The sequence below is a fragment of the Pollicipes pollicipes genome, unplaced genomic scaffold, assembly GCF_011947565.3.
Source record: "Pollicipes pollicipes isolate AB1234 unplaced genomic scaffold, Ppol_2.1 Scaffold_7261;HRSCAF=8764_pilon_pilon_pilon, whole genome shotgun sequence".
Classification (NCBI taxonomy): domain Eukaryota; kingdom Metazoa; phylum Arthropoda; class Thecostraca; order Pollicipedomorpha; family Pollicipedidae; genus Pollicipes; species Pollicipes pollicipes.
In genome coordinates, this window is record NW_023597054.1 from 13706947 (window position 1) to 13778202 (window position 71256).

At 56.5% G+C, this 71256-nt stretch overlaps 1 protein-coding gene and 1 long non-coding RNA gene across 2 annotated transcripts in view; both read left to right on the forward strand.

Moving 5' to 3' along the window:
* The window catches only part of LOC119112610 (uncharacterized), a 3522-nt gene extending 1729 nt beyond the window's left edge, over positions 1-1793 (forward strand). Inside the window, exon 2 of the long non-coding RNA XR_005095754.1 lies at positions 996-1793. This is a non-coding gene — a long non-coding RNA (uncharacterized LOC119112610). The remainder of the gene's footprint in view (positions 1-995) is intronic.
* Positions 1794-7992: 6199 nt separating this feature from the next.
* Positions 7993-42889, forward strand: LOC119111068 (forkhead box protein D3-like). The gene is made up of 3 exons (XM_037234894.1): positions 7993-8713; positions 8990-9060; positions 42853-42889. Exons 1-3 carry the CDS (start codon positions 8012-8014, stop codon positions 42887-42889), a joined length of 810 nt encoding a protein of 269 aa, XP_037090789.1. The 5' UTR covers positions 7993-8011.
* Positions 42890-71256: the final 28367 nt, after the last annotated feature.

Below are 71256 nucleotides of genomic sequence, written 5' to 3' on the forward strand. Positions count from 1 at the left end.
TATGTGCTGAATTGGTCTACATATCCGAGAAGCTCAACGTTGTCCAGCGCGGAGCGTGTTTTCTTTGGAAACGATGGACGTGTCCTGTGTCTGAGTGTGCTGCTGCGGTGGTGCGCGCGCGAGTGTGAGCGTGTCCGCCGACCTCGGGTTAATGGTCGATCTGCAGGCGCACCCAAATAGGTTCGCTGGCGTGCGACCTGTATGTCCGCCCCTCGCCATGCTGCTGCTGTCCTGCCGGTCCGCGGCCGTGCCGTACCGTGCCCCGGCGTCAGCCGCCGCCCCGCCCCCGCCCCCGCCCCCGCTGTCGTCACCTGCGGCCGGTTTGTGCGCGGATCCCTGGCGGCGGTTGCGGCGCGCCGGGCGGCCCTTCCGTCTCGGTGGCGCGCGGCGGGGAGGCGGCGGCGATACGGGGCCGCGCTGTTTGTGGCGCCGCCGCTGGCCCTGCCGGGGGGGCCGCGCCGCTCAAAGCCGCGCCGCGCCGAACTCACCGCCTCAGAAGTGCCGCGCTCGCCGCTTTTGCGGCGCGGCGGAGGGTCAGCGCGCGTCTGGCGGCAGCAAGAACTGGACCGCCGGCCGCTCGAGTGTGATAATGGGGTCGGACGGCTCGCCGGGTCACGGAACGGTGCTGACGGCCGCGTAGGTCAATGATGGGCAACGGTGCCAACCTGTTGCGGGACAACAGGGGGGGGGGGGGGGGGGGTCGGCGCCCTGCACAAGTCTCACATGACTAAGTGTCTCAGATGAGTCTTTGTTTCAGATGACTCAGTGTCTCAAATGACGCAGTGTGTAAGATGGCTCAATGTCCCAAGTGACTCAATGTGTCAGGTGACTCAGTGTTTCGGATGACTCAGTGTGTCAGATGACCGAGGCTGTAAGGTTACTGTGTGTGGTGGACCAGGTTCATGTCCCCAGGCGTGGTACCGGAGGCTGGCGCTGTCCTGTGGTGTGACCGGGGTTTGCGGCTATCCGCGTATGACGCATGACCGGTGTTTCAGGTCGGCACCTGGACCGCGCAGCGCTGCGCACTGCTTTTGAGTCGGCAGTGCCGGTCCAAGCTGAAGACTCATCCGCTGTGTGACGTCATGGCTGGCGGTGTGACGTCACAGTCCGCCATAGCTCGTTTTTTGCATTGGTCTTGGACATGTCGCTGTTCGCTGTTGCCCGGGCCGGATGTGCGCCGTGCGAAATCGACCCGTGATTGGTGGATTTATAACAGAATATTTATTAGACATTCTGCAGGACAGGTTTACAGGTTGCATGCTAGCACCTCCAGGGTTGCTCCCTGCCTTCATTCATCCCCGGTCGGAAGAATGGTGCTCCTCAGTTACTGAAACAAGCCGGAAAGGTTGACAACGCACTGAGCCTCGCCAGCGGACCTCGTTAACTTCAGCCATGGCGTAACCAGCCGCGACGCATCCTTGCGTCTTGGCTTGGGCGTCGGTCCGACGGTGAATCAATAGCCGCTTGTCAATGGTGTTCAAGACCATAACGTAAGCCAGCGAGTTACCGCGGCGGGCTTCGGGGTCCTGGGACTCTTGTATGCGCCGCCACCTGTAACTTTGCAACGGTGAACATGCGATGGTTTGTGGACTGAACGTGAGCTTTCTTCTTGCTGACAGTGAAACATCTCGCCCGAGCACCCCTCATCTTTGAATGGTTTCCATGGTAACTGAAGTGATGTGTTGGACTCACCGAGTGAACCGTGGAACTTTTGTCTCCTGTCGCTAACTTGTGTGCAAATGGCTACTTGTGGCATCCTCATAACTGCGGAATAAAGACCAAGACTATAATGAGATCTTCTGTTTCTCGCTGTTTCTAAACCTTCAGTCAGTGCATCTGCAAGGAGCCTGTCATCATTCTCCAGTGGTTGAATGCTGAACCTGATTTGCAATACCGTTATACGTCATTCTGGTCTGAGTCTCGATTAAAATCATAAACCACCGAAACGATTCCGACGAATGGACGCGTACACAGGGGTAGACGCTGCATGCATGCATGCATGCAAAACATGTTTGTCCGGGGTCCCAGTGGCGACCACGGCCACCAACGCCACGTTCGGAGGCTCTCACTGTAATGTTCGTGGGCGCGGTGTCAGCGGAAAGAGTCGCAGTCTTTTTGCGCTGGGATGTACCAACACGGGGTGCACTGTACACGCGCCCGACGACAGTTTGTTCATCGCAAGAGGGTAACAGGTGCACCTCGTCAAGTAACAATCTGAGACAAGCAAGCAAGCAGGCAACAAGGCTGGTGTATGGCGGGGAGCAGTTGTCTTGCTAGGTCGCCAAACAAAACGTCGATTTCGAAAACGCTGAAAACGCAAGCTTTACGTTTCCAGCTTTCCAACCTTTAAGTTCAACAACTTCACGGATTGCCGTGTTTCATGCATGCCTGTGACCGTTCACCTCTCCTGTCTGCTCCCCAGCACCACACGCGAGTTTGGCGCCGCGCCGCTGCGCGTTGGTGTCACACTTCCGCTCGCCCCTCCAGAGCTCCGCCGCGTGCCTTGCGCCTTTCCTGATGCGTGTCATGCCTCTCCTGATGCGTGTCCTGCCTCTCCTGATGCGTGCCTCGCCCTTCCAGACGCGTGTCCTGCCTCTCCTGACGCGTGTCTCGCCTCTCCTGACCTGTCTCCAGCGATGTTTCCCGTCCCTGCACCGCCGTCCTCGGCCGCTCCCCTGCCTTACCGCGTCCGGTCAAGCTCCGACCCCGCTCTGCCGACGGGCCGACCGGCCGGCCGGCCGTCCCGGAATGCGGCCCGGCCGATATGGCGGCTCCGACAACGACTGCTCGTTACCGGAGCTGGGCCCGACCGGAGATTGCCGGCGGCGGCCGGCGGCGCCGGCCCAGCTCCCGGCCGGCCACGCAGCCGCCGCCGCAGAGACGTGCTCGGGGGCATATTGCACCTCGCGGCGAGTTACGGTGGCGTTGCGGGGAGTTACGGCGGCGCGATGGGGACTTGCGGCGCTGTTGCAGAACCGCGGCATGGCGGGGAGAGATGGAGAGTCGCATTCCGTGGGCTTTTGCTGTCTCAATGGACGGATGCCGGGCGCGCATCATGTCTCTGACGTCATTGCGTCCGCTCGGGCTGTGACGCAGTCGTGTCGGAAGTCTGGCATATGGTAGTAGCGGCCGTTTATAACCATCCTCTTGCTCTGTGGTTCGTTAGCTGTGAGTACGTTTGTGCCTGAGTATTTGTGACAGATTGAATGCATGCTACCAATTAGGACGTCATCGCACATTCAAAACAAGCGTCTCGACGCTATTTTTAAGTGGAACGTTTCGGTCGCCGCTGAATAGTGTCATATGCTGCGACACACTGGAACGTTTGCCTGCATCGAACTCAGTCCCTTGTTCGGAGTCCGAGACTGCTGACGGACGGTGGCTGCCCTATCAGTGTGGGTGTCTGTCGACGTTTGCCTCGTCATCTGACGCCCACGCATCCGTCCGGTTCTAAATGAAGCGGTTCTCAGAGTCCACAAGGAGGATTTAACGCATCTCACTGAGAAAGATCGGGTTGTCGGTCTCAGCATTAATGCTCACAGTAAAGGTATTAAAGCCAGCTGGCTTGCCTCGCGATGGAACCCCCCCCCCCCCCCCCCTCCCCCTGTGTCATCGTGCGTGCATCCATTCACCGGCCGACCACACCGACGCTGCGAGAAGCGTTAGCGTTGAGTGATGAGGCATGGCTGCGGGGACGCGGGGCTCGCAGGCCGCCGGCCCCCGGCCCCCGGCCCAGCCGCCGTCTCTTCAGAGGACGCGGGTGCCGGGCACTCCTAGACCCTGGACGGCGCCCTTTTAACGGCGCGGAACACGCGGCCCGTCGTCTCCTCTCCAGGGGACGCGGGCGCCGGGCGCTCCTGGACGGCGCCCTTTTAACGGTGCGGAGCACGCAGTCCACCGCCTCCAGTCCAGCCGCCGTCTCCTCTCCAGAGGACGCGGGCGCCGGGCGCTCCTGGACGGCGCCCTTTTAACGGCGCGGAACACGCGGTCCGCCGCCTCCTCTCCAGAGGACGCAGGCGCCAGGCGCTCCTGGACGGCGCCCCTTTTAATGGCGCGGAACACGCGGTCCGCCGCCTCCTCTCCAGAGGACGCGGGCGCCGGGCGGTCCCGAACGGCGCCCTTTCAACGGCGCGGAACACGCGGTCCGCCGCCTCCTCTCCAGAGGACGCGGGCACCGGGCGCTCCTGAACGGCGCCCCTGTAACGGCGCAGAATTCACGGCGGCCGGCAGCGTGGTTGACTGCAGCTGCGCCTTCACCGACTGAGGCAGCTAAGGTACTCGATGCGAAGGAGCGGAGGCAGGTCTTGCGCCTCGCCTGCGGCACAGTCTTGCTCCCCGTGCCTTGCGACACAGAGCAGAGGTAGCGGGATTACAGAGACTGGCGCGGAGTTACGGTGTCTACGTCATCTTAGGCACGCCACAGAGCCAACGGCTGGCCGGGTCGACGGTGTACCCCAAGGCACGCCGGGGCTGTGATTAAGCTCGCGATGGGTCGTTGCTGTGCTCCGAAATGGCCAGAGACGTGTATGCGGGGCCTGGATTGTAGCAATCGTGCGGAGTAGGAGAGCAGAGGAGGGGCGCGCTGTTTCTCCCTAGCTTTAAAGGCCCCAAACTGAGGGGTACGAGGTCAGTGGTGTGGTGTGGTAAAACAGCCCCTCAAAATATCCCCATCCCAAAATTACCGCGCCCCTGACACTGGGGTGGGCCGGGACGGGGTCACACTCGGAGCGATGGCTGGTATTGAGGTCAGCACGTGGTACAAGCATGGCTGTAACCAACACTGTCCGTGAGGTCAAGCCCCAGTAACCGTTGGACAGGCTCACCTTTTTTGCATTTTGACCACATAAAACGGCGTCAACACAGGGATGAACTCCAGTTACATTTGAGGCGTGGCTTTGTCCGGGGGCGCAGCCGGTGGGCAGCAGCCGTCGCCAAGGCTGGAATTCAGCAACCAGTCAGCAAAGGCGGGCAGGACACCCGGCACGGTTCACTTACGTGATGGTAAGAGATGGATGGGCAGGTCAGTCAGTACTGCCACAAATTTAGCAGAACGTTATGATGTGCCATCAAAATAAACGCACGCAAAATTCTACACTTCACATCCCAATGTAATGGAGGCCCCATGCCCGCGTGGCCGTCACTCCCTCCACTCGCGAAAATAGATGCGTTCCGGGGTGGCACTGCCCACGTCACAGCCCACCAATAAGGAGAGCGAGAATGTCACGTTTGATGTCATCACAAAGCACTCGACAATGAATACTCGACAGTGTTCGTTGCGCACGACGCTGTGAGGGCTGCTGACATTATTTTTGACATGATGGGGGCTGCGCTTAACGCGTGTGTCATAACGTCATAACGTCATGACGTGTGCGCCCGTGTGGCCTGAAGTATGCAATGAGCAACGCGCGTGGAACATGTTTCGAATGTAGTAAGCTCGTGTAAGTTATTAAGGGTAATGTTTCACTGTCAATGCGGCGCTTCCGCCATAGCTGCTGGCAATCAGCTTAAACGGCCCTCCAATTGAGCCGCAACGTTGGCAGAAGGTCCGACACTGCTGGCGTTTGTCGTCCAGTAGTTCATGTGATGAAGCCGTCGAGCCGCCCGGGCTGGGCTGCAATGGCATGTTTTGATGCGCGTGTTACAGGAACAAAGGAGTCACTAAGTTCAATGAATGAAGTACCGAGCGTCCGCTAACGGTCCTGAACCCCGCCTTCCGGGGAAAACAATTTTGTAGATTTTCTGGATGTGCATGTGGATATCTGGACAAGTATAGGTATATTCATAGGTATATTTATGGATACAAATATAGATATATTTTATGAGCCGCAAGCGCCTGTCGTAAGCGGCATTGTGCGTAGACTCACGCATGTTAGGTCAATGGTCAAAGAGGAATATTCCAAGTGGTTAAGAAAGTCAATGTAGAGAAGCTCGGTACGCCGATGATAGTGATGCCGCTCCATGCCTGATGAAGCCCTGAGGTGGCCTCAGCAGGCGTGTGTTTAAGTAGTACGCCCTTGTCGTAGCCACCAGTGAGGGGCTGCTCCGCCCAGCTCCAGGCCGGCAGCTCCCTCGACCCCTGGCCGACAGCTCCGCCCGGCTCCAGGCCGGCAGCTCCCCCGACTCCTGGCCGACAGCTCCGCCCAGCTCCAGGCCGGCAGCTCCCTCGATTCCTGGCCGACAGCTCTGCCCAGCCCTAGGCCGACAGCTCCGTCCAGCCCTAGGCCGACAGCTCCCCGACTCCTGGCCGACAGCTCCGCCCGGATCCGGGCCGACAGCTCCCCGACTCCTGGCCGACAGCTCCGCCCAGCTCCAGGCCGACAGCTCTCCCGATTCCTGGCCGACAGCTCCGCCCAGCTCCAGGTCGGCAGCTCCCCCGACACCGGCCCGACAGCCCCGCGCTGCCAGCAGCCGCCGGCCGTGTTTCGACAGGCCGTTCCTCCTGTAGCCGCTGTTGATGTGGTAAATATTTTGCCTCCGTGACAAAACCGCCATAGACAGCCGCCAGCTGGACAGGCTGCCGCTAATGTAAACGTCCGCCCGCTCGTCCGCCCTCTCACCCGCCGTCCGTCCGCCCGTCCGTCCGCCCGTCCGTCTGTTCGTCCGTCCGTCCGTCCGTCCGTCCATTTTTCCATCCATCCGTCCGCCCGTCCGTCTGTCCATCCGTCCGCCTGTCCTTCCGTCCGTCTGTCCGTCCGTCCGTCCGTCCGTCCGTCTGTCCGTCCGTCCGTCCGTCCGTCTGTCCGTCCGTCCGCCCGTCCGTCCGCCCGTCCGTCCGGCCGTCCGTCCATCCCTGCCTCCGTTCCTTCGTCACTCGGCCGCTCCACCGGTTGGCTGGCCGGTGCGTCCGTCATGCCGCCGTCCACCGGCGCGTCGGCCTCATTACGTCGGAATCCCGGCGGCGCGCGCCCTCCCATTCCTCCGGCGCCGGCACCATAAACCGTTTATTTACCGATAGCCCAACGCGCCGTGTTGAAAGCGGCATGTCGCGGCGATGCTATCGCTCGGGGCGAAATTAGACATTCTGCCGGCGCGGGCCGATGATATCAGACGCACTCGCCGCCTCATATCCTTTTGTCTCGCGCTGTTCATCGCCGCTCCCCGTCGGCTATTACAAATCAGCACGCAATATCAGCGCTTGACGCGCGCAGGCCGACAAATATTTCTGATCTTATAACAAATATTAGATCAGAGCGGCGGCGGCCGCTGCTGCGTCAGCGCGAGGCGAGGATGGCAGCCGAGCGCGCCGATATTCGGGCGCCGCGCCAGAACTGTCGACTGTCAGCCGGCCGCGCCGGCAGCCGGCGGAATGTGTTGTTTAGTGTCGGCTATTTGATTTACGCGTGAAGGACGCCGCCGAAAATACTTGTCGTATTGAGCGGCGAGCTGCGCCCAGCGTGGCAGCGCAGGCGGCGTGCGTTTGATAGCGCGGATAATCCGGGTGTAAATAGCACGGGCGCCGCGCCGCCAAAGGCGTCCGGCTGTCCCGGCGCGGCAGCAGTCGGCGGTCTCATTCGCTCGTTAGGCCCTTCACCTAATCCCATTCAGTCGTCGGACGCGGATTATTTTTAACTCGGCCCGTTTGCAAACACGGCCGGCGGTAAGGGGCGGCGGCGGCCGGCGCGCGGACGTGCCGGCGCCGGCTGGCGACGCCTCCGGCAATATTTTCTCCCAAAGCGCCCGGCCAGCCTGCGGCGGTGTCGACATTGCACAGCCAGGCCTCTCTTATATCTCAACACGTCGAAATGGGTTGTTTGCACTCACGGGATAATAATTATTTTCTCCATGCCAAAGTTGTCTCACATCTGCGCTCGCCAGCTAATCCGCCGGCCGGGCGCGACCAATGAGCGCGCGGCTCCGCCCCCGGGGGCGGAGTCTGGTGACGTTTGACTGATAGACATGTTTCCATTGGCTGCGCGCGGCAACAATTTGTTTGGGGAGGGCGATAAACATTTGGCGGGCGTTCTGTTACAACAGTTTACGGAGGGCGGCGCGGCGGTCAGTCGGCTCTGCGATGGCGGTGCACGGCGAGCCTGTCGGCCCGCTCGGCTACAGTGTGCGCGACATCCTCGGTCTGCGGGGCATCGCCCAGTTCGCCGAGTCGGCGCTCGACTTCACGCTGCCGGCGGCGGCGGCGGCCGACGACGGACCCGAGCACCACGAGGCCGCCCTGCAGCGGCTGCACTGCTCCAGCGAGCCTGCCTCCGAGGACGACGAGCACGTCAACGTCGACAGCGACGGCACGGACGAGGGCGCGCCCGAGGAGCCGGAGCGCGCCGTCGACGAGCGCGACGAGAGGCGGCCGGACGAGCCCGGCGACGAGCCGGTGACCGAGGCAGAGCCGGCCGACGGCGACGACGCCAAGAAGGGTGCGCTCGTCAAGCCGCCGTACTCGTACATCGCGCTCATCACCATGTCGATCCTGCAGTCGCCGCAGAAGAAGCTGACGCTGAGCGGCATCTGCGACTTCATCATGAACCGCTTCAGCTATTACAAGGCCAAGTTCCCCGTGTGGCAGAACAGCATCCGGCACAACCTAAGCCTGAACGACTGCTTCGTCAAGATCCCGCGCGAGCCGGGCAACCCGGGCAAGGGCAACTACTGGACGCTGGACCCCGCCTCGCTCGACATGTTCGACAACGGCAGCTTCCTACGCCGCCGCAAGCGTTACAAGCGCCACCAGCCGGACCCGTTCGCCGAGCTGTACGGGCCGGCGGCGCGGCTCGAGCCGTACCGCGCCGCGCTCATGCTGCGTCAGCCGGCGGCGCCGCACCCGCACCTGCACCCGTACCTGCCGGCGCCGTTCCCGTTCGGCGCGCTGCCGCCGGCGCCGATGCTGCCGCCGGCCATCGTCAAGCCGGTGCCGATGCTGTCGGCGCCGCGGCCGGCGCCGCCCCGCGCCGCCCCTTTCAGCATTGAGGCCATCATGGCGCGCGACGCCGCCCGCTCGCCGCCGCTGCCCCCGCCGCCGCCGCCGCCACCTCCGCCGCAGTCGCCGCAGGTAACGCTGCCGTTCCGGCTGGCCGCACAAGAGCTGTATCGGCTGCAGTGTTCGCTGAACAGGTGAGCCGGGTCAGGCCGGATCAGGTGGGCAGGGTCGCGTCGCGTTCCGTTGTGATCCGTGTTTCGCTGCGATGTTGCACGCGCCGCCCGCCGTGCCGGGCTCGTCTGAGCACCGCGTGCCCCGCCAGGTTAGCCAGAAACGCTCTCCGTGTGTGGACAGCTCTGGACGCGTCGCTCTCGGAGGATCGCGCTAGTCGGCCGACGCGGCGCCAGCAGCGAGTGCTTCGGCTGGTCCCCCTTGCAGATAATATTTATCGTATTTTGTTGTTTAATTTAAATATGTTTTAGTGTCATGCTCCCGCGCGCGAGCGTGCGTGTTTTACAGTCGCGTGCTGGTGTTATGGCCTACGCGGGTGCGTTGCTTCAACAGCGCTGTCGCTGTGCGTTGCCATGACAGCGTCGTCGCTGCGCCAGGTCACGTGTCTGTGCGCCGGCCTGCTGGCTGTGCGTGGCCGGGGGCGGTGGCCGCCATCGAAGGGCGGCGTTGTTTCGAGTCGTTATGATCTCAGTGTGTGTCAACACCCGCCGCTTTCGAGGAATACACATTGAATGTCCCAGATCTGTGTGGTTCTTGTGTGAAAAGAGGCGGCGGCGCGTTGCAGAGGTGTCAGCTCCTTACATAGTGAGCGCCATGGCCATGGAGGGGAGGCACAGGAGCCTCGAAGGTTTTGAGAAAAGGGAGAAAACTGCACGGCGAGCTCCTGAAGGCGCACATCGGAGCTCGGTAAAAGGTCACAACAAAATAGATAGAAGGATAGAGAGAGAGAAAGATAGAGAGAGGGGGATGACGGAAGGAGACGGCTGCAACGAAGGATAGCGTTCAGACTATGGTCGAAGCAGGTTCACATAAGGGCGAGGAAGGGTAGATACTTCTTTATCGGGCTCCGCGTCCCAAATAACAAGCTCCTCCTGGCCGGTGCTACATGAGCAGACGCAAGATTGGAGCTCTCGGCGCTGTTTGAAATCGATTATCATGCTACCGATGACTAAACAATAGATACACACTTAAAAAACATAAATCAAGATAGGAATCAACTAGCACCCACACCTCGTCCGCAGCAGGCACAGCTAGCAGTCTCCGGCGCCGCCCGTATCGCTGCAGGACCAGTCAGGCACGCAGTCCGTCCGCGCCCCGCTGGATACCAGCGGCCTCACGGTCCGAAGCTCCGCTGCCTGAGACGAGAGTCTCCCGGCACACCGACCAGGGCTGAGCTGCAGGGAGACGTCAGCGACGCCAGGGCCAGGCGACGCTCGGGAGGGCATCTCCACACACGCAGAAACGACGCATTCCGCGCGCTGGACACCCGCGCATCTCTGGAACTCCGTAGTGGATCGGTTACGTCAGATGCACTTGGTTTCCCATAGCCTTTCTGTTTCGGCATAATCTGCGCATTGGTATTTCTTTCTGCCTGCGTTATATCAACATAATAAACTGATGCACAGGGAATGTGTGGGCGTACCCACGCAGCTTACAAGCTAAAAGTCACTGAGCTGGCAGGAGGCATGATAGTTGGCAGGAGGCATGTGTAGGCACTATCGAAAGGCGTGCGAGACCAGCGGGCTGATGGCTCCAGACCGCGACGAGGCCATGTTTTGCTTGTCTGGAAAACCTTTACGCAGAAGGGCTTATCGCCTGTCGGAAGGGCCGCGAAGCGGTGGCAGGAAACGGCTGAGTCGTGGTTTCCTGCCAGCCCCTCAAAAATATGTCGAAATGAGCAGTCACCCAAGCCCCCGCATCGTAACACCCCCACGCTAAGCGTCGCACGAAACACAGACAGCTGGGCCGAAAACGTCAGGCGGTACAAACATTGCACGGGGCAGCGAAAATCCCGTGTATTCAAATCTTTAGCTGTCCCTATAACATTCATTTTAGCAACAGCTGGAAGCAACGCGGACCTCAAGGCATTAGAATTGCTGCAGGTTCGTAATCTCCGTCCGATGCTGAACGCAGATGCATCACCATGGGCCCTGATTTAAGCAGCATTGTTTAGGTAAGGCACGTGGAAAACTAGCTCTACATTTGTTGTGATGATCACCAATGCCCGCTGGCAGATTTCTTTTTATCCTGATGCTCGGTGTGGGCCTTTGAAACCTTTCGGCCTAGCTGTCTGGGTTTTGGGAAGCCCTTAGCAATACGAATGCGGTGTTTTCTCAGGGGATGTGAGAACCTGAATACCCGGGATATTTGTAAGGTTTGTGCAGTGTTCTTGCTGACAAATGTTTGTGGTACGTAATTTTCTACCCTGATGCACGTGATGAGTAATCGTGGCCTTACGGGTTAGGCGCCTGTGTCTCCTGTAGCCCTTAGGATAGGGCCGTTTGCTGGTGTTATGATGTGTAACGTCCGATGAATTGTGATTTTTGTATCATTGAAGTGGCAGTGTCTGCACAGTTTTGGGGCATTTTCAGGATCCCTGCATCTCGGTTCTTAGCCTTAGCTTCTTAGCCTTAACTGCACCGCCCTGTTGGAATGTTGACACGGCAACGCTAGCGGAAGAAGTGTTTTTCGATGGCAAAATGTAAAAATCACATCAGTTTCAAGGGCAGCCGGTGTAGCTGCTGCCACACCCGTCATATTTTCATATTTGCATGTTCTCCATTCTCCACTGCGCTTCCAGACTGTTCTACGGCTGTGATGGTGATGGTTACTACAGCTGCACAGCCACACTTGGATATATGGTCGCTGATGGGAGCAAAAGCGTGCCCAGGAGGATAGCCTTTGGGGCCATGGACTCAATAGCTTCACCCGCCAGAAGTAATGGCGGACTCCTGGTTCCTGGGGCCGAGGACCCAGCACTTTTCGCCAGATACAGATGCTTGATGGACTTGCTAAGGCGGAAATCGGCCCTCGAGCCAATGTCACGCTTTACGGTGGATGCAAGATTTACCCAAAACACCGCTTATTAGTGCTGTCGTTTCGTTACTGTCCGCTGTTTACCTAGCCACGTGTTATCTCCAGCAAGACGCTCCGTACAGGCACGCCTGCTGTTAGAGGAATGCCAAGGCGACGGTAATGGTGTTTGTGGTGTTGTAGTGCTAAACATAAGCTACGTATTGTAATCCTGGTGTAGGAATGTTAAATTATCAGTATTTTAGACACTGAAACTGTCGAGGGTCAAAAAAAACTCCAAATACAGATACGAGGTCGCTCTTACACACCACCGGCGCAATCAACACATGAAAGGTGCGGAGGGGACGCATTGGCACTATGTCCACGACACGCTCCGGATCTGTTCGTGCTTACTAAATGTGATGGGAGGCATGCTTATTACATCCGCTGGGCGCTGCACATGAACCGACGAGTGGATGCACAGCGATGGCTGTTTTGAACGGCGAGGCACACACTTCTAGGATTGACGTTGTTCATGCCGGACAGTGTGAAAAGAGAGTGTTTAGCCGTACACCAGCCCAGTCAGCTGGTGCAGGTTCGCTGATGTACTGTGCAGAACCGGAGCAGCCCAGCTGCTGGTGATAGCGGCAGAAGCAGTGATAGCAGTCCACTGCAATCACGGCCATAGGTGAAACTTTTCGCACATTTGGAAGGGCTCGAGCCCCTTGTTCTCTCCGTGTCATTGCTCACCGGACATGACCATGAGTACAGGAGAAGGTAGATGTCTGTTCACATCATGTTCACGCGCTGATTCATACGAATCATCCTGGCCTGATGCCCACAGTTCCAGTCCTGTCTTCTCGCGTGTGTGCAGTTTCTGCAAAGCTAGATGCAGGGGCTACAGATGTGTTCCCAAGTAGAGGAGAGTGGCTGACAGTCACTCTTGTTAATTTTATTTCAGTCATTACGCACAGGGCCAATGTAATATTTTTTTAGAAAGTTGGGTGGCTTGGCCCTTGAATTTTTCGCCCGCGTTTAGACGGGCGAAGTCGAGGTAGAATAACATACCGTTGCAGTACGTCACCTCGTTACGGGACCAGTGTTTGTTGTCTTAATGGCCCAGGAGCATGTCAAACAGGAATGAGCTGTCAGCGGTTGTTTGCATTTGAAATATTGCCTTTTATTACTCAGGCAGAAAGACTACTATAGTTGTGGTCTAAATGAACCCGCGTCTCCAATCAGGGCCTGCCGACTTGACATCAAAGCCAGCTCCCTTGACCTCGTCCTTGAGAGTTCTGATCTTTTATTGGACAATGAAGCTTTTTCGCTGAGTCTTCTTACAGATTTCACTCATCACTATCAAAAGAATTTTTGGTACAAACGATATCTACATTACGTTTGTCCATCCGCGGGCGAACATTTGTTTCGAAGATGTTACGATGACCGTCTTTGTAACACTGTCACAATGTGCGAGCGGACAGGTATGCATATAAACACCATATACAGGGGCATGTAAATCACGTGCGTTTTATAGCAGGTTATCTTCATCTAAATGCATCGCCTCCAAGAAAAATGGGAGTGATAACCATGAAATGCAAACGTCGATTGCAGCACCAAAGCCTGACCACAACTAATGACGGCGAATTTTGGAGTATTTCAGACATCTGTTTTGTGGTGAGCTGGCGACCACCACACTGATCATCACAAACCTGGGTGGAACGTGTCATGCATTTGGGGCGACGCAGCACCCGTCAGGGTAGTGTCTGCGTCATTCCACCTCTTAATGATTCGCTCCTTGGATAGTTTTACTTCCGTTTCAAAACTATCGGCCATGAAGTTGCCCCGGCTCACCGACCCAAGATCAGCGGGGGTCAGGTCATGGCCTCAGTCTGACCCGGTGTGGGGCAGGAATCAGGGACATCGGTGCCCCCAAGCGCGTGGCCCGAGGAGGCAGCGGCCAGGGCTACTCGGACGCCGGGGCTGTTCCGGCTCTGCTGACGTCTGCAGCACGGCGGCTGGCTGGGGTTCGGCTCTGGGAGAGGTTGCCGACCGCCGGCCCGCCGCCCGCCCAGCGTGAGGGTCGGGGCTAGGCCAGGCCGTCGTGGCCAGGTACGCCGGTGTCGTCCACATGCACGCAGACAGTCTCCGTTCACCAAGACGCTCCTCTGGAAAACGAGGGTTTGGCGCGGTTTTGTCCATGAGTGTGAATTAGCTCCCCAAAGATACCAACGCACAAGCCATACTGTGCATGTTGGGGCGCCATTGGCAGCTTGCACGCTTTCGTAATTTCGTAAAATACGCTATTTTCGGCAGCGCACGTTGGCGTCGTGGCCGATGCATAGGGCCGACCTTTGCCGAGGCATCAGCCACCAGACCTGGAGCCGTGGTCGATGCATCGGGCCGACCTTTGCCGACGCCTCAGCCACCAGACCTGGAGCTGTGGCCGATTCATCGGGCCGGCCTTTGCCGAGGCATCAGCCACCGGACCTGGAGCCGTGGCCGATGCATCGGGCCGACCTTTGCCGAGGCATCAGCCACCAGACCTGGAGCCGTGGTCGATGCATTGGACCGACCTTTGCCGACGCCTCAGCCACCAGACCTGGAGCTGTGGTCCGGGCTTCCAAGGCCCAGGAGTACATTTAACAACGGACTAAATCCCCTTCATCAAAAACTAATGCGTAAGTTTCGCTCTCCCTAGCTGTAAGCGGTACACCTTTCATCATAAGATATACTTCCTTTACGACACACTTAATCATCTGATCTTTACCAGGAAAATTACGTTTTGTACTTAAGTGAAACATCTCATTGTCAATTCACACCACCCCGGTTTGATGGCTTTATGACAGTTGTTTTTGTCAGCAGATGTTTACGAATGTTGCAGAGGTGGTTCGGTTGACGCACATATGTCTTCACTTAATGGGTGTCATCAGCGCTGCGAGCTGCTGTATGACAGCCTCCGGCCGTTTGGGCCGGACGCTGGCTGCTGCCGCCGGGAATGGCACGACAGCCTCCGGCCGTTTGGGCCGGACGCTGGCTGCTGGCCGGGAATGGCACGACAGCCTCCGGCCGTTTGGGCTGGACGCTGGCTGCTGCCGCCGGGAATGGCATGACAGCCTCCGGCCGTTTGGGCCGGACGCTGGCTGCTGCCGCCGGGAATGGCATGACAGCCTCCGGCCGTTTGGGCCGGACGCTGGCTGCTTCCGCTGCTTCCGCCCCTCAATGCATATGAGCAAAGAGGGGATACTGAAACAAACAAATAGAGAACAATAATTATCTGAACTATTGGTATGCTAGGTAGTAGGTACTTGCACACACCATTGTCATTATCATGTATATTTTGTCCAAATAGTATCCTCTATGTACCTATTGTTTTGTCATGCCAAACACTTCATGTTTTAAGTCATTCTGCAAGTGTTTTACAAGTTTTTCAGTAGTTAGCGCTTGGATTGGCATAAAGAAGAATTTACTGTAACAGGTGGCAGCTCTCAAAAGCACAGGGTGGTCCTGATGAGAGCTAACTTATTTTCACCCAACAGTGGGTAGTGTATTTGTCGCATAATGTGGCTGTGGCGGCTTTACAACACGATCAACGACAGTGGTAGTCATCAGTGGTCCCTTACTTAGGTTAACTAATGTTTTTTTCTGTGAATTACATCCTATTCCAACCATTTTACAAAGTGGCAGCTCTCACTAACTTGAAGCGAAAAGTTGTTCCGCCCAAAAAAAACACATTTGAACCTAAAAATATTGCAAAGTTGCTGTTTTTTATTTCTACAGCGAAAAAGCAACTTAAATGGCCAACACCCGGGGACAAATCGAGTTTTAAGGGTAGGTGAGGGCAACCTTTTCGGTTGAGCCCTTCCCCAACCGAATCTAGAAAGAAACGCCGGATTTGGAGCCACCCTCTATGTATGAGGAGGCCCCTATTCTATACCAGGAGTCCGCCTCTCACGGGTCCCTTTATGAGTCGGCAAGATGCTGTCCTGGATTAGGAGTCCATGGCACAAGAGGCCCTGTCTCGAGAGCGGTGACAGGAGGCCCTGTCACCGCTCTCAAACCTCCACTCTCAGTTTGATCATGCTCCCTCGCACTCCGCCGTGTACACAGTCACTCATAGCCCATCAGCTTTCCAACGTCATGCAGCAGTCATCCTCTCAGAACTCCTATGCAGCCCGCCCTGCCCGGGTTCCCGCACTCATGATCCTGCCCGGGCTCCCACGCTCCTGATCCTGCTCGCGCTCCCGCCCCACCCGCTTCCGCGCCTTACTCATGTTCCCACGCCCTTCATACTGCCTGGATTCACATATGCTGCATAGTACACACAGCCCGCGCTCGCAACACTAAAATGACCTTAACCATGCACAAGGCTGCTACACTTCCCGCTGCTGGGGTAAACGCATTCTCCGCTTTCAAGCCTCTCCGCCCTCTGCTCTCCCGACTCCGACCCTCTCACGTTCCGACTCTCACTACCCGACTCACACTACCCGAACCTTCGGACTTCACACTCCCTGTCCCTGGACTTCCACTCTCCCTGTGTTCCATCTCGTTCACTCGCCTCTCTCCTGACTCCCAGACTTCCCGTCCTCCAGACTCCCACACTCCCCGTGCTCCTGACTCCTTGGCTCTCCTGGGAGCGCGCTGGCAGGCTCCCGCGGCGGCGGAAGTGCTCGCACGTCACTGCTAACAAGCCGGAACCGTTTGAAGCGCGCTGCCGTCCGGCCGGCGACAAAGCGGCGCCTGTTCGCGCCGGCCGCGTGGCGCGAACAGGAGACGCGCCGATTGGCCGCCGGCGCCGGGCGCGCGCTTTCCGCCGCTGTTTACGCGCCGTAATGGGCGCGGCCGCGCGGCCGACCTTTGCTGCGGCGCGCGCTGCACTAACGTTTGGTGGAAACGGTAAACGGAGTCGCAAGATCAAAGCGCGCGCCAGCTCATAACCTGTCGGCGGCGACGGGTGGGCGGCGGCGGCGCCGGCCGCCTCTGCCGAGGCGACCCCATAGGGCGGGGCGGGTGTGTTCCGGCAGAGACGGCGGCTCGACAGAGGAGCCGGCCTCGGCGCAGGCCGGCGGAACGCGGGGCTGCCATGTTCAGCCGGCGCCGCGCTCTCGACGCGTGTCGTTCTGTCCCAGCCTGGACCTCTGCTTTAAGACAAACGGAACCCATGAGGTGGGCTGCAAAAGCGCACACGACATTCACTTCAACGTGGGATGAAAACTGGGGAATCGGTTACGGAAATGGCCTCCCTTCAATGTGCTTTATGTAACATGTAAATCGCATCGGCAATTCACATCGAAGCATTCGCATGAGTCATTGGTTTATACCGGGATGACGTCCGCTCGTTATCCATCCTCGTCCGATGTGTCTCTCGAGAAGAGAACTCGCCAAGGCCCACAGCGAGGAAAGACGGGCATGGGGGCAGCCAACCCGGCAGCGGGCGCTCAGAGCAGCTCCAGCTCCGCTGCCCGCAGCTGCGACGAGTGTGGTGTCTGGGCCGGTGCTGGACCGCAGCCTCGAGGCCGCACAGGAAGATCCGGCCGGGCGCGCCGAGCGCTCCCGTCCACGACTGACTACAGGACGGCTTCGGACGCCGCCCCGCCGGCCTCGCGGTCCAGAGCTCGGTCGTCCGCGGCCGGCGCGCGGTCACCAGGTCCGCCGCCGCAGCTCGCCGCCAGCGGCCGGCACAGGTGACAGAAACGAGGGGGCGGTCACGGCCCGGCCAGCAGGCGGTAAATATTTAGCGGCCGACGCGACGGTCCGCGGCGGCCGGACTCACGCGGCGGCGCCCGCGCGCCCGGCGGGGGCCGCGCCGCCGCGCGCGTACCTTGGCACGCGCGCGAGGGCGGGTTCTGCCGGCGCGCCGCACGGCCGCTTTGTTCCCGTTGGCGCGGCGGCCATTTTGATGCCGGGCTGGCGAGTGCGCGGATTGCCGTCGGCGGACGACAGCGGCTGTTGTTCATTTGCCGTGATTGAAATGTGATGGTGGCTGTGTTTGATTTTCTTTGGGTGGTGTTTGCCATCTCCCTGCGGCTCCAGCAAAAGGAAATGTTTCATATAATAGTTTGATGTAGGTGCAGAGGCTTCTGCCAGCGCTCAAGAGGCGGCATTTCCCGTGCACCGAGCGTAAACAATGAAGCTCGCGAATTCTGGGGCCAAAGGTTGGTGAGGCATAAGGTGGGGATGGTTACATACTACATGCGAAGGGGAAAATCGTAACATTGACGTTTGGAAATAAGAATATAATGAACGGGCTCAAAGTGCGTCACTTAAAAGGCAATTTGTTTGCATGAACTTTTCAAATGGATGAAATTGGATGAACGGAGTATTTCGACTCTACCGATGATTCGCCTTCATCATTCATTCTTTCATTAGGTAATTTGCCCCCTATTTATCCTATTTATTTACCTATTTATCCATTGTGTTTCTTCTTCGTTTCTGTCCCCTTCCCCTCGAGGCCTGTGTTCTGCGCCTCCTCTGCTGTAGCTGAGACGCCAGCTACTCTTTGCAGACGCCGGCCCGCCTCCTCTTCTCCTTGCGCTGCCTCTTCGGGCCCGGCCGTCTTCTGCCCACCGGACACCAGAGCCGTGCCCTCGGGGCCCGTCGTGTGCCGACGGGCGGGGCGGCGGCACGCGCGGCACTCCCACAGCTGCCCGGGGCCGGCTCATCCCGGCTATCCAAATAATTACTTGTCGTCGGAGACGGAGGGCGGGTGCGCGCGCGGGCGGCGAGCGGCGGCCTCGCTGATCCGGCGGCCCGGATGCGGCCCTGTCCATCTCGCCCTTCCGCCGCGCCGGCTCGGCACAAAACAATCGGCCCCATCGGCACAGGCGACTTTGTGTAAGAGATTAGTTAATGACATGATGACCGGCAGATGGGCGGCCGGCCGGAGAGCGGGCCGGGCCGGCCGGCACCTGGCGCGCCCGGCCAGCCGTGGCCAGCGGCCGCGCGCCGCCCGCCCGGGCCCCAGCCGAATTAGCCGACGCTAATACGCAGAGTCAGGGATCAGAGAGGGCGCCGCCGCCGCCGAGCCGGAGACAGGCCCGGGGCGAGCGGTGGACAGGCGCCGGCGCAGCTCTCGCTCTTTATCAGGGGACGGCTCTGTTTTGTTTTACCATGCTTCGCTGGGCCGGGTCTAAACAGCGAGGACCGCCTGAGGCCGTCTCTCGTCGCCGCCGCGCTCCGCCCGCGCTGGAATAAACAGCTGCCGCCTGCCCTATGAAGTCGTGCTGTGCCGCATGACATCGGTGCTGCGCGGCTTAGTTGAGCGGCTGTCAGGGGCCGGGAACAGCTTTGAACAAAAGGACACCTTAGTGTTGCGCGTGGCATCGTACATCGCTTGCCATCTGCGGAACGCCGATTAAAGTGATTTGCCGGCGAATTGCAAGCCGACGATTCCCGTCTCTAGACTTGACTCAGGCAAATCTGAGATTGGAAATTAAACAAACTGCCAATGACAGGAGCCAGGCCCCGTAACGGGCGCCTGCAGGACCGCTTTCGATGACAGGCGGCTGTTTCAGCCAGGTCGAGCGTCACAGCCTAATCTTTTGTTATGCTTCGGCCTATAGGGGCAGACGTTTTACGCATGCCGTTGTTTGACCAGCAGAAAAAGTGCGGTGGTCAGGTATCGACGCAGATGAAGCGTGATAGCGGTGCAGCCCACGGCATAACCGACTGTGAGCCCATCCTGAGCGCGTGGTAGTGCATGCATGCTGGCCGCTGCTAGTACATTATATTCAGTCAAGCACGAGGAGCAGGCCAATAAAGTAGTCTTCAACAGGTGCAGAGTAGTTTCGAGATCTGACGTTCCGTCAGTTCAGATGTGCAACTACACGCTCATCACGCCCATCATTACATGCTACACGAGTGCTGACCTGTTCGTTCTAAGCTGACTCAATCGCTGAAAATCCAAAATGTATGCACGACTAAGCAAGTTTTGACCGGCTGAATGCGAGAAACCGACGTAGTGGCCGAGGCGACAGGGGGGGGGGGGGGGGGGGGGGGGGAGGACTCCCACGCCAATTGTTTATCAAGAATCAAGGGGCGGCGAGAGACCGCGATAACTGTTGATAATGGCTTAAAGACACGCGACCTTGGTGGCAGAGTGGACCGTGTTAAGGTGACAAGTCCCAAACTTATTTATGGTGTTTGCCATTGACAAAGAAAACAAACGAAAACACTTGAAAATGTGCTGTCACGCTTCGTGCCTACCAGTTAGTTCCTGCAATTTCGACCTTAAACTATGCTGTCGGGGTGCTTCATACTGGGAGATTTGAGCTGTTGTTTGCCCAACTTGGGCTTCCACCCAGGGACTGAGGGCCTAAAGCCATCGCTCCTAGGCCAGCACCTCTCGCCAGAGCCCTAGCTAGGTCCCAACTACCGCCTTAGTGGCCCAAGCCGGCGGCCCTTCGCAAATGCTCTCACTCACCGGCTCCCACGCCAGTCAATGGTTATTGCAGCTCCCAGTGTTTGTCGGCGAAACAGAGAATCGCACTTTAATCCATTGATTCGCCGCGCGTCACGTGGTGTCGCTCCCAGGACAGGTCAGAACTAACGCGCAAATATTTATCGCCGCTATCGCCCCGCCGTAAATCCCCAAATCAAACACAATTACCGTGTGCCGTGCGTGATTCGGCGGCAGCGCCGTGCTAATTGGTAAGAGGCATGGGGACGGCCGGGAGCTGCTGTGCTACACTGCTGAGGACTCTCCACGCTGAAGTGCCGGGACGCCAAAGACGGGACACCTGGCTGCTCACTGTCGGGAAGGGGAGTGGCATGTGTGCGTCCATTCGTTCCATGCAGCTTCACAGACTTGGTGTTTATCTTCTAAAGTGTCGGAGATGAAGTCTCATCACCACTAACGCTTCAGTTCGGCTCGTGCAGGGCACGGTGCAATGAACTGACACCCAGGGGTGTCACGTACTTAAGGCGATTGAGGGCCCTGAGATGAAGTCTCACCACCATTAACGCTTCAGTTCGGCTCGTGCGGGGCACAGTGCGATGAACTGACACCCAGGGGTGTCACGTCTTAAGGCGGTTGAGGGACCTGAGCCAATTACGCGGGCCTAACACTCCCTCCAAACCTGATTTCTGTCTGAATTTCAACCGCTTTAATCTGCGTCCACGGCGTCAAAAACAGAAAAAAACTTAAGCTTTTGGGTGATTCGAATATCGCTGAACTTCGAGGGAATGGCCTTCCATTGTGATGCAATACGAACCCGCAATTTTGTGACAAGCTTAAAATGGTGTGTAGCTCACAGCAAACGCGTCTTAGTAAAGCGACCCGATACGATTAACGAACAGAAGTCTCACTTTGCATTTATCGAAGGCGGTTTGAGGTACACAACAAACAGTTTTACGGATGAGAGACCTTTTAAGTTTAGAATGGTGTTTCCAGATGAGAGGCTATGAAAGATGAGATGAGAAGCAGATGAGAGGCTATGCAATATGCTCCGTGTACACCACCAGGATGCAACTCTTTCTCAAAGGGGACTGAACCTGCAGTGAACAAACAGAACCTCTTAACAGACATGTCTATCACTGGAGGGACAAGATAGGTGAAGGATCGTGCTTGGAAGGATCACCAGAGTGGCCGTCCTTGAAATGGTGCTGCTAGCGCTTTGACACAAGCCAGCCATTAGTATAAGCGAAAAAGATGGGTATGTGCAGGGTGTTATGCGGAATAAAGCGAAAGTCACACTGAAAGTGATGTGTTGGGACGCTTAGTCTACCAACAGTCCAGGAAATATTTCTGCATTTCCTTGGCCAAGTATTCTCGTTTTGCTGACATGCATTTGAGGGGCTCCGGCCTCCACGAAAATACATAAAAGGGAGCTCTTCTTGGCACCGCTGTAGAATTCGAATGACTGCTTCGATTAGGCGAGTTCGAAAAAATTTGCATCAGATTTTGACTAGGTTTATGGTTATGTAAGCAAGATGCCGTAGCATTTGTGTATATCGCGTGTCACAGCAAAGTTCACAACTCGACGACCACATCCTCATTTTGATAAAGAAAACTGGCTCCGAATATTTCACAATAACTGCTCTCCGATTAATGCTTATTTTAAGACGAGCTCTGAGCGCACCGGCCAACCAACCATCGTTATTTTTCCAGCTCAGCGGGTAATTTGACCTCTGGCCCCTTCAACAGAAGGTTGCTGCCGAGCGAGCTTTTCCGCACCATGTCATCACAGCATTATCCAGCGCCATGCTGATGCTCCCGGTGGTTGGAAACTGACCGCTATGCTGATCATGGTTGGATCAAACAGTTTCCTTTGGGACTCAGCCCAGGGGCAATGGATTACAAGTCCCGAGATCCTCCGAGAGTCACTGTTCCTCACTTCTTGAAACTCTGTGCGACCCGCCCGCGATTTTATTTAGTTCATTGCACTCGGAGCCGGTTAGTGTAAACAGACGGGCAGGCAAGCAGGCGAGCAAAACATTAACAGCTTCACTCGACCGCTACGTGTGACGACACGTACCACACACCAGTTTACAGAGCAGGCGCTCAACCTTCGGATTCTAAATCTGGCCAACCCCACAACGCCTGCTTCTCTGTCCTCCCCGCCTCTCCGTCTCCCTCCACCCGCCTCTCATCCCCAGCTCCCATCTACCGCTCCCTTCCCTCGGCCATTTCTGGCTGCGCCGCGCTCTCCGCCGGCAGTTGGTCGTCATTTTGCGCTGGGTGTTTCCCCAGCACGCACTCCGGCTGGGAGGTTGTTTTCCAGTCGACGGGCTGGCTCGCTCGCTGTCGTCTCCACCGGCAGACAACGGGCGAGGAATTCGCAAGCGACACATTATTCTTTGTTGTCGCCGGCTTGAGTGCTACTCACCATTTCATATTAAACGTCGTTTTACGATTTTCAAAGCGCTTTCTCTGCCTGTCCCGTATTTATCCACTTCTCTCGCTCGCTCTCTTGCATCTCCCCGTCTCCCTTCCCGAGTGGGACGCCGCGTCTGCCGACGGCTCGAGCTGCCGCCGTCGCCCCGGCCGGAGAGGCCAGGCCGGTCGCCGCCCGCCCGGACCGACACCGCCCTCTCCGGCCCCGGCGCCCGGCGTCGGCGCTCCTCCGCCGGCGCCATAATGTTGTACTTCGCTCATTACAGGCGGCACGCCGCGTCCCCGCCGGCCGGCCGCTCCATCAATAACGCGCCGACTGGCGGGCGCAGTGGCGTCGCGCCGCCCCCTCCGGCCGTGTCGCGGCGCCGCGCCGTCTGCCGCACCTCCGGAAGCCGCGGTCCGGGCCGCACCCCGTGACCCGCGTCCGACCCGGAGCAGCTAACATAACAGAAGCCCGCCGGGCCGCGCGGGGAGGCGCGCTGTGATCCGCCGCACCACGTGGCAGCGCTGTGATCCGCCGCATCACGCGGCAGCGTGGTGATCCGCCGCACCACGCGGCTGCGCTGTGATGCACTGCATCACGCGGCAGCGCTGTGATCCGGCACACCACGCGACAGCGCTGTGATGCGCCGCACCACGTGGCAGCGCTGTGGCTGCGATCCGCCGCATCACGCGGCAGCGTGGTGATCCGCCGCACCACGCGGCTGCGCTGTGATCCGCCGCACCACACGGCAGCGCTGTGATCCGCCGCACCACGTGGCAGCGCTGTGATGCGCCGCACCGCACGGCAGCGCTGTGATCCGGCACACCACGCGACAGCGCTGTGATGCGCCGCACCGCGCGGCAGCGCTGTGATCCTGCACTGGCCACGCGAGCCGCAGGCGTCGGCTTCTAACGGCCGCCGGTCTAACAGCTGACTTCCGCTGGTATCGTGCTCGAACGGGCGACCTCAAACGGCACCGTGATCCAGCGGCGGACCAGATCGCCGGCCGTTATGTAGCGCTCCCAGCCCCGGTCGGCGTAACCGATGTACTGGTGTTTACCTACTCTGGCGGCCAAAAGCCGGCGGACCAGATCGCCGGCCGTTATGTAGCGCTCCCAGCCCCGGTCGGCGTAACCGATGTACTGGTGTTTACCTACTCTGGCGGCCAACAAACCGGCCAGTCAGCGTTCGGGCTGGCCGCTCTGGTCGGAACGCCTGACGCCGCTTCGGCAGACAGCTCGTCGCTGTTTCCACGAAGCTTCCCTGCGTCAGGTGTTTGAACACTCGTAAACATTTCTCGAAAACCCGCACCTGTGCGTTCACCGCTCAAAGTCATTTAGCATATTACATTTTGGATGAGTGGCATATTCAAGGGTAATAACAGTTCGTGGCTGTTATTTCGTTATTTAATTGTGTCCCACAACTACACATGACATGGGCTGTTGTCGGGACGTGCGTAGGTTTTCACAACAGGATGGGGCGCAACTGAAAACTTGACGCTGGAAACATCGACATAAGAACACCGCAGGCGCACACAATGCCTATCTTGCGTACCGTAAAACAACATCGCATGTTCTAGGCTGTCTTATTTTTATGCACCTGCCTGGATATTTCTATTGCCAGCGTTTGGTCACGTACCCGTTGATGCAGTCCATTGATTTAATGACGCAGGGGAGAGGGGCACGGGCGGCCGGGTGCTACCATGTGCGTGCGCCTCTGGACTGTCTGAAAGCACTTCCTCGCGCAGGAAAAGCTTTTGCAGCGATTTTTTTCGCGCACACCATGATTTATTTTGAACAGTTTAGTATATATCGAGTTGGTGTGACTGCGCACACTTGCCAAAATCTTTAAAACGTCAGCACAAAGCATACTGCTGTTGGTATTTTTATCGCTAAAATTTGACTGGCACCGGGTGCAGGGTAGATTCCCAATCAAATCAGAACCTAGTGCAAATCTGCCGGCAGCACTTACCTATTTTACAACCAGTCAAGCGCCACTGAAATAGCAGCGCACTGCATTCGTTCAGCACCTAAAAGAATATTAAACACAAGAATACACAACGCAAAATCTGCGTGAAAACCTAGCTACACAGACCATCAGCGTTTCTTGACAACGGCGGTTGGTGGCGGCACCCACACAGACCAAGCGTCAGCGTGCGCGGCCAGAGCGGACCAGCCACACCACCTGAAGACACAGACGGTCCACACACCGCTCGCCCGGGCCGCCGGCAACATCGACGCCGCAACCATTCAGCGCTATTGACGACACAGACCGTGAAGACGCATCGCCGGCACGAACTGTCGGTTAGCGCCACCCCAACGTAAACAGGCTCAGTGTTTGGTGTCGGTATTTTCGGCGGCAGGAATGCCGCTTGTTTCCTGCGCTGCCGCTCGAGTGCGCATTCTCAACGCCTTTTTGCCGGCAGTAATTTGTCACGAATAGATTGGCTTCCGCCGGCGAGAGGCGGCTCGGCTCGCCGCCGAAATATGGCGGAGGCTCGGCACTCTCCGGCACGGACGGCATTCCGCTGACGAGGCGAGGCCGTGCTGCCGGCAGCGGCTGCCTGCCGGCGGACCGATTACGGATGGTGGGGCGAGGCCGTGCTGCCGGCAGCGGCTGCCTGCCGACGGACCGATCACGGATGGTGGGGCGAGGCCGTGCTGCCGGCAGCGGCTGCCTGCCGACGGACCGATCACGGATGGTGGGGTGAGGCCGTGCTGCCGGCAGCGGCTGCCTGCCGGCGGACCGATCACGCTGCAGGGATGCCCATCCCTGCAGCGTGAGTAGTGGACTGCTCGGCTGAGCTCTGTGCATCTTGTGATAGCGGTCGGAGAGTGCTGACTGGAAGAGTACTGAGCGGAAGCCATCGATATGTGTTCACTGTTCGGCTGCTGCGGCGTCAGCTACGCAGGAAGGCAAGCAGAATGAAATCAGCTTGGCACGCCACGTTCCTCGCTCCCGCTGAAAAAGATCATGGCTTAGCCTTCCCAGTCTGCTGTGCAGTGTGCAAGCCCTGTCAAATTGTTCCGTGCTGATCCACAGAGTCGGCTGCAGACAGGGCCACCGCACACAGAGTGTGTCGAGCGCCAAGGTGACGTGCGGTTGTGGAGGATCCGTGTTCAAGCCTGAGAGCGCCTCCTGTGTGGGACACGTGCCGCTGTGCTCGGGCCTTGCGTATTAAGCAGTCGGGGGTTTAGTGGAGAGGGCCCTCGTGGCTTGTGCTCAGTGAACTGCTCAGCTCCGGCCCCGTGAGCTGTTGCGGTTCGTGTCCAGCAAGTCGTGGCTCCTTTGCAGTGGGCCGTTATGTTATTCGTATATGTGGGGGATTTTGTCTGCCTACCTAACGCTGACTTCCCTCCGATGATTCACGATGCTTTTGGAACGTCAAGCCACCGTTGATTTTGCCTACTGGACTCCTATCCGTATTGTCTAACGATCAGCTACGCTTTCTGTCTGTTGCTCCGCTCTCCCCGCTGTCGGGTGCTCCGTCCTCGCCACTGCCCGGTGCTCCGTCCTCGCCGCTGCCCGGTGCTTCGTCCTCGCCCCTGCCCGGTGCTCCGTCCTCGCCACTGTCCGGTGCTCCGTCCTGGTCACTGCCCAGTGCTCCGCCCTCGCCGCTGACCGGTGCTCCGTCCTCGCCACTGTCCGGTGCTCCGTCCTCGTCACTGCCCAGTGCTCCGTCCTCGCCACTGCCCGGTGCTCCGTCCTTGTCAATGCCCGGCGCTCCGTCCTCGCCGCTCTGCGGTGCTCCGCTGTCGGCTCCCGCTCAGTGAGCCGTCGCCGCGCCCTGCGCCGTCCCGTCCGGCGGATGTTGACGGGCTGTTTCTGCGGGCGGGCCAGCCACGGCCGGCGCGCCGCCGCTCGTTTGTCAGCGTCAGGCTGTATTTTCGCGGTGCTCATGAGCCAGAGCAGCCATCGCACGCACTCGGCCAACGGCATGCTCCAGACACTGATCACCCGCCGCGCCCGTAACGTACGCCGATGAAAAATGACGGTCAATTGTTTGTTAGTAAATATGGGGCTGAGAAGATTAGCTGCGCAAAAACAAGATCTTCGCGAGTCTTGAAGGTAATTATTTAAACAAGAAATCTCACGCCCGCCGTCGGGAAAAAACGTTAACACCGCCCCCGACGGCCCGTCTGGCCAATGGTAAAAACAGACAATGCGAAAACAACAGCGGCTGATGTATGGTCCGTGTCAAGGCTCTCTCAGCGAGCGGGCATTTTTTGCGTCTCGTCGCGATGGCAGAGTAACCGCCCCCAGCTCATTATGCGGCCATTTGTAAGCGGCCATCAGCAGAGGATCGAGCAGGTGACGACAGGCTTCCCAACACGGAACGCTTCGGCGCCGAGTGGTCGGCTTTGGCGCCCGCTGCGCGCAAGGCGTCCCGCCCTGCGGCGCTGAAACTGATGCGTGGCGCGAGAGCTGCCTCCGCCGGCCGCTCCCTCAGGAATCCCTCCCTCCCGGTGCAGGTACAGAGTCTGACGACTGCTGCACCAGGCGTCCCTCACTCCCGGTACAGACACTGAGTCTGACGGCTGCTGCCTCAGGCGTCCCTCACTCCCGGTACAGACACTGAGTCTGACGGCCGCTGCCTCAGGCGTCCCTCCCGGTACAGACACTGAGTCTGACGGCCGCTGCCTCAGGCGTCCCTCCCGGTACAGACACTGAGTCTGACGGCCGCTGCCTCAGGCGTCCCTCCCGGTACAGACACTGAGTCTGACGGCCGCTGCCTCAGGCGTCCCTCCCGGTACAGACACTGAGTCTGACGGCCGCTGCCTCAGGCGTCCCTCCCGGTACAGACACTGAGTCTGACGGCCGCTGCCTCAGGCGTCCCTCACTCCCGGTACAGACACTGAGTCTGACGGCTGCTGCCTCAGGCATCCCTCCCTCCCGGTACAGACACTGAGTCTGACGGCCGCTGCCTCAGGCGTCCCTCACTCCCGGTACAGACACTGAGTCTGGCGGCTGCCACACCAGACGGCTCTCCCTCCGGTGCAGGAGCGCTGATGCTGTACTGCTGTACAACATCTGTACTGCTGTACAGCTTAGCACCTGCTGGCGCCACCTGCTGCCGCAGGCGTCCCTCACGCGACACAGCAATCAGCTCCGACGACCTGGGGACCGCCGGGGACCAGTGGCTGAGGGCCAAGCCCATTGTAGGTCGTGCAGCGGCCGGTGGTCAGTCAGTTTTGACTTAGTGGTGTGATGCGAGAAGATCACACTGGTCTTCCATTTTGCTCTCGTCACCGATCGAACAGCAATGTGCCAGCAAGCAGACCGTACCCTGGTCTTTAGGACACTTTTTTGTCGCCAATCGAGGAGCACTGCTCCACCTTTATCAGCTAGTCGTTACGGAGTCAGCCCAGTCACGTGCCATCTTTATCAGTTGGTCCTTATGGAGCCATGCCAGCGTGCCACCGTTATCACTCGGCCTCTGGGGAGGGACGCGCCGCACTGACCGGACGGCGTTCTGGGGTGTTGTGTGGCACCTTCGTCAGTGGGCAGGGCGTGGCCAGCTTTGTGAGATTATAATTGGGCTGCTGGTAATGGCTGGTTGGGGCAATCAGAGCATGAGGCCGTGATAGTCATTATCATCGATGAGGGAGTGACAGCCACTGCAAATGAGCCGACAGCCGCAGGATATGGAAAGGGAATGCTTTGATCTGGAATGGCCCTTGCGTTCCGAGTCTGAGATGTAAGATCCGACAAAGCACCACTTCATTCATGAGTGTCATGCATCAGCAATTACATCATCACGCGTGTGACGGATAAGAGTTCGTCGCAGCATCGGAGTGTGACAGACCGGACCTCTCTGCGGCCTCGCCTGTGTGACAGGCCACAGCCTACTGCAGTGGCAGGCGGGGCGACGACCGGACTCTGAGCACCCGATTGCGGCCATCAAACTGCCGACTTTTCGCAGAGCGTGTCATTCTCGCGCCGTGCCCCACTGCCGCCGCGGCCGACCAACGGCCTTCAATGAAACAACTTAGTCTGAAGTTTTCACGACTTTGGTTATGCAGGCATTACGATATTAGGGTGAAATGGTCTGATGCTGTGAACTACAGAGGCAGTTCAGTTGATCGCACCTGTAATAATACAAAATACTTGGATGCACAGACGATGCCACCTGCTTTCACACCAGATGAGTCACAAGCTCTTCAGAAGCAGATTGAATTCTGAAATGAAGGGAGACTGTTCCGAATAACAGCAGAGCGAAAGAAACCCGCATGTTCAGGAAAACCCGACACCTAAAAAAGCGTATTTTGGTGCGGGTTTTACGATTGCACGGGGCATAACAGCGCGACGCTCGCGACGCCCTGGCTGCAACCCTGACTGTAGCCCCATCAGTGCGGAAGGCCGGCAACCTCACATGCGCGCATGGATGCACATGCGCGGCCACATCAGCGCCAGGGTCGGAGATATTCGGGTGATGGACAACCCAGCCAGAATGGCGAATCAGAGGTCTGCACGACCTCACCAGTCCGACGGGCACAGCCAGGCGCAGCCCCACCAGCGCGGCGGATCGGCGTCCTCTGTGGTCATGCCAATGAATTGGTTGCTGCAGCCTCATCATTTTGACGGATCAAAGCGCGTCACGGGTTATCAGGTGACGCATCAAAGCTCGCTAAGGCTTCATAAATCAGCGTGACGGATCAGAGCTTGCTCCAGACCCATCAGCGTGACGGAACAGAGGTCCCTGTCGCTTTATCAGCGCTACAGATCAGATCCCTCAGCAGTCCCATCGGCGTGACGGATCAGATACCTCAGCAGTTCCATCAGCGCCACGGATCAGATGCCTCAGCAGTCCCATCGGCGTGACGGATCAGATACCTCAGCAGCGCTACGGATCAGATACCTCACCAGTCCCATCAGCGCTACGGATCAGATACCTCAGCAGTCTCAGCAGCGTGACGAATCAGATATCTCAGCAGTCCCATCGGCGCCACGGATCAGATGCCTCAGCAGTCCCATCGGCGTGACGGATCAGAGTTCCCCCAGCGTCATCAGTGTGACGGATCAGGTCCGGTGCAGTGGCAGCCGCCGCCGCTGATTGTCGCCGGCCGATTGGCGCGAGTCGGTGCGCGGCAGATTGGTCTCACCGCGCCACTCTCGCCCTCCCCGCGGACTTGTCGGAGATGGCGCGAAACTGCCACGACCGCCATTGAAGCCCTGCCCGATTAAATCAGGCAGGAATGACTGCAGAGAGGATCAGGCCAGATTGAATGACGGAGAAAAAGAGAATAAATTTGTCTCTTGGAGGGAGACAAACGAGCGATGACGATAGAGGCGGCGCCAAACTCTTTATTGAGCTCGATCCGGGCGTTGATTAAACGTGATGAATGCCGGGCGCTGACAGGGGACACGCCGGAGCGGCTGCGGCCGACCGGCAGCGACGCTGCCCTCAGCTGGGGGTGAGCCGAGGAGTCTGACGGCTGCGGCCGACCGGCAGCGACGCTGCCCTCAGCTGGGGGTGAGCCGAGGAGTCTGGCGGCTGCGGCCGACCGGCAGCGACGCTGCCCTCAGCTAGGGGCGAGCTGAGGCGTCTGGTGGCTGCGGCCGACCAGCGAGCGACGCTGCCCTCAGCTGGGGGTGAGCCGAGGCGTCTGGTGGCTGCGGCCGACCGGCGAGCGACGCTGCCCTCAGCTGGGGGTGAGCCGAGGAGTCCGGCGGCTGCGGCCGACCGGCGAGCGACGCTGCCCTCAGCTGGGGGTGAGCCGAGGAGTCCTGGCGGCTGCGGCCGACCGGCGAGCGACGCTGCCCTCAGCTGGGGGTGAGCCGAGGAGTCTGGCGGCTGCGGCCGACCGGCGAGCGACGCTGCCCTCAGCTGGGGGTGAGCCGAGGCGTCTGGTGGCTGCGGCCGATCGGCGAGCGGCGCTGCCCTCAGCTGGGGGTGAGCCGAGGAGTCTGGTGGCTGCGGCCGACCGGCGAGCGACGCTGCCCTCAGCTGGGGGTGAGCCGAGGCGTCTGGTGGCTGCAGCCGACCGGCGAGCGGCGCTGCCCTCAGCTGGGGGTGAGCCGAGGAGTCTGGTGGCTGCTGATTTGCCTTTTATCAGCCAATCCTTATTGTCTATATGTCTTATTAAGATACGCTCACCTAGCCTTCGGGCAAGGTTTCTAGCATGAGAGAAGAGAGAGGATTTCGATTAATTCTCGTTAGGGTCAATCGTTCTCAGAGTACTTCATTCATACTCCATCCTGTTCAGACTCCAATAGTCCATACAGTAGGATACAATGCGAAATATTTGGAGCGTGAAAACGAATGGTCTGCGTGTGCTTCACACAATACTATTCTACTAAAGCTCTGAAGACTCCCTGCTCTTGCTTTTCTGCTCCTGACTGAAAAAGGAGCAATATCTGTTTTATATGAGCGATCCGTCCAAAGCTTCCGGTAAATAACGTCCTGGTATGGGAGGACTTGGCACAGATAAATGACCACTGGCTCGATCATTGAATTGCACTGCTTTTGTCACTGAAGGATCCTGACATTTGACTACAAGTATACAGTTGTCATGCTTGTAGATATTGCGAAATTACAGAGATGCCGTATGCGAGACCCAGAACGAGATATTACTTGACCTAGTGAACACATTGACGGCACATCGAAGCGCGCAGACATGACACAATTGGCGGGCGGATATCACGAATTCAGTACTTGGATAGGAAGGGTCAACAAAATTGACAAGCATAGGAAGGCAGTCATTCATAAAGCGTGCGGGCATCACCTGGTCGAAGGTGGCTACATGACCCCAGAGGACTTGAGCAGTAAGCCATCCTCGTGTTCCGTCTATGTAAATTTGATTTGCTTCGGTCTTTCGTGCGAGCATATTTGAAACATGGGGTGAATAAAGTTCTTATGATGCCTATATGTGTCAACAATCAAACTGGTGTGTGTTCGAGTTTGCAAGATTGGCAAGCGCCCCCCCCCCCCTCCCCCCACACACACAGTAAAGGCGACCTTTTTTCCCCAGAAGACGCCCAGGTGTCCTACAAAACAACGGAGCACTCGAGGGGGCCACAATAGTACGGTTTCTGCTCTCTGAGCCGTTTGCGAGCATGTCATGTGCTTTCCGAAGCATTCGGGGCGCTTCCACTTCTTCGGTAGTCGAAACTCTATCATGCGCAGCAATACCACTGGCGCCGTAAACAAATGCAGCAAAGGAAAACGTTCAGCTGTTTTACGTTTTCGGCTCAAAATAGGCTTTTCGATTTTGCAATGGCTGAGCCTTAACATCACAATGCTCTTTTGAGACCACAAATTGCCTCATGCAAGAAAAGTGCAGCTGAAATGCCCTTTTACAAGCACGACAAAATATCCGCTCAGAACGCGCAGTGGCAATTGCTCTTGATTAAGACTAAAAACAATTACCACCATTAATCCAATTAGCATCCATTAGACTAGGCGTTAAATTGGTAAACGTTGGCCTTTTTGCTGGGAATACTGCATGGATTCTGAGACGTTTCAAGTGGTTTGTAACAATTAACAGTTCATTAACATAGCTTTATTGCATACGTGCTAGCTGCAGCTTGTAGTCCTATTTCAGGGTTGTATCGCAACATCACACAAGCTAAACGAGACACGATTTCGTTCCACTTCACTTCGCTCGCGAACCTGAACCGCGCGCGCGGCGCGACATGCCGCTGTTCGATTCGTTCAGCAGTGCCCACGCCGGCCCGGCCCGGCCGCTCCTTTCAGCGTGACATTATCTCGATTCCAAAGGGCCCCTCGTCAGTTGGACATTCAAACGACAAACAGTTGTTGGAGGATCAATGCAGGGCGGCCGGCTCCCCCACCGCCGCGCTGAGCAGATCCTCAGTCCGCAGAGGCTCCAAGGTATTAGGCCTCCGACCGAGGGGCATTAACTAGAAATCAAACATCTTGTGTGGCAGGCATAATCCTCGTTTCCCGAGCCACTGACAAATACTGTTTGCTCTCTCATCCAGAACAGTGAGAACGGCGCGGTCTTTTGTTGTGGCAAAATATTCAGAACGCTCGTGCTTTCCGGCCGGCTGCTTCAGCGAGTCGAGAGGCTCGAGACGACGGCGGTCCCGGCGGGCGGGGGCGGTAATCACAGAACCGTCCTCGGTCACTGCACAGCAGCCAGCCCAGCTAGCTGGGAGGGTCCCGACCAGCGGCCAGCCAGCAGCTGAACAAGCGTCCAGGCCTGCAGCTGAGCCAGGGGTCGATTTAGCGGTCAAGCATGCAGCCCCACCAGCGGCCACACTAGCGCCCAGACTAGAGCTGGCGCCGGGGATGCCTGTGGCATCCGTAGCGGCAATGCCACAAAACAGTGACACCAGCACAGATGAGCGGTGTCGCAGCTGGGATGAGCACCAGCGTGACGGTCGTTTGCCGGCCGACGGCACAGCAGCCGTGACCGCCGTTGTGCCTACAGGCTGACCTGCGGGGGAGGCAGGGCGCGAGCGTCAGCCCGCCTGCCGGCTGACCGGCGGCGTGTCAGTGCCGGCCGCCTGGAGACGCAGGTCGCGCGGCGGTGCGCTGTTTGCCGCCTGCGCTGTTTATTTATCCGGCCTGGCTGCCGCCGTATCGGCCGCCGTCGCCGAGTGAATGGTTTTCGGGGCGGCCGGAAGCGAGGCGCGTCTTTGAGCGGCGCCGACCGGCGAGCGGGCCCGGCACGGCGGCCAGCCGGGGGCCGAGCCGACAATAACAGCGCCGCTCTCCACATCATTATCCATTATGCGCGTGTAATGGGTGGACAGCGTTCAATAACAGATGTATTAGTGCCGGCCTGGCGGGGAGGTCCGGCCGCTCTCACCGCGTCGCACGGTCGTTGATGGCGTCGCGGCGCGGCCGGCCGCCGCTCGCCCATTATCATGCATATCGACGTCAATAAACGTGGCCGAGGCGGGCGACGCAACAGAAGCGACGCACGCGGCCGCCGGCGGTGGCGACTCGCCGCCGTGCGTCGGACACCTCGCAAATCGTGCGGTTCATTCCTGGCGGCGGACGGGACGCGCGTGGGCGACGGGGTAGATGAGACGAGTGGCGGCTCGGGGCGGACAGCGCGGCGGCGGCGGACGGACCGCGGCGGGCGCCAGGTCGACCGACGATCGGCGGATGAGAGCCGCCGATCGGACGGCCGAGGGTGCTCTCGTCGCTCCGCCGCCGCCGGTGAGGCCGGAATCGGCCTCCTCACCGACTCATCGCCCGCTGCAAAACAACGACGAGTGCGCCGGCCGAGTGGCCTGGCCGAGTGCCGCCCTCGGCGCGGTCCGCTTGGCAGCGGCCGCGGCCGCCGGACCGTGCTCGAGCCGGGCTCAGCCGTGCCGCCTGCGATGGGTCTCCGGCGGCGAGGGTTCTCGGCCGGCTCGAGGCGCCGCCGCCGGCGCCGTGTTTGCCGCCCCGCGCCACACTCGAGCGCCTCTGAAGGTGGCACGAGTGGCGCGGCCGGCCGATATTAAACGCCGCTATCACTCATCAAGTGCCGGAGCCGACATCAAAGCGCGGCTGGCGAGGGCTCCGGGGCTGCACCCGCTCTTCCCCGGTCGGCCGACGGCGGCGGCGCTGCGGCGTCGCCGGGTGCTGGCGCTGGGCGCCGCGGACGCCCGGCGGGGCCCGCGTCACTCTCGGCCCGACCGCGGTCATGTCGCGTCCGATCACAGCTTGTCCGCTGTCGCGCCCGTCCGAGCTCCGTCAGCTCCAGACACGGCACTGTTTGCCTGAGAACCGTGGCCTTCATTCATCGGTCGGCCAGCTGGCGGAATGTGGAGCGACAACGGCTTCTGGGTGACAAGTACAGTGAGGGTTGCGGTGGCTGGTCATGTAATGATCACTGAACCGCCGCTGGCAGCTTGACGATCGGTTTGTGGTGAACGAGCGATGATGGAGTCTGCACAGTGCACGCTGCAGTTCTACACGCTGCATTGTTGATGCTAGCCATGGTTGAGGCAACTGTGATCAAACATTTGACTTCGCGGGGTGTTATCAGGCCTACCAGTGGGGCGGCTGTCAACTGTCAGTTCATAACGCTCATTCTCTTTGCATTTCCCCTCTAGTTGTGCTGTCTGTTTTGCCTCATGATGTCACTCTCTTTGACCTGGTCACCCATCAGGCCTTACTGATTAGTAATCCATTTCCGCTGTTGATCTGATGCCTTCCCATTTATCAGTTCTACTTCGTCCCTCTGTTTGCAGGGCCGCAGTCAAGCTACTGCAAAGACACAGATTGCCATTTTAGTAGTGAAAAGGAGTATCCCACCTTTGGGGCATATTTCAAAAACATACTCTAGTAAAACATCAGGACCAGTTACGCCTAATAATAGCATTGGGTAGCTCCGCTGCGGCACCGTCAATACATTAAAAGGTTATCAGCTTTAATTATTTTCGAGTCCAAATTATGCTGTCAACGCGTTGCAACAACAGTATACTCTTGCCTGCAGTTGTCACGACCGCCGTCGTCATGACAACCGCCGTGGCACCTAAACTGGTGCGAATAAAAGAGCGTCTGCGATTGGCCCAGTGGGTGGCAAAGCCTGTTACCGAGAAGCGTGCTGGGCGAGGTTTGAATCAGTGCGTCCCTATGGAACATGCAATGCCGGCATTCCCACGGCCATGGTGCGCCTCGAAAAGAGCCGCTGTGGTGAAGGCCATAGGGAGAAATCAAAGCCACAATATAACGTTTCGCTGAATTCGTGGGATAATGACTTCATGTTCGCATATCTTTTTGTTAAAACAGAATGTCTCAAGCTTTCGTGGCATTTATCACCTTTGCATTTTGGCAAATTAATGTGCTGCTAATATCACACAGCACACACCTTGGAAAAAGCGAGGCAAATAAGATGCATTATTTTCATAGTTTGAACGTTCGAATCCCAGTTCAGTGCCAAAACACGACCATTAACAATGGTGATCATTAGTAATCACGCAGCCATCAAATCGTGCCTCAATAGTGGATGCTTCAGATGGACATCCTGGCGGTACCGAACGTGCGGCAGGGAGTTCTGCTGCATGTGGTCGGTCGACCGGTCGATCCCATCGAAGGTGACGGGTCCCATCTTAAGTCTGATGGAGACCTTGAACTGTTGAAGGCTCGCTGTGCTGTCCACACCGACGCGGACCTTCTGGCATCTCCGCAGCATGAAAGCCAGGGGCGACAGGTGGGATGAGCGAGGAGCACGCAGCCAGGCAGTCTCCAGCCTGAAGAGACTTTCGGAGAGATTCTCCTCCATCTGCAGTCTACTGCTGCTCCAGCCAGCCAGATCGAGACGAGGAGTGGGTCTAGCAGGACGGGGTGGCGCCCCACATAACACGGGCTTTTCTGGACTGGTTGGAGGGAGGAGCTTTCCCTGATAGGCACACCATCCCGAAGACTGACGCGTTGTGAGCTCCTGGCTGTTGAAACCTGTCGCCCCTGGACTGCATGCGGCGGGGCGAACTCAGGGACCGCGACGACGTGAATAGACCAGGTTCCTTGTTTCTTAACAACGAGCCACCTGTTCTCGACTTACGAGCATGGTTTAAGATTGAATCACTCAACTGGCACTGCACTGCTCTTTGTTACTGACAAGTTTTTAATTATGTGGACTAGAGCAGTCGCGCTGCTCCGTTTGCTGGACTAGCCCGAATGTTTCGATATTATTCCGCCCGATTTCCTTCTCCGCAAGCTTCGGTTTTAAGGGGGACACGAGCGTTTCTTTAGAAGCTTCCTGACGGACCATTATCAGCAAGATTGTGTTCAGACATCATCTGGCGAGCATGCAACTTTTCGATCGTTTCTGAACCCTATCAGAAAGTACCGAAGGTCAGATCTGGTACCCTTAGTACTCTATCAGAAACTACCGGGGATCAGCTCTGAGACCCTTATTACCCTATCGGAAACTACCGAGGGTCAGCTCTGGTACCCTTAGTACTCTATCAGAAACTACCGGGGGTCAGCTCTGGGACTCTTAGTGCACTCCATTGATCCTAACGACTTGTCCTTGCATGCAGACGACGCAGACGCATTATTCAGTATGCGGACGAGACGCAGGTTAGCGTGCCTGGGACGCCTAGCGGCGTGGATTCCTTTGTTAGCTCCATGTAGCAAAAGCTTTTGCATCGTTCTCAGTGGTTTGACAGAAAATGCGGTGAAATTGAACGCGCAGAAGACTCAGCTCGAAGTTGGTTTGTCGCGTCGAGGCCTCCAGCAGCTTCCCACCATCAGCACTTAGTTTATGTGAGCACTGTTATTAGTGGGTGTCGCTGATTCTCACACTGTGCGGAGCCTGCGTGTCGTATTTCGCTAGCGCATGACGTTCCCGGCACACACTGGCGCCGTTGTGAAGCGATGTACAGGCATGATCTGAGGCCACAGTCATAGCAGGCGTAGTCTATCTTCTCTGGTCACGTTAGTGGAGGGACCCATGGTATCAATAATGCGATACAATGTCACTGTCTATGGAGCGAGCGACAGCACTCGACTGGGCCGACTGCAGAAGCTCGTAAACCTGCAGCCAGAGTGATTTCCGCAAAAAGGAAATGTGATTATATGAGCGGCGTTCAAGGAGAGCTTGAGTGGCTTCCATCAAACAATATGTATATATACCACAACTCCACCCTTCTTAGGGGTGGGGGTGCGGGGTGCAAATGACCCGGTCCCCTCCCAGAGATCATGAAACCATGATTAAACCCTCCCCAAAACGGCCGGACGCATGTTGTTATAGCATGTGCATGCAAACATGACGTAGCATGTGCATTCTACGTCATGTTTCTAACAATTATTCGCGTAGGTTTCTCGTTTTGCTACTGTTGGGGCAGTCAACCGTGTCAACAGTCAACGCATGGCCGCAGCTCACGGCGGTTGCGGGCCCCACGTGAGTGGCTCATTGCTGGTGGATGGTTAACCCCTTATCACACTGACATTTCTAGCAGTGATTTAACCCGCTATTCCGTTGATTGGGTCTCCTAGTGACCCGTTAACTTCATCATAACACCTAGCCTTCCGGTCACAGATTGTCCTGTTCCTCGCACGCAGCCATTCCACGCGCGACGGCGACCTGAGCCTAAGCGACCACACGGGGTCGTGCCATATGGATATATATATATATATATATATATATATATATATATATATATATATATATATATATCACATATATGTAAACATGTCTGGATGTGGGCGTGAGACCCACTAGGTGTTCTAAATGGCAGTATACAAGACCGGTTTGCCACGCCCCCCCCCCCCCAAAGTCTGGATGCACCACCCCTGCGTGACCATCACCGTCATATCACCAGACATTGTAATCGGCCCCCGACTCTTCCGAACGCTCCGAGTCTGGAATGCAGAGGTTTAATTACTCGGTCGTGGTTACATTGAACGACCTGCCGGTAAGTATCCGTGCAATGGACCCATCGCGTCTTAAGATCGAGGATCGAAAAAACACGATACGGAGACAGCGAGATACCGATCAGGTCACTTATCACTCTGTATATATTACCATGCTTGACCGAGTGTACGCTTTGTGCTGTTCATGAGCGCTATTCACTTGATCCATCGCATCAAATATTGTCTGACACGAGGTCCAGAACAGCCATATCATGCGAAGCTGCTTCACGACCTGCGCAGATAGAAATGCAGAACCAGCAAGCCTTCAAGAGTTCAGGGTCGCCATCAGCCTTCAGATGGGACTCATCACATTCGAGAAGATCAGCCGGCCGGTCGGCACATGCGCCAGGACTACCTGCCGCACGTGCGGCACCGCCACGGCGCCCATCTGGAGTTATTTCTGTTCGGCCGCGATGGATGGGTGTGTGGTAATTAATGACTACCACTGTTGATGATCGTGTTTTGCCGTTGAATTGGCCCTATAATGCCACCAGAGTCTGGTCTGTGCGATATATGCAACGGTCACTGTCAGTTGTCACTGTTTAGGAAGACACGGGTTGAGTTTTATCTCGGTTACCCTGCCGCATTCTGCGAAACTGAAGCTACTAAAAACTGCAGCGAAAGCGAGTTCTCCGTTTTCTGAAGCTGCACTTCAGTTCTGAAATGGTTATTCGCTGCGTCCTCCTGCTCTCCAGCATTGTTCTGTGTGATCTCGTAGTTTCACAACTTTGTTCGGAAATGATGTGTTACGGGGTGTAACGACAGCTCACGTCGTTTATGCAGCCTAGTATTTCACATGATTGATCGCTCCAATGCTTTTGCAGAATTCGCGACATTTGAGGGTAAAATATTATGGCTATCGTGAAGCCTGCGAAACCAAGATAGCGTAAGTTTGGGAGTGAGTTGTTGCATTTCCGCATCGGCTGCGATACCCGGGGTGTAAAAGGCGTGGATGAATTCGTCAAAACTAAGGTAATATGTTTAAGAAGTATGTTTCTAATAAACTTATGGGAACAAAACATTATAACATGCCTTTTTAACAGCCCAAAGCATATCAATTGCTATATTGCATCAATAGCGTCACATTGGTTCTGCAGGTCTGAATGTCACCGTAAACAGCCTTCATGTGAACAGCGATTTCGTTTTGGAGTGGGTGTCAACACCAATAATGCAAACAAGTAGTGGTGTTTATGAACTACCTACACGGAGAGTAGATGACTTGTATCATCTAGTTGCTAGAACTTGGAAGTGTATGATATAATGCACGCCGCTTGGCTAGCGAACAGGCTGTGAAAACGTGGACCAGATCAGCGGCCTGGCCTCAGCGGAATCTTGACTGGACACTTGAGGTGCCGAATATTGCACGTTACAAGAAAACGTGGGCAATTCACTAACCGCAACCCGCTGGCCGAAGTCTGCCTGCCATGCTCCGTGTCTTCTCCACCCGAGTGGCCCTGGCGTGTCCCAGTGATGTCCACACAGGGCATCCAGTCTTGCCGCGGGACCCCGAAACCCCACGTCATCGGACCAACCCTTTTCCCCTCCTCCCGCACGCCCTGAGGCTGGTCGCTCAGCGCTCCAGCCCGCCGCCCGCATCATCGGCTACCGCGCGATCGCGCCGCGCCAGACGCCGGCTCCATCTTCGGTGATCCTGCCTCGCCCCCTCCCCCGCCGGCGCCGCGCGTTCGCCGCGACAGCTGGTCTCGCCCGGCGACAAAAGAGCGCGTTTCCACTCGATACGCCCGCTCACGGTCCGCTCATTGACCGGCGCTATATTACTCGGTAATGCCCGCTAAGCGACGCACCGTGCCATGGAGAGCCGCGATGAAATGAGCCGCCCAGAGCCGGAATCGGGCGCGGCGGGTGTCGCTCCGACAGAGCGCCGGCCGGCCGGCCCCGACACTGTAACAGCGGGCCAGAGGGTTTGGGAGATTACGCCTTCTGTCGGCCTGTGCCGCCGAAGCCAGGGCATTCAGGTTCGCGGTGTTGCCGTGGTCGCCGAAGTCGTCAATCGCAGTACGCGCCGCTTTCATGTTGGGGCGCGGTTGGTATTGCTAGGCTTCTGCTGTTACGGGAAAGCAGGTCTGTTGTATTGTCTTTGACAGCTGTTTTGAGAAAGACGTGTACTTACCTCATTAGTCATGAGTCATAGGACTCATATACGTAAGGCGCACATCCAACAGGGACCGGCAACAGGTGCACACATGCTCAAAGCTCGACACCTTTGTGGACTTCACAGGCATATGGATGGTGATATCGTCGGGAGATGGTCAACTGACCCCCGAGAGAATCGAATGATCCTGGTTGCATGGTCAACGGCGTGTGCATAATTTTGCAATAGGTTGGGGAGCCTCACTAAAACTTTCACTAAAGACCTGTTTTAGCGCGCCGCAGGCGCGCGAAGTTTCGTTGTACAACATTGCCTGTCTTCGATCAAATTTTGTTTACGTGTCTGCCTCCATTTTTTTTTACCTGTCGACATAAATCGCACGCATCTTAATGTGTATAGGAAGGTGATAAGGGAGAACGTGCCGCAGGGTCACCTTGAATACACCCTTGTCCATGGGCATCGGACCATAGAGAAAGTGAGGCACGCTTTCCCCAATCAAGTCGTCAAAAAACAACACAAAACAACGAAACTGTGTAAAAGATGAACACAACTGTCATTTCCTCATAGCGAGATTGTTGCTTGTTTGTCGGCATCTAAGTTCCCACCAGACATTCCACCGCTGGTGCCCAGTCGTTCAGAACAACATCGAGACACGTCCATAGACTGGGCCGCTGAGCCTGCCCAGCCCTGCCAGACAGAGCCCGGCCGCCGGCGGACCCACCGGGGGCGCCGGCCGCTGCCCGGTCCCCGCCGCAGCGCCGCTCGGCACGTGGCCTCCGTCGGCGCCGGCGGCGCTCCGCCGGGCCGCCGCAGAAGCGGCCGCGCTTCAAACGCCGTCCCCGCCCGCGATGCCCCGCGGCCGCACCGCCCGAGGCAGCCGCATGCGACCGTATTGACAGAGCACGCGACACAAAGCGGCGCCACTGTTGCGGCGAGGACAATATCTGCGGCGCGTCGCCCGCCGACGCCGTGTGCCAACAGCCGGCGGGCGTCGACTCCGGCGCCGCTGCCGGCCGCCGCCGCCGCAACGGCGCGGGCAAACAATCGCCCTCTCCAAATTACTAATAATGTAAATATTGTACGCGGCGGCGTCTTTGAACCGGTGGGCGGTGATTTTCCGGTGGGTGCGCGCCGGCGATTGGTTGGCGTCCGCACCGTGCGCCTCAATTCGGATTAACTAGGCAAACATTTGCCGGTGCGCCGTCGGGCCGCCTTTGAAGGTGACGCGGCCGGACTTGTCCGTCCCCGGAGTGGAGGCCGCGCTGCCGGCGTGGCGCCCACGTCTGATCCGCGCCCGCCCCCGCCGCGCTTCTGCGCCCGCTCCGCGCGGTTTTGGGCGCGACCAAACGCGGCGGCTCACACAGCGGCCCGTTCAGGCGTGACGGAGCGAGAGGAACGGGTCCTCGTCTGTCCGGGGGAGCAGCACTCGGGCTAGTTATGTCCGTAAGATAACAAACACGGTGAGTTTGCGCTCGCATGGCAATGTTCGGGCTTAACGACGTGGTTAACCCGTCCCTTCGCTATGTGGCAAGCCGGATAAGCCGGCTTTTCGTTGTCATTTACTGACAATGCACTCATCTTGTCTGGCCTCATTCCGTCGAGGAGGACATACTTTCGTAGTGGGTGGCGGTTCTTACCTGTCCCACTAACCAGGCATCACAAGGGCCGCTGCCTCAACAACTTAGTCCACTAACCAACTCCCACGCGTACCAAACTCTCCACGCACCGATCGTCCCGAATCCTGCGCTCTCAATGATTCCCCAAGTCGCTCCACGTCAGTGTTTGCCGTCTCTTTGATGACTCACCGCCTCAAACATCCCGGGGCCACCCGGCGAGACCGACGTCAGCAAAAACAAACAGCCGCGTTTTACCAGGGTGAGATCCGCCGCTGGCAGATCCTTTGAGGTTGACACAGTCAGCCACGGCCGCCGAGGACCGGCGCGTCCCGGCCGTGCGCCGCGCCGCGCCGCCGCGAGGTGCGAGGTGCCGACGGCCGCCGGACGCGGCTGCCAATTAGCCGGTCCGTGCGGCCGCGGCGCTGATGCCGGCCTGTCATGTAACGCTACACTCGTTCCGGCGCGGGCCGCCCGGAGAACGGGACGATTCTTTTTTGCCGGCCGGCGGCGCCGTTCTCCGCTGACGGCAGGGCGCGAGGTCCGCCGCGGCTGGGCGTGGCGGCGCGAAACGGGAGCCCCGGCGGACGCGCGGCAGTGTGCAGATGGGAGGTGCTGGCCGGTGGCCAAGGGGTGGCACGCGCAGGGTTCTGACCCGGAAAACGGAGAAGTTGGATTCATTCAAATTTGACGACGATTATCAGGTGCCCATATTGCGCATCTACAACGATAGGTTCCTGGCGTCGCAATTGCTGACGGTCGGTTGGCTATTGGGAGCGAAGCGGATCGGAAAATTGCGCCCCTTGAGCCGCGGAACACAGGCACCAGTCGCACCAATGGCCGTCTTTTGGCGGGGCCACTGTTTTGCGGTTACCATATCAGCAGAGCAGCGCAGCGGCTGCCACCGGTACCGCATCATTTGCACTGAATGGATGACCTTTACAGCGTGTCCGATCCGCAGCGTTCTGGCAGGCTCAGCTGTCAAACCGAGCGCGATGATTGGCTGGTCAGACGCCAGAGAGCGCCACCGGTCTGTAATCAGTACCTTGGACGTCCGCTGCGTCCAGTGGGCCTACGACCCACCGCCGGGACCGCCGCAGGTGCGCCATCAGCAGGCCGACCTCGTGCGAGGTGTAGGCCGTGGCGTACTGTTCTGGACTGTGGAGCAGAATCCACAGACTACAGACGAATCGGTGCTTAGGAGAGTCTGTGACTCACTCACCAAGGGATAGTTCCCTATTCAGTTGAGTTGGCTGCATCCCTCCGACTTTGAGAGGAAAGTGGGTGAAATCCGGGTAGGAACACGTTTTGCGCGAATGTTGGCGGCAAGTTTGATGATTTGATGCTTCGGCCGCTCAGCGGGCTGAAGCGTGTGCGTGCGTGTGTGTGTGAGCGTGCGTGGACGTGCGTGCGTGTGCGTGTGCGCGCGTATGTGTGTGCGTGTGCGTGTGTACATGTGTGTGTGCGTGTGTACGTGTGCGTGTGTGTAGTTGTGCGACAATTTATTTTGATCCTAATGTTCGGTTCTGCGCGCCGCGCTGGACAAGAGCGGACACTCTTTGTCACCTGGTTAGGGTAGGGTAGGTAGAAAAAATGTTCAGTCATTTTCGTGGCTCAGTCCTAACTTATTTTGCAACAACACTGTACCGCTGCCACTGGCCTCACAACGCCGGGACGGGGAGAAAGGGGGAGGGGGCACAAAAGCTGCAGCCATTCCACGGACATTGGCGGGGAGACCTGTCTAAACACGGGTGGTGTGTTCCAAAAGCCTGATCGCCACTGGTGAGGACAGCCAACAGCCCAGACCGCTGCCAGGGCTAGAGGCCTCCAGCAGCTCAGCATCGGGGCGGCCCTGCCGGCGCCGGGGCCGACTCCCGGCGCACCGGAGCAAGCGGCGTCGAGACCGCCAACAGCCCAGACCGCTGCCAGGGCCAGAGGCTCCAGCAGCCCAGCATCGGGGCGGCCCTGCCGGCGCCGGGGCCGACTCCCGGCGCACCGGAGCAAGCGGCGTCGAGACCGCCAACAGCCCAGACCGCTGCCAGGGCCAGAGGCCCCAGCAGCTCAGCATCGGGGCGGCCCTGCCGGCGCGGCCAGCCGGCGGCCGCCAGCGCCGCCACAGATGGCTCCGATCATATGACGGGACGGCGCCAGGCTGTCTGTGTCCGTCTCCGCCCCGCTCCCCCTCCGCAGCAGCCGTTCCCATCCCACCGTCCGCCGGGGCATGGGTGTGGGGCGTCTGGGCCCGCCTGGCCACGTGGCCGTGAACGTTTGCAGGCAATGCAGGAAGGTTTATTTGTGCGAGGCGGCTGGAGGCGGCTGAAGTGCCATGTACGGGAGCTTGAACAAGCTGTTTCGTAAGCAATCGCTGCTGTTGCATGATGGGTGGAATGCCTGGCATGCATGCCCCTATGAAACATGGCTGCTTACTGTTCGTTTGGTGGTTCTTTGTCGTGACGTCTCTTGATTTACAAGCTTGTTTGAATTCAAGAGCTCGTGCAAACGGCGTATGTGCGCCATACAGTGTCTGATGCACAGTGGGAGGAGTGCTTGACAAGCCCGGTTGAAGTGGAATTGGTTTTCATGTATGTGATGTGTTTGTGGTGATGCCTCTAAACCCGGATATATAGCGTTTTGTTTAACATCGCTATTGACGATCATCTAACGCTAATCTTTGTGTGGTGACGGATCTCTCCTGCGTTCAAAGTACACATCTAATAGTTCACTTCAACGATATGCCGCACTCCAATATTGCATCTTTAACCTTGTTCGAGATTTGAAGCACAAGCAATGGTTACGGTGTGTTGGGCTCTTTTAATTTACCCGTCTGCCAATGTTTTTTTGCAGTTTACGCAAGTTGCAGCCCGCCTGCAAACACGTGTTTTGTTGTGGCGTTCTTAAAAAAACATGTGCTTCACCGGAATGTTGGCCGTACGTTACTTACAAGAAATGGTCGTTTCGCAGTTGACAAGCTCGACGCGTTATGCCTCTTATGTTAAGTGCCTGTCCGTGACGCCCGAGATATGGGATGACCCCCCCCCCCCGTCATGAGACGTTGCGGTGGGCATCCATAAGTTGCAGTGCCTTTCGTGAGCGAGCACCAGTGGGAATCGCCGCAGGGTTTCAGGATGGAGGGCTCGCGCAACGGGATGTGATGTATGAACATCAGACAGCCCAGACAAGCCCAGCTAGTCTGATCACTACCGAGAGTGGACTGCCGGCTGCTGACTGGCCAGATAAGACACAAAGGGGAACTGAAGCCCTCGTTAAAGCTTTTTCCACTGGCTCCGTTGACGGGAGGCCTTGGGAAGCGTTTGGCTCGATGGACGCCTCCACGACCGCGAGTCGCAGACGCCCGCTTCAGTCGTCGCCTGCCTGGCGTGTCTCGGCCTCTCACGCACTCGCTGGCGTGCGAGCCCGCGCCGCTAACGGCTCGGCGGGGTTACACGCCTCGGTAAACACTCCGAGGGCCGTCGGGCTGGCTGTGCGGCCGCGGCCGGCCGCGGCCGGTCAGGCCCCAGCGCCGGCCGCGCGGCGGGAACCGGCCTTCCCAAGACGCGACGGGCCGGGCCAGGCCGGCGGCGGGTACAGCTGGGCCAGCGGCGGCACATGTGGCGCCGATCAGGTGACACGGCGCGGCGCCGCGCTGTCTGCCGCCGCCCTCCGCAGCACCCCTTCCCCGGCGGCGGCGGCCAAACAGGACGCAGCCCGGCCCGCCCCCGGCGCGGGGCGCAGCGGGGCCCGGGGCGGGCGCGCTCCTGCTCTGGCCTCGCCACTTGGCTGGCGTCAACATCCTGGGAGGCGCGGGAGCGTGGGGTCGGTGTTCTTGGAAAGCGCTGCTTGCTGCTCTAAGTCACTGTGGTGTGGACAGCAACGCAATGTCGTGTTCGCTTAAACCCTGGATTTTACGCGCATATCTTGCCAAAAATATGGACGTGCAATCTTTAAGCTCTGTCAATCAAAGCCAAGAGGACATCCTCCGGCACCACTTGGCAGCAAGCATGATTACCAGGCTGTACAGAGCGCCATTCTATACCAAGGCTTAAATCGCTAGTGAATCAAACAACTGGTCATTCTTAGTTACCTGCACAAAAGCCCAAAGCTCTATCTGTAGTTAGCTTGTCACTAGTTTCCAACAATATCGCTCATTCATTTCACAATAATGAAGAAGTGAATCTGGCCGATGGTATTTCTTGGACTAATTGGCGTGAAGCGCTGCCCGGCTTCCTTACGATCTCCGCCCCTGCCGGACCCGTTCCTCAGTCAGCAGCACCTCCAGTCCACCCGCTGCAGCGTATCATCCCATCCCCCGGCTCGCCGGCGGCCTCGGCCGTGCTAGGACCGATATTTTCTCAGCGGAAGGGGTGCGGGCGGCCACCCACGGCCGTGGCCGGCTCGCCGCTCGGAGGCGGCCGTTCGTAACACGATCCGGACCCGACACCGCGGCCGGCTCAGCTGTGTGGCTACCGCCCGGCCCGGCGGAGCATGGAAAACAACGGGACGGGTGGGTACAGAGCAGGTGGGAGATTTTGGGGGTTCGGAAGGGCTGATGTGACCTCTTGTCGGGCTTCCTGTGGCGACAGTCTAGTTCAGGAAGAAACTATGCGCTGTTTTTGTTTCAGTATGTGTCACGAGGTCTTATTTAGCGTCAGCCATCCACCAAAACGTAAGTACATCGACATCTTCTCGTTCTCGAAGCCTTTCCGGCTCCGTTGTCTACCCTCCGAAGGACACAATCACTATCTCACGCTACGAGCCTCCAAAGCTGCCGGCCTCACAACAATAACATGGGCGCCAATAGCCGACAAAACACGAACCATGGGAAAATAAACAGCTGGAGCCACGGCCCGGCGGCTCCTCTCGCGCCAGGCTGGCAATTCTAATTTTGACAACTGACCAAATAAATAGTGGCACGGTGGGCGGCGTTTGCGGCGCCGCGCCGTCTGTGCCAGCGCGCCGGAAGTGCCGCCGGATGTGCGGCGGCGCGCCGACGGAGCCGGCGCGCCGGCCGAGACGCTGCCAGCCGGCGGCCGAAGTCCAGGAGAGCAGGCGGTGTAGAGGAGAGGGGGAGTGAGCCAGCGAGGCGGGGGGCGATACGTATAGAGAAAGGGAATAGTGGGCACTTCACGGTTAAAGTGCGGATGGCCACCGTACAGATCGGGATAAGGCTGTGCATGTTCGCGGCTGCATTAAAAGTGTGTGATTTAAATCTCAAAAATTGCTCAGCTTCGGGTTATCTCTTCGTTTTAATTCTTCATTTCCTTCCTAAAATCCTGACATTTTTTTTATCCGAAATGTTAATTATTCACGAAACCTTTCCCTTAGACTCCTTGCTCACTACTTGAAGAAAACATGCTTTCCACGGATATTATTTATGGTTTTCTCCTCTTGCGGCCAAGGTATTGCTATTTAGAAGATCTCGTGACTAAATCGGCTTTGTCATGAATCACGTCCTAAATTATAACCCATGATGTGGACGTTCTTGCGTCACATGGAGCGCTTGAACCAGCGGATACCTGACAACCTTGGCCTCAGCGCAGAAAACATGATTCATTGGCCTTCAGCAGCGCCAACACGAGCTTCGCAGCCAGTTTGTTGGGCCACTCGCGACACGTGATCGCACTTATGATCAGCTTACGCCTGCGGCACCTGAAGTGAAAAAATACAGCTCACTTACAGCTTTGACTGATCCTTTACACCCGGAATGTAATCCAAATCAATCGTTGCTGTGCGTAACCTAAACGCACTTTTCAGTGTCACGCACAGTGATGAACTAGTCCCGTGCATTCATTGCAAAGTTTTTTTGTGATGGACTCCATAGTGTCACTGCCAGAAAGCGGTCATCAAAGCATCGGAAAAATTAAATTTCCGGTATGCTCATGAACAGGAGGGTGGTTTGCAGGGACCAAGTGATTAAATGCTCATGTCTTCATACCATTTTGAATGACTTAGGTCATCGACGTAGGTCATTGGTGAATGCGATTAAGTTCATGAGTCTCTGCAGCGCCGAGCCTAATGACTCACCGTGTCGTTTCAACTTGTGGAAAGCTAACGATTTATTGCTGTGAACCCATGCCAATGTCCGCTTTTCACGAGCTCAGTGATAAGACTGTAGCTAAGAAGTAGGTGGCATGAACATTTCTCGTTATTTGTAACGGATACCTATGTAGATATTAAGATATAAATTGTGACTTGGGTGTTGTTCCCGCCATTGCAGGCAGGGGCTTTGTGGTCAGAGGGCGGTTTTCTGCCGTGTGAGGACTGCCCTTAGCCGTATGAGAACGACCCGGCCATCTGAGGACGGTCCTTGGGTCTGTACGGACGCTTCTGACAGCGCTGGAGGAGAACCCCCCCCCCCCCCCTCCACACCCCTTCAGCACCGTGTCGGCGCGCGTGCAGGGCCGCGCGGAGCGTGTAATTGGTCCGATAGCGCCGGCCAAGACAGCCCGTGCCCGAGGCTATTTCTGTGCCGGGCCGCAGGGGCGTCTCCGACAATCAGGTCCGCTCGGAACCCGTGATTTATAGCCGTGTTTGCTGCTCTGTGTAAGTAACCTTGTCGTTACGCAGATTGTGACGGCTTCGACATGAGGAGCCCAGGGGCGGGCACTGAGCTTGCCGTTACGCAGATCGTGACGACTGCGACATGAGGAGCCCAGGGGCGGGCACTGAGCTTGCCGTTACGCAGATTGTGACGGCTTCGACATGAGGAGCCCAGGGGCGGGCACTGAGCTTGCCGTTACGCAGATTGTGACGACTTCGACATGAGGAGCCCAGGGGCGGGCACTGAGCTTGCCGTTACGCAGATTGTGACGGCTTCGACACGAGGAGCCCAGGGGCGGGCACTGAGCTTGCCGTTACGCAGATTGTGACGACTGCGACATGAAGAGGCCGGGAGTGGACTTTGAGGAACCAGCCGCCTTCAACTGCTCGAGAGCTTCTGCTGCTCTAAATGCAACGCATAACCTCCATGACCGTCGTGTTACCACCAAATTTCACCATGGGTTCAAGAGCCAAAACGCAGAGGCTCCGCTGCACTGCTCAAACCTGCGCACGCAGAATTAATTAAAAAAAACAAATGTTAGTGCGGTTTGTCGGTTCGTCATCGTTACACTAACCGGCAAAAGCCAGTTGCTTATGCATAGACGCGATATTTAGTAGATCCTAACCGATGAACAAGCGAGAGCGTTGTTGTCAGCTTGAAGATGCGCGCGTCAAAGGGTTTCACGGCATTAGTGCTACAGAAAAATCCCACCGACAAGAGTGCTACAATATTAGTCTATAGTTGATACCTATATAAAACATCAATCCTGCGCTACAAAATGTATGCTTAAAAAACTTACGCCAGTCATTATCTATAGCCCGAAAACTTGAACGGTTGTGACTTACACAGGACACTACTTCCACTACAAAGACTTACGCGCGGCATTGGTACTATATCACAAAACTTATGCTTCAAAAACGTATGCACACGCCATCACTTCTACTGCAACACGCATGCAGTCTTAAAGTAAACGATACACTACTTATATTGCCAATACTTAGCGAAGTAGTGCAAAATGCGTTGACAAGTAGCAGGGGTGTAGGAACAATTTGCAGGTTGGGTGGAACCCCAGCTGGGTACTGCTGCAACTAGAAGTTGTGAGCTGATGCGAAAATGTATTCATTATGTTACGTTATTTTCCTGATTTGTCGTGCTTTCTAGTCTGATTTCATCCGTCCAACTGTGCCCATGCTGTTACTTTATTTTGGATTTTGGCAAGGCTTAACCTATGAGAAGACGTACTAAAGAATATGATTCGTGAAGTATGGCCTATATCGTGTAGCACAAATGTGGTGTATGAGTATTGGCAGCACAAGTAGCACGGCTCATAAGTTAATACCGTAAAGGTTGTTGCAATGTAGGTGCATAAGTATGAACATAGTTTTTAAGCACAAGTTTTGACGTGCGCGCTTGTGTCACATATAACTCTTCACATTAGAAGCAACAAAAGCTTGTGGGCTCGCTTCGCTAAGCGACGGAGGTTCTATGGACGATTGATGTTTTCATTATTTCGGGATTCATGTAACACCATTCATGGGATTCCCTGACCGACTCGACTTCTGGCTGCCCACATGCCTGACGGGAGCCGGGTGTGGTGTGCTGACCACCAGGAACTTAGGGGTCATGGGAAACAAACTTCGTCTGTTAGTTAGCTTTTTTTCTTGTGCAGCGTCATGGGTTGAGTTGCTTGCAACTTTCACCGAAATCGGTGGATGAAAGCCCACCCCTCCCTCGCCATCTTTATGCACGTTTGCCTGTTAGGAGGTGGGTATTCCAAATGCCCAAAGAACGCCATGTTATTGGCTTCTAGAAGCAATCGTAAACTCATGAGGATAACATTGATTCGAGCTTGATGTAAATGTTTCCATAGCACTTGCCGGTTTCGCACCACCCAGGCATGCGTCAAAGCTGGTGAGGCGCAACAAAGCAGTAAAAAATGATGATCCAGAAACATCGTCCGAGGCATTCTTCTGTGATGAGCGCGCCACCTGTTTACTAAGATAAAACCAGCGATTGTCCAGCCTTCAAATTTTGCATTCCAGATTTCGACTGCGGTTGGCGCGTCGTTACGCATTCCAAACGTGCAAGAAAACCGCACTTACCACCACTGGAGATGTCAGATCTCCCTTAATTCGCCACTGCCACCTGTCAATGCTACTGCAATGTTTCTGCGTTGCATCGCAATTACATTTCTGCATTCAGACTTTTCAATGGGTTAAAAAGACACCCCGCGTGGCCAACGGGGAAGCTGGTTTGCCATAACAATGAGATCCGCTGAAAAATTGCTGCAGTTGGATGGTCATATTTTCGCATCCATTGCAAATTATTGATATGTATAGCTTCTCTGACATATCTCAAAGCAAGGAGTTCGGATAATCCATTTGATAGTCACTATGCTTACTTACTTTATCTTTATTGCTTTTATGAATGAATGAATGAATACATGAATGCCGGCTGCCGGATTCCGGCAACATACGGCACATGCGGGTTTCGCCGTTTGGCTCGGCGCTGTCAGCGAGCTGTTCGCCAGATACGGGTGTGGTATGAGATCAAAGTTCTTACGCTGATATGTGGACCTTCAGTATGAAAGGAAGAACTGGTTAAACCACTACATGGAACAATTTGTGATAATATTGACAGCACTTGACGTTTCAGGCTGTGCATATGGTGACGACCGGTGAGGACAAGCCTTACAAGGAAAAAGCAGCGTGTTCTTAGACCTTCGTGGGACGCTCTCCCATGGAACCCATCCCAGAAGCTCCTGTCAAGAGCAGGGAGCAGCCTACAGCTGACTCGCGTCATCGACGCCGCGCGATGACGCTCCACAGGCCGCTGGCCCGCGTACCCGGCGCGACCCCTCCGCGGGCGGCCCGCACACCCCCGCGCGAACAGACCACCCCTTCAGCGCGGCTCTGCGAGGTGGCGCGTCTCGCCGGCCGCCGGCTCACGGCTTAACACAAATATTTGCTGGCGCCCATTTGTCAGAGCCGGCTGGTCACGCGAGATAGAGTGATCCATCCCCGTCCGGCCGCCATCTGGGTATGATTAGTGCGCGGGTAACCGGAGCCCGGCCGTCTGCGCCGCCCGCGCCGCGACGGCGGCGGCGGCGGGTTACGCGACGAACGGGTGTGGAGGCAGGCGTACCTGGGACCAGCGGAGGTCAGGACGGGCCTGGGACCGGCGGAGACGAATGGGACAGATCTGGGACAGGCGGAGACATGGGACGGGCTGGCGGGACGAGCGGGTGTGGAGGCGGACCTGGGACCGGCGGAGACGCACGGGACAGGTCAGGGACAGACGGGGACACGAGAGGGACTGCGGGACGCACAGGACAGGTCAGGGACAGACGGGGACACGAGAGGGACTGCGGGACGCACGGGACAGGTCAGGGACAGACGGGGACACGAGAGGGACTGCGGGACGCACGGGACAGGTCAGGGACAGACGGGGACACGGGAGGGACTGCGGGACGCACAGGACAGGTCAGGGACAGACGGGGACACGGGAGGGACTGCGGGACGAGTTGAGCTGGAGACGGTCGTGCGATGAGCGGAGATGCACGGAACAGGCGAAGACACGGGAAGGGTCTGCCGGGCCAGTGGAGCTGGATAAGAAACTGGAATAGACAGAGACAGACCTGACATGTCCGGGACAGGCGAAGACACGGGAGGGGTCTGCCGGGCCAGTGGAGCTGGATAAGGAACTGGAATAGACAGAGACAGGCCTGACAGGTCCGGGACAGGCGAAGACACGGGAGGGGTCTGCCGGGCCAGTGGAGCTGGATAAGAACTGGAATAGACAGAGACAGGCCTGACATGTCCGGGACAGGCGAAGACACGGGAGGGGTCTGCCGGGCCAGTGGAGCTGGATAAGGAACTGGAATAGACAGAGACAGGCCTGACAGGTCCGGGACAGGCGAAGACACGGGAGGGGTCTGCCGGGCCAGTGGAGCTGGATAAGAAACTGGAATAGACAGAGACAGACCTGACAGGTCCGGGACAGGCGAAGACACGGGAGGGGTCTGCCGGGCCAGTGGAGCTGGATAAGAGACTGGAATAGACAGAGACAGACCTGACAGGTCCGGGACAGGCGAAGACAGCGGGGACCGGCAGGACGAACGGTGCGCAGGAAAGGCCTGGAGCGAGAGATCAGTGGGACATAGTTGTGACCAATGAGGGTTGAGACGGAACTGGAGCTAACAGGGCAGGAGCGAAGAGAGCGGGAGACAGACCTAGGCTGGACAGAGTAGGGACGGGTTTGAGGGGAGGGCGTACACGAGACAGCTTAGGAGGAACGGAAACATGGGGCAGGTTTGGGAGAAACGGACACATGGGATAGTTTTGGTAAGAACGGAGGCAAGGAGCAGATTTGGGAGAAACAGAGACATAAGACGGCCATGGGCTGAAGGTTGACACGGAGCAATCGTGGGGCGAGTGGGACAGGCTTGGGACGGCAATGGACTCAAAACTACCTACAAGGCCGTTTGTAGGCTGGTGGTTCCTGAGGGCGGGCTTCTAGAGGCAAATACGTGCTCCAATTTGCACCCCACGATTACAATAGTCAGGACCGTATACGAGTCTCCCAGATGCACCGAGGTGTTGAAACTATACGCAAAGAAATGTCGTCTTGCTGGTAAGATATTTATTAGAAAAAAACATGGTATGATATGAGCAAGTCATGCCACCTCTCAGACACGTGTGCTTCCATAATGCCCTGCCTTCAAGCTGCAATTCAGGTGGCTCAACAACCAAATCTGCACCACAGTATAGCGGACCAACGGAGGACAGGTAGTTAGCAAATGTGCGTATCATCACACCAGATGATGCGTTTATTTATTTGCATTCATCGTATCAGAAGACCGCCCAGCCTTGTCGCTCCTCAGCCTAGACGACATACACAAGGCTTGTTACGATGAGGATCTGTCCAAGACAGCTGACGCATGCCGCAGCTGCTCAACACCGTCGCCTTACGCATTGTCGAGTGGTCGCATCAGCGCAAGGTCAGAGTGCTGCGATCTCAGTCGGCTCAGACCTGCAATTCTGGTGAAAAAAGATATCTCAAAGATGCATCAAAGTACACAAAGCTTGGGATGTGTGTCCTTGTTATGATGTTAGACACGCACATACGGTAACTGGCAGAATTTGTCAGCAATTAGCGACAAACTGCAATTCTAAGAGACATCCCGCCCTCTGTATTTTCCACCACGGGTATATCTTGGGTATTTATGGGTCCCCACGACCAAAACATTTTGTTTGGCTGACAACGCTGCGGTACACCCGGTCTGCGCCAGCGCTCCGTTGCGGTGCCGCCCGGTGCCGCCTCCAGCTGTAATGTGTGCGAGACACTGATGTGACCCCGAGACCCCCCTGTGACCCTGATATGATCCGCCGCTGACCGCCATCGCCGGATGGCTGAACCGCTGCCGTCGGCCCAATGGGTCGTCACTGCCGCCACCTCCGCCGGCTCGCTGGGCCGCCGCCAGCCGCCGACACGACCGCCTAATTACGACCGCTACACTTCATAATTAGTGTTATCAATTTTGACAAATGGGATGAAAATATTGGCGCAGGAGGCGTGTTAGGCTGACACGTGACGAGCGGAGTGTCACGCCGGCGGACGGGGCGGCGCGACGGCCGCCGACTGGCGCGGCGGTGACGCGTGACGGGCCGCCGCCGCCGCCGCCGCCGCCGCCGCCGACAGCGGCGACGAGAGCAGGACGGGCCCGGCGCCGCAGCTGTACTGCCGGGGTCGGGAACTTGCATCGCCAGGAATCCGTTGTTAGTAACTCAGGCAATGTGATGCACAACAGCATGTATACAATGTGTAAGTATGAAATATACTCATAAGGACGCATGTCATATCAACACAAATGCATATTTCGGCTGTTTTTTGCGTTCGTGTCAGTAGCATAAAATGTGGTTGCAAAAACGAAATAAAGCAAACTATGGAAGAAGCCTAAAGCAGACAGCACTGCACAAATCAATAATGCTATTACGTATGCACACTGCTTATATAACTATTTGCATGTTTATAGTGTGAATAGAAAAAAAAAACAAAAGACGCATGACGGGCGCGGCGCGATAGCGGTAGTACTCGGGCCGTAAAAAACAGCCAGAAATGAACTCTTAATAACGCGAAATATGGGATGCAAAGTACGTTAGATCAATTCGCAGTGCAAACAACACACATTTAAATGCAAGAATTAAAAAACGCACAAAGGAACTAAAAAAGGGCAAATTGTAGCTGTTTTTACGCCGTATAAGGTTTGAGGCCTTGTCTAGTTGTCTTCTTTGTTGTCTAAGTGTCTTCTCTTTGCACCATAATGATTCTACAAGGTTTTGGACTTGACGCCGTCGCATTGTGGGGTGAGCAACGCCAGGAGCTGTTTTCATCACGACAATGATTTAACCTATAGCGTTTGGGTGGTGGGCGACGCGCAATGATGATAACATTTCCAAGTGCTTGTCGCGTCTTAGAGTTGTAAAACTACGCTTTGAGAGACCAGAATGTTGTGCTAATTCTAGGATAAACAAAGTTAGGGCACAATTTTGATACGGCCCATCTCTTTCGATGCCCCGAATGTCCATCAGTGCGACAGTGTCATACCCAAACAGGGGATGTCTCTGCAGACTCGCAACATAACGGAGAGCAAGCGGAGTTTCGAAGGCGGCGATTTAATATTACGCTATTGTAAGGAAATAAGAATTATGCAGGAGTATAACTGATGTATAAGCTCACCGAGTGTCTGTGCAATAGCTATGATAACCTTGCTTTATCAGCCATTTCAAATTGGAGTACACATTAACAGGGCCACTGGAAGTTCTCCCAGTTGGCGCATAGACATTTCTGATAATTCATTTCTAATTGATGTCTGTGGGGCAAATAATAAATTCTCAAAATCAGAAGGCTCAGGCCTCTGTACACAGTCCCCCTCCCCGAATCCCGCGCCCTTACATATTGCTCTCGTTTCTCGTTAGTGGACGAGAGGCAAGGCTCGGACAGCGGGTGACTCCACGGTCTCCCGCACCGCATCACGCAGCACTGACAACAGTGTGGGATCCCATTGCGTCGTCTGGGTGTCACGTTACGGCTTTAAGGCCGGTGGCGGATTTCCAGCTCGGTGCGAGTGCGGCGGTGAAAGGCGCCATGACAGAGCGCCGCCAGCAGTCTCAGTGAGGACGTGAACACCGAAGTGAACCATTGCCGAACTCGTAATCTTCCACGCGCAAAGGGAGGTGGAGGGGGGGGGGGGGGAAGGAGGATAATCCCAGATGCACACTTTCGCCAGGCCAAGTGGCTGACTCCACCTCACAGCTCTAGCATGAGCCTGTTCAGCGTTTTTGTTACAGTCTGTAAAGAGGCGTCCTGAACAGGAGGCGACCATGGTCAAATTCATCGTACAAGGACAACGTTGCCCTGGTACGGGCGCCTCCCTCACCAGACGTGGCCGTTAGTGGCAGCACGCGACTGGCGACTGTTGCACGGCACGGCCGGGAGCAGGTGGCGGCCGCTGGGCGTGGCCGTTAGTGGCAGCACGGGACTGGCCGCTTTTGCACGGCACGGCCGGGAGCAGGTGGCGGCCGCTGGACGTGGCCGTGAGTGGCAGTACGGGACTGGCCGCTGTTGCACGGCACGGCCGGGAGCGGGTGACGGCCGCTGGACGTGGCCGATCTAAGCCGATCCACTGGCGAATCCAGTCAATCACGCCGCCCGCCCCCTCATAAGCCGTTTAGGGTATTAGTCGGCCGGGCAGGGGCGGCGTGTATCCATTCCGGCGGCGCCAATCGCCACCAGATGGCAGCCCGCTGCTGCCAAACACAAGCAGGCATCGGCGCTGGGCACGGTCGGCAGATTGGGAGGCATGGCAGCTGTACCAACTCCACCAAGGGGTATAACATCACATGGTGCTGCATGCAAAGAACTACGGTTTTAAGTATTTTTTTACAAATTTTGTAGGGGCCTTTTCATACTGCACCTGTATGTAGCTTGAAAATGGCCTCGACCTGAGACTATAATAGCCACCACGTAAGCTGTTTCCAATATACTTATACTGATATTGATACTGGTGCTGACTACGTTAGTGTTGCAGAGATCCCGCCGCCGCGGCGCCAAATTCGGAGGCACGGAACACGTCTGAGAAGCGGCAGGAAGGCGGACGGGACCAACCGGATCCTAGTCGAATACGTCAGTGTCAATATTTCAAGACGTTTGCAAACAATCGAATGCAATCTAGCTCAAAGTAACTACGCACACACAATTCGTTTCCTTAACATGAGTGTGTGTCTTGAAGATCGGAAACGTTGCCGCTTTGAAAAGCTAAAGAATGACATTGTCGCTCATTGGCTGCTTCTGGTCGATTTTTTGGACGTTATCACCATTGTTCACTGCGGCAAATATCGAGCTAAACTAGGTCATGGTGCATCACGTACCAATGGACTTCGAATTTTAAATTATCTTGTTGCTCACAGACTACAGTGTGCTGTTTCCATGCGACGTATACGACGGTGCCAGTGACTGGCTGCCGAGTATTAAGTTGGTCGGAGCAAGCTGAATCATGGATTCAGCCTATGTCGCATCCATCTCCTGCAACGCCTCCACTCCTCGTTTTTCGGCGAACATGGGTGGTATCTTGAGCTCAGTCAAGTGAGGGAGGAGGGCGGCGCGCTGAGAAGTTTTGTCGAAACCAACACAAAGCGACGACACCTGCACGAAACTTGGCATCATGTATGACACACTTTTGACGCACGCTTTCGGACAGAAATTGCACCAGGTCGCGTGAGGTTCTTGATGTAGCGGAGGGCGGGGTCAGTTGTATCGTGTTCAAGTCGTATCAGGACGATTTCCTCTAAATCTATGCGACAAATGCCAGTATTGCGTCACTCGGCTGACGCACAGAAGCGCCCCTTATCTCTCGGTGTACGTCCGGCTGCATACGTGCACGCGTCTTGGGGTGGACGCGATACGCGTGCTTTTTACACATCACTGAAAGCTCTAGCGGTCGTTGAAAATGTGTGTTTAAAGTTTTACTATAAGGCTAATTCAAACGCCACGTTAAGTGGTGGAAAGTAGATGTGCCACATATGCCACAAAACATCTGCCAGGGAGCTGGGGTGGCGCAAACTCTCTTCCAATATGTTGGGCGGCGCATGTTGTATGAGCTGAGCATGGGGCATGTTGCATCAGCTGTGCATGGGGCATGTTGTATCAGCTGAGCATGGGGCATGTTGTATCAGCTGAGCATGGGGCATGCTGTATCAGCTGAGCATGGGGCATGTTGTATCAGGGATACAATGTGGCGACAATGATGCCATCGAATGACATACTGTCAATGATTGACTGACATGATTGCCATGACTTTCCGTCTTCCAGACAATAAGTCAGCATCCACAGTTCATGCCTGAGTAACCGAAACCAAAGTGGCAGTAGTTGTAAGTTAAATATTGACTAATTGGAAAGAGCAGAAATATGAGAGGTTGCAATCACGGTGAATTACGAAACAGCAGGGACGAGAGTCTCTTGTTTACATATTGTAACGCATGCAGCTTGCTTGTGATGTAGTCTACTGCACGCATAAGATCAGTGCAAACTTCCCACCATGTGATACAATTTACCCCAGGGTAGAGCAGGTTGTATAATCTTAAAGGGTTTCATTCAGAGGCCACTTACAAAAACAAAAACAAAAAAAAAACAACAAGACGTGCTCTCTAAACCTGCATTACTGTTTATGTGCCTGAAGGCTATAACTGCTTGCAGATAAGAACATCTTTATGACACCCTAATTAGTTATGGAATATGGGAGCTCAGAGAAAAACTGATAGAACTCGTCCTACTCTCCATTATGACACAATTTTGCACTGCATCGACCGTTTTTTACGGTAAAAGTGTGTTGTTCTGCTTATGGTCACACAAATGCACAATTATCTCCTAACAGGCATTCAACCGGTCATTCAACAGGCATTAACCGGTCACCGGATTATCAGAGTCAAGCACATTACAAAACAAACATTACCGCAAACAAAACAGCATAGCCAAAGTCAAACGCGGTCAATTATGACGAACACGTACTGCTCAAAGTTGTTTCTAAACGGCGATCGTACTCGGAGTGCGGGACACACCAGCGTGATCGTTCTTCTTCGGTCCCGAACCACAGGGCTCACATGAACGGCAAGGCCACTGGCGGCCTTAATCCGATAAACCAATTAAACCAGATCACCGTTTGACTACTGGGATATAACAATACGCACACATTGCAGTCGCCAATCCGATTTCTTAGGACTCGGACGTGTCGGTAAAAGTTAGTGACAAAGCCTGGTGTGTCTTTACGCACACACAAATACCGAGCAGCTGTCGTTCTATCCCGCGGCCGATGGTACTAATCGCAGGGTAAGTCGCAGAGCCTGCACAGCTATTTTGAAGGCAACGTGCTGTGATGATAAGAACAGATGCAGAGTCAAAATAATCACATCTATTCGAAGGAAATCGACCTATTTTTCAAACCTTTTGATCTGAAATCGGCCTTCTCCTATACATTAACAGATACGGAAAAGCTACCACACGCCGACGAACACCGGCGCAGGTGCCGGTGAATACGTTGCAGGCGACGCACACGTGAGTGTCCAGGACGCGGCGGTGCAGGCTCCGTCCCAGCACCAACAGAACGCGCCCAAATTGGATGGGCAGACTTACAGGCTCGTGCTCAGGCGCCAGGGGACACCAGACAGCAGCAAACTGCTCCTTCCATCAAAAAACAAAGCAAAACACATGAAAACACACATCGCAGGACGGCGTCCGACCCGGTCCACCTCGGTTAGGTTGAGAATAAGCCGCCGACAACACTGCAGCGCAAACTATGGACATGCGCTCGTCTCGAGGATTGCTTTACAACATCAGTACCCTCCGTTGTCGGACTTGAACGTGTTGCGTACCTGAAGGAAAGCTCGGCCACAACAACATGGTGCCATCGGTGCCGATGTCACGCGGCCCGAGCACGCTTCTCATGTACAGAGCTTGCCCGCCTCTTCAAAAGGTGTCTCTTTCCACACAGCTTACGGAGTCACCGAGAGGTCAGAGGGCATTTCGACAGATATGCCCGGGGGTCATTTGCCCACACTGACAACAAAGGCGCGAAGTGTGGTGTGCTCTTAAGCATGCTGTTCGGCTGTCTCAAACACCAACCCGCAGGGCACAGCGGCGGCGCCAGTTCCCAGCAAAGTCCAACGACGACTCCGCCGGTGATTAAAGCTCTCAACAAACGGAGGGCGTGAAAACTTTACGGCTGGCGTCTCCGAGCCTGCAAACTTTCGCACCAGTTTGAATGTTGGATAAAGAGATGCTCAAGAACGGAGAAATGTCTGGCTGAGTATTTGCTCTTCGAGGCGGTTTCTCAATAGTATTGTTTGCCGGTAGCATTCATCGCAAATCACACACTCTGCATGAACAACTTAGTCATACCTTTCTGTGTGGCATACATACTCGCAATTACGCAAATTCATATCACAATGCATATATATATATATATATATATATATATATATATATATATATATATATATATGCATACATCAGAGCTACCACCTGCATGAAACATATATTCCTGTATTATGGGTGGGGAGGCATACCGAGCTTTCTTGAACACCTTTTAGCAACAAAAAGGCTTGGTGCTTCAAAGAAGGTGGGCTCACTAAGCGCTTGCTTCCGGCTAAAAGATGTAGAAGGTTTCGCTATCGCATTTTGTCATTATTTGGTCTCGCTTCGATCTCCGCTGATCTGGTCTCGATCTTCGACCTACGCCTGACTGCCAACTCACGGGGTCGATGATGGCTGTAGCTGTAGCTGTGGACCCCCGAAAATTCCGTCTGCACTCCTGACTCCAATCGATTTAAAAAACTGAGCCCGTTCAAAATAAAGAAGGGAAAATTCAGTGTACTATTTGTGTGTTGAAAGGGCGGGGGAGCTCTCTCACGACTCTTAATCAACTTTGCGTCCCCAAACCCTTTACCAAGACTATAGAAGCGCCCCCATGGGCTGCACTAGATGATGCTGATCCGTACCAGTCTCTCGTCTGAGACGCAGACGGCCGTCGGGGCTTGCATTTGAATCTTAAACAGAAGTTAAAACAAAACAGTTAAAGCAATTTAAGTTAAAAAAGGCGGTAAGTAGACGAAACTTTTATGAAGTTGTGGGAATGTTTTGGGGGCCAAAACATACTCTCAGAGGTTTTTTGGGGGCGGGGGCATGGCCCCGTGGCCCCTCCCCCCAGGATCGGCCAATGTAAGCGCCTTTTATCCAGCCCTATCACACGGCTCTTCTCTCGCGCCGTCGTGTGCGACAAATCAAGGAAGATATTACTCCTCAAGAATAAAACGAATGAATGCTTAACTTCTTTGGTCGCGAAGCGACTATTAGGTAGGTATGTCGTCAGCCTGCTGATTAGCATGCATGTCATCAAATTTTAAATGCAAGTCATCTGATTACATTGCCCCAATGAATCAACGGATCCGCCGCCTCGTCCCACCCTGGTTTTAAAGGCTTCTGCTTTTCACAGCAGAGTTCCAGCATAATATACTTTTCTACATCAGAATGGCGATATTTTTCGACTGAATATGTCTACATGAACTTGAAAGGCGTATTGGGTCGTAAGATCCATGCCGGCTGCTATCATGCCAGATGAAAACACAATCCTTTCAAAAATGACGGAATTGAAAGCAAAGGAGCAGTCCGGGTCTGGAAAATAAGATAAAGAGTAAGCTTGTCACTGCAAAGCTCAACCCTCTGACGACACCACCGAGTCGTCCTCTGACTGGAAGAGGTAATGCACTCCCTAGAGCTCTACCCACAGGGCCATATGCCCAAGAGAGATACGGACTCTGTCTCCATGGTGTTCAGTAAGATAGACGAGCGGCTGGGTGGGCTGGGGGGGGGGGGAGAGTTGATACGAGCCCAAATTCTTGTCAACACGACCACACATGGCCGCGTGAGAATACACAACATGCATTTTTATCATGCGTGCTCGCATTTTTCAGTGATGTGGCCTGTTCACCGTAGCGGTTTTAACTACGGAGGGTGGGAGGTTGGCATTCCTTTTTGGCAGAAACAATTTCTTCAATTGAGTGAACTTGTTTGATCATGCGGGCTCCATATTGACGGATTTGTCGTGTTATTTCAGTCGTCATCAACGAACTGAAATCACGTGCATTTCAAGACAGACATTCAATTCATTCACAACATTTCTGTAGCAGGTCATTTTCACGTTTGTGCCTTCTTTTTGCGCACCGCCTACAGTGACTACTTTGGGACAGCGCCACCGGCGCGAACAACATTAGTCGATAAGTGTGCCTGCTCAGCACTGCGTTACCGTGTTACTACCGTCCGCTCTCAGCAATTCTGGTTTTACTAACAGCTTCACCCAGTGCTGTCGCGGCGCGCTCCGTTGTCTAATGCTTAAATTCACCTGATTCCTATGCCGTTAAATGTCGTTGACGTTTTTCTGGAACAAACACAGTGCAGAAATTGCGTATAAAGTGTCTTGTTTCTACCTATGCCAAATGTATTCGAAACCTTTCGTCCCATTCGCCATCAATCACTAAGCTCGCAGGGGCGATGAGCCACGGCTGTCGGCGCTGAAGTCCTGCTTTTCAGCGTATTTCGACAGCGGCACACTCGGGCCTGCTGCAGCTACCCGCACTCTTGACTGCTGTCCCTTTCGAGTCGGTTTGCCACTAATCCGTACCCGCACGCCAGATGGCCTTTTTGCACCACGTGCTCCACTTCATTTCCGGGCACTCCCGAGCCTCTGCAGAGCCGCTCAGAGCCGTGCCTTACAGCGTGCCGAGGGCCACGACATGCACACAACCCCGCCCGACCCTCAGCCCAGCGACGGCGGCCGATCGACCCCAGCAGCGCGGAGATTTCCTCTGCACCTGATGCAGTGCCGGGTGTCTGGAGCTGGCGGTGCCCGGGCCGGCACCGCCTGCCGCCGGCAGAGGTCGGCCTCAGCCCACGCCCCGCGTCCTCGGCCCACTCGACCATCTGGCGGACCGGAGCGCCGCACCTGACATCTATCCGCCGCCACTTGAAACTAATGACATCAGCCGGCCCGGCCGATCAGCTTTGTCGCTCCCTCCTACTCTTGATTTCGCCATTGATTTTATCTGATGTCCCGCCGGGCCGAGCGCCCTCGTGCCTCATAACATGGGGGTTTGGACGACATTAGCGGCGGATTTGCCCGCGGCAGTGCCCCTGAATGGACGCAGTGAGCATATGAACAGCCAGCTCGCACGCATCGGGGCCGGCGGATCGAGCCCGGCCGGCCCGACCAGCTCACTGCCACACGGCAGCGACACGCGCTCAGGCTGCGGAAACGGGGCGTGCGGCTGTCCAGCACCTGCATGCGCTGTCTTGTGCAGACAGTGCAGGATTCGGCTTACCATGTGGGTCTGTGCGTTCATTGAGCTACGCAACTGAAGAAGGAGGGCACATGTATCGGTTCCGCGCTGCAAGTCAGGTTTCTAACACGCAGCTACGAGAGCCTCAAACAGTTGCAGTCATATAAAAAGGCTCAGTTTGAACAAGAGTATCAATGTAATACAAATTTTCCATGCGACGATGTTTAGGGTGCACAGTGCACACACCACCCTGCCCACTGGCGAAACGTGGGCGGGGGAGGAGGGGGGGGGGGGCATGGGGGGCTTCGGCCACCAGAGGCCTGAACTCTCTTTCAGCTCGGACGGTTGGTTTCGAAGCACCGGCCTGGAATCCATGCGTGGTCTGGAGTCCTGGCCCGGTATCGCGGCAACGGTCCGGAGTCCAGACGATCGGAGCGAATGCTGCTCTGGTCATTGCTGACTATACAAGCCTGAATTGGCAGTACCATTCATGTAATCCTACAGGTGGGAGGCGTGCACCTATCTCCACGCCGAAGTTCCACATATGACATAACATGAAGCCATTGGCATTCAAGGTAGTGTTGGGTGACCTTCAATCCGAGTCGTTGCTCTCTCATCATGCTTTTCAGAGATGGTGAGCCGAATCGCATCATAGAGAACTGTTGCCACGGCGATGCATCACAAAACTAAGCGATGTATGGCACTCACGACTGCTTGGCTGGCATGGAACCGTGTCCTCTTTCTTTCCGAGCAATATCCGCTTTGGTTGCGCATGCTTTGCTGCGCATGCGCATGGGGGAGTGTGAGAAATATGTCGTGCTAGTTGGATATCGCTTTAAACTTAACAAATGTGTTTAATATACCCAGACATGGACACACTGATCCGCATGTTGGGATCGAAGACAAGCGGCACATCCTATGACGCACAAACGTTTCGAGTCTGCAACAGGCACGCGTGATGGAATGGTGCTGTTGGTGGTGCAATGGTGCTGTTGGTGGTGCAATGGTGCATCCACTTCCCAAACAGGCAGGAACAAGGCCGGGGCCCGCGCTTTGTGTTTGTCGGGGCTTTGAAACAACAAGGGGCCTCTGTGCCGGTCAGGGGTCCGGTGTCTTAAAGGAGGCCTGTGTTGGGCAAGGTACAATAATGCCGCACCTGCCCTCCTCAAGTCAAAGCTCTCAAGACGAGACCATGCAATGAGTTCAAAAGCAACGAGGACGGTGGTAAAACATCCGGCTTGAAATTTTAACAGCTTTTAGACGTGTGGCGTAAGAATATGTGCTATACGATTTGTCCCATGCAAAACACAAAAAAAGCAGACAATATGTTCAGTCACATGACACAAAGGACTCCATGAATGAGGCATGAGCTGGTTATTGTTCTTTTATCAAGCATGAGCGAGCAGGCTGTGGCATTCAAAATATGCCTATCTTATCAACATTTTTCGAAAAATGAGTATGTGCTCTCTAAATATGTTACCCTACAGCTATAGCTGAAGGATACAGTTACGCCAGACGTGCGACTCGTTTTCATACATTGAACAGCTGAGATGTGAGAGACCTCACAGTCTTACCATTCCCCCTCCGGCTCCCTCCTATTTGCGTCATCGATTTTAGAATGCTTAATGGCTATTTATAATGTTGCAATCACGCCACTGTCGTCCATGTCACGGCTGACCGTGTGTTGTACTGGATGACTGGCTTCCATAAAAATATAAACACAGAAGACGTGCGTGCAGTGCTTGTCTTCAATATCGTTTCGTTCCTCATCAGACTTATGTAATCAATGTGTCCTCATCCGGCATCGAACGGTTTTTGTGAACACGGCCTCGCAGTAAGCACAGCAAGTGAAGTGGAGGTTATTACATCCATCACCTGCTACGGCAATGCAGCCTTTTTGGATTGTATAGCAAAGATACACTAGCTAGTCTCATAATGTTTCAGCCAGAACTCCTACGTTAATGCTCTTCACACCCAACTGTAATCAAAGTCTGGCCTGGAAGGCCTGCGGGCTTCCCTGCAATTTTACAACGTGGAACAGTGTGAATCAGCGACGTCTGACTTTTATCAATCATTCCAAGGCTTGAGGCATGCCACTGGCAAATACAACTGTAATGATTAGATCCGTGAGGCATCATTTATTGCCCTTTAGGTATGTGACCCGAAGATCCCTAATGCATGCTTCCAGTTGGATCCAATAAGGCTGGTAAGGCAAAAGTCCAGGATGGATACTGGTGGTATTAAATCGAGGTGAATCCTGCAGAAAAACTTTTGGAATGCGATTCAGCTTACATAATCATGGGCTTTAGTTCTGCAGAAGAACTGGGGCAAGGTACAAAAAAGTATCACGGGCAGATAATTGGTTGGACTATCGTTCTGATCTGACGTCAGAAGACCACGCCCATTTAGTAACCGGAAACTACATGCATTGCCCTGTTACCTCAGTAGGCGGAATACTAGACTCGTAATTAGAGGGCCCGGTTCGAATCTCGGCAATCCCGGAGAGGTAATTCGAGCTGCCACGCGTACATGGTTGAAACCCGAACACTATCGTGTCCTTGTCAGGACTCAATAATACCTGCCGACGCCGAGAGGAATGACTGGCAGAAACGTTGCGGGGACGGAGGTCCGAAAAAAACTATTTCGTCGATTGTTGGGTTCGTTAGCGCCGTATACATTAAATGCTGATCCGCATACTTTGGTAACCTATCATACAGTTTGTATCGTCTGGTTCGTTGAACATCGTCGCATGCAAGTTGCATCGGTGCGTCGATATGGCATTTTCTTATGCAAGATGCCATGCGCATAAATATGGAAACGGCAAAAAGGCCGGTTTCGCATTTGCTGTCTTACACGGACATGCACTTGATTAACCGAAAGGCAGCAAACATACTATAGTCACAGTATGACAGCCTAGCACTGCTCCGCTGGTCACGGACGTCTATGGAATCAACGCATCGGCAGGTCGATTCCGGCGGTGGTGTGGTGTCGATGGACCGATCCCGGCATTGGTGTAGTGTCGTTGGGCCGATCCCGGCGGTGGTGTGGTGTCGTTGGGCCGATCCCGGCGGTGGTGTGGTGTCGTTGGGCCGATCCCGGCATTGGTGTGGTGTCGTTGGGTCAATCCCGGCACTGGTGTGGTGTCGTTGGGCCGATCCCGACATTGGTGTAGTGTCGTTGGGCCGATCCCGGCAGTGGTGTGGTGTCGCTGGGCCGATCCCGGCATTGGTGTGGTGTCGTTGGGCCGATCCCGGCAGTGGTGTGGTGTCGCTGGGCCGATCCCGGCATTGGTGTGGTGTCGTTGGGCAGATCCCGGCATTGGAGTGGTGTCGTTGGGCCGATTCCGGCAGTGACGTGGAGTCGTTGGGCCGATTCCGGCAGTGATGTGGTGTCGTTGGGCCGATGTGTGCGGTGTCTGTACTGATTGACTTCCAGCGCGCTTCGAGCCTTCAATAACGGAGCTCAAGGCTCCAGCGTGCTTCGACTTTTTGATCGCGCGGCTGAAGGCTTTTCTCACTCATAACGCCGGCAAATTTGGCGCAATCACGTCTTTTCTCAAATAAGCGGAACACGTGTTGTTTTTTTCCGTTAGAGTAATAAAACTGCCGCCGGTAAAAATGAAGAAACTTGGCACCAAAGTAACATTATTTGGTTAACAGACTAAGAAAGCTCGAATTTTGTGTGGCTTTAGTTTGTCTCGGCTGTACTATTAGTTGTCACACGTTCGTTTCTCTTCTGCCCGGTTGATGGGTGCAGTTCTCCCCTAAAAGAGTTGTGTTCATACCCGTATAGTGCATACAGCCATCGAAAACCATGGGTGAGAAAAATGATTGAATTGAATTGTCATTGTTTGGAGCCTCAAAAAGACTTTCCATTGCTGTCAATATCAAAAGCTCGATCAAAATGCCCGCAGGGGTGTTATTTTGAAGAAAAATCAAGAAAATTAGACACAATACATTTACTCCCTGTGGTAGCTACTGAGGAGCACAGAAACAGAGGGTTCGAGAAAGTACTGGAATTTCGGCGTCCTCATCGTCCACAACCTGAATAAGCGCGTCTCTCTTGCGCTGCTCGAGCTGGGTTGGGCTTAAAATACCCTGATGTGATCACCGAACGGGACATGATGACGATGCGAAGCATTCTGTCGGACACCCGTACACCCGAAGCTTTGCACCAACGGGTGGTCGGTCGCGCCTCGGTGTCCTCGCGTGCCACTCGGGCCACAGCTGGCGGTAGACGGCACTAAACTGTGATTAGTAACACCTTACACACGTTGGTCCAGCAGCCTGTCAGCTGGCTCTTCGTGCTCACGTGGCAGAGCGCGAAGAGCCAGCAGCAGGGGACCAGACGGGCGCCTGCGCGAGGGCCGAAACACGAGCCGTTGCACCCTCAGCCAGGCCACGCCCAGGGTTCGCAGCGCGCGGCCCCTGTTCAGACAAGATCCGCGCCCAGAGCTCGCAGCGCGCGGCTCCTGTTAGACAAGAGCCACGCCCAGAGTTCGCAGCGCGCGGCCCCTGTTCGGACAAGAGTCGCGCCCAGAACTCGCAGCGCGCGGCCCCCGTTTCAGACAGGAACCGCGCCCAGAGCTTGCAGCGCGCGGCCCCTGTTCAGGCAAGAGCCACGCCCAGAGCTTGCAGCGCGCGGCCCCTGTTCAGACAAGAGCTACGCCCAGAGCTTGCAGCGCGCGGCCCCTGTTCGGACGCGAGGCGTGCCCCTGCGTCTCTGAGGCGTGACGCCGCGCGGCAGGGAGCGTTTTTTGCCGGCTTGTAAACCATCACTCAGGCCAGCTCTGGCCGTCACCTCCCGCCGCCGCTCAGCTGGTATGCCGCAGGGGACGGTTGACTCGCGAGGGTACGTACTGGGCTCGGAGCAGGGGACGGTGACCCGCGAGTGGAACACCACTGGGCTCGGAGCAGAGGACGGTGACTTGCGGTACGTACTGGACTCGGAGCAGGGGACGGTGACCCGCGAGTGGAACACACTGGGCTCGGAGCAGAGGACGGTGGCCAGCGAGTGGGACACACTGGGCTCGGAGCAGAGGACGGTGACCAGCGAGTGGGACACACTGGGTTCGGAGCAGAGGACGGTGACTTGCGGTACGTACTGGGCTCGGAGCAGGGGACGGTGACCAGCGAGTGGGACACACTGGGCTCGGAGCAGAGGACGGTGACCAGCGAGTGGGACACACTGGGCTCGGAGCAGAGGACGGTGACCCTCGAGTGAGACACACTGGGCTCGGAGCAGAGGACGGTGACTTGCGGTACGTACTGGGCTCGGAGCAGGGGACGGTGACCAGCGAGTGGGACACACTGGGCTCGGAGCAGAGGACGGTGACCAGCGAGTGGGACACACTGGGCTCGGAGCAGAGGACGGTGACTTGCGGTACGTACTGGGCTCGGAGCAGGGGACGGTGACCAGCGAGTGGGACACACTGGGCTCGGAGCAGGGGACGGTGACCAGCGAGTGGGACACACTGGGCTCGGAGCAGGGGACGGTGACCCGCGAGTGGGACACACTGGGCTCGGAGCAGAGGACGGTGACCAGCGAGTGGGACACACTGGGCTCGGAGCAGAGGACGGTGACTTGCGGTACGTACTGGGCTCGGAGCAGGGGACGGTGACCAGCGAGTGGGACACACTGGGCTCGGAGCAGAGGACGGTGACCAGCGAGTGGGACACACTGGGCTCAGAGCAGGGGACGGTGACCCGCGAGTGGGACACACTGGGCTCGGAGCAGGGGACGGTGACCCGCGAGTGGGACACACTGGGTTCGGAGCAGAGGACGGTGACCAGCGAGTGGGACACACTGGGCTCGGAGCAGGGGACGGTGACCAGCGAGTGGGACGCACTGGGCTCGGAGCAGGGGACGGTGACCCGCGAGTGGGACACACTGGGCTCGGAGCAGGGGACGGTGACCCGCGAGTGGGACACACTGGGCTCGGAGCAGGGAACGGTGACCCGCGAGTGGGACACACTGGGCTCGGAGCAGAGGACGGTGACCAGCGAGTGGGACATACTGGGCTCGGAGCAGAGGACGGTGACTCGCGAGGTACGTACTGGACTCGGAGCAGGGGACGGTGACCCGCGAGTGGAACACACTGGGCTCGGAGCAGAGGACGGTGACTTGCGGTACGTGCTGGACTCGGAGCAGGGGGACGGCGACCCGCGAGTGGGACACACTGGGCTCGGAGCAGGGGACGGTGACCCGCGAGTGGGACACACGGGTTCGGAGCAGAGGACGGTGACCAGCGAGTGGACACACTGGGCTCGGAGCAGGGGACGGTGACCAGCGAGTGGGACGCACTGGGCTCGGAGCAGGGGACGGTGACCCGCGAGTGGGACACACTGGGCTCGGAGCAGGGGACGGTGACCCGCGAGTGGGACACACTGGGCTCGGAGCAGGGAACGGTGACCCGCGAGTGGGACACACTGGGCTCGGAGCAGAGGACGGTGACCAGCGAGTGGGACATACTGGGCTCGGAGCAGAGGACGGTGACTCGCGAGGTACGTACTGGACTCGGAGCAGGGGACGGTGACCCGCGAGTGGAACACACTGGGCTCGGAGCAGAGGACGGTGACTTGCGGTACGTGCTGGACTCGGAGCAGGGGACGGCGACCCGCGAGTGGGACAACACTGGGCTCGGAGCAGAGGACGGTGACCCACGAGTGAGAAGGACACCGTGTTCTGAACAAGGGGATTGGCTAGCCTGTTAGGAGCCCACCAAGCTCGGAGCAGAGAACTCCGCAGTCGCAGCCGGTCAATGTTCCCTGGATTAAATGCGAAAATAACCAGAGCGAAGTGTTGCTGTCAGTCAGCTCGAAGGCTACATACAGCCGGATATGCTTGACCCGAAGCTCATCTCTCAGTCCCCGCCCGTCACGAGCCCAGTCCCCGTCACGCTACACCTACAGACGTGACTCGAGGCTCCGACCGTCCCATAGCTCTGCCCCCCCATCCCCCTAACCCATTGCCACGCGCCTGGACTGGGCTTCGGCCGGGTTCCCGGTCGTCTGCTCCGGTTGTCCCCGGTCGCCTTGGATAACCGAGTCCCGTTTCGACGAGCGTCCCGATTTGACGAGTTCTGTCCCAGCACGAACGTCCCGGTCCAATGGATCGCGTCCCAGCACGAGCGTCCCGATCCGACCAGTCCCGTCCCAGCACGAGCGTCCGCATCCGACGAGTCGCGTCTCGGCGAGCGTCCCGCGGGCGCCGGGACGAGCTTCTGACGTGTGACCACGGTCAGTGGACACCCACGACACCTAGATCAGCAGAACATGCTGTCCCGTCCCGCCGCCGCCGTAGATGGCTAGATAATTGGAGAAAGTAAAAAGAAACGAGGCGGGTCCATTTGGGACGCTACCAGATGTAATGGGATTAGGAGATGGCATGGATGGGCGAGCATTTGGCCGCATGGAGCGTTTCTTCGTGTAGCAATTAGGCTGCCGGTCCTTCAAAGGCCGGGCCGGCCGGGCACGCCTGCCCAGGAGGTGATGGACATCAGAGCAGACGCGACCCTCGAGCACATGTTTGGCGGGCGGCGTCGGAGTCGCCCGCCGAAACACCGCCGAAGCGGGTGCGTTGCGCGCGCTGGCCGTCCCGAATAAAGCGTGGGCGGAAATGCTGTGCGGGGATTGGTTTTGCAAGAAAGTTGGCTGTCTGCTGCATTTGAAAAATGGAAGGTTTCTATCATGAATGCACTAACAAACAGGGGTGTGCTTTCCTACTCAGTTGGTGAGGGAGTAGGGGAAGGGGGGGGGGGGGGGACCTCCAGGCACCATCTCTGACGAAAGTAGATCAATTTTGCGCATGAACTCCTTTTTGTGTATTGTTTTAGCATGTTTAGCCACTTCTCTCTGATCAGTAGCGACGTTCCTCTGCAAAAGTTCGCCCCTGCTAGCGCGTGTCAACAGAGTGCCTGTCTCGCCGGGCTCTGGCAAACCCTGGGCCCGCAGGATAGGATAGGGCGAGTGATCACATCCGCGTGCGGCACACCAACAATCCACCGGATCGACGTCATTTCTTTTTATAGCGTCCGCTGACGGCCGCGCCCCAATTTTTTTAGGGCAGATGCCGGCGCGTTAGTGAGTGCACACATGTACCGGCAAATATTTAGCGAAACAGATTGCCCTGGCTATCCACGTACACCACGCGGGCTTTTGTGTTTGCGGAGATTATGTGTATTATCAGTATCTGTGTCTGCGCGGCGCGACAAAATGATGTGTTAGTTCGTCGTATTTGATCAGTATACGACATCCCTAAACTCGAGTTATTGTTCTAACGCGGGCTAATGCCAAACTGTGGGCAATTAGTGGGCGCGGGCGGTCGGTGGTGGGGACGGATTTATTGTTGGCGTCAGCGACTATCAGGTGCCTCAGAGAGGCGCCGCCGCCGCCGCCAGCGCCGCCCAATAAATCAAGACCGTGCTCACGGCGACCAGGATGGCCGCACCATAAAGGCCGACCGTAAAATTTATGCCTTCCAAATGTTGACCCGAGATAGCGAGCTCCGATTCGGTAGCAATTAAACTTGATAAACCTGAAGCTGTAAACCGATAATTTTAGATGATCGCGGCCGGCAGCCAC

What these genes read in the sequence shown, in the direction of transcription:
- LOC119111068 (XM_037234894.1), top strand. Translation starts at nt 8,012, where the DNA reads ATGGCGGTGCACGGCGAGCCTGTCGGCCCGCTCGGCTACAGTGTGCGC. An exon ending in CCGAGCTGTACGGGCCGGCG is followed by an intron (nt 8,714 to 8,989) that starts GCGCGGCTCGAG and finishes CCTCCGCCGCAG; the next exon opens with TCGCCGCAGGTAACGCTGCC. An exon ending in CTGCAGTGTTCGCTGAACAG is followed by an intron (nt 9,061 to 42,852) that starts GTGAGCCGGGTC and finishes GGACCGCCGCAG; the next exon opens with GTGCGCCATCAGCAGGCCGA.